General features: G+C 42.5%; 1 protein-coding gene across 1 annotated transcript; it reads right to left on the bottom strand.

Annotated features, from left to right (window-relative positions):
• Nucleotides 1–8,700: 8,700 nt before the first annotated feature.
• On the bottom strand, nt 8,701–52,514 carry LOC147795228 (vacuolar ATPase assembly protein VMA22-like; the record flags this gene model as incomplete). Its single annotated transcript, XM_087132189.1, has 4 exons — nt 52,449–52,514; nt 51,978–52,103; nt 17,849–17,955; nt 8,701–8,801 (listed from the first exon to the last, which is right to left on the bottom strand). Coding segments are annotated over exons 1-4 (337 nt in total), but the record flags the coding sequence as incomplete, so codon positions are not given.
• Nucleotides 52,515–52,520: the final 6 nt, after the last annotated feature.

The raw sequence follows: 52,520 nt of genomic DNA, 5'->3' as shown, positions 1-52,520 counted from the left end.
GTGGCCTCACCTATGTAATTTTTTTAATAAGTTACATAATTTTCAGAGTGGAAGTGATTCAGATATCAATGGGTAATTACAACTCGCACAAGTATGAGGCTCCCCTATTGTGACAACCTGCTTAAGTGTTTGACTGGTTAGCTATTGAAGACTGGAAGAAATTTACGATAAATTTCACAGAGACCACGCTCTGATTGCAGGCCAGAGTGCGAGGCCAATATATACCCTGGCGTTGTAGGCCTAGACACGACATGCTACTAGCATGCACACAATGGCTAGGTACTTACTCGAGAAACATTGCCCAGCAACCAACACTCGAATGTGCACTAATTGATTTTCTGTCTTATGCATTGGATTACATAGGTATCTTCCAAGTTTGGTCAGTCCCTCACCTAAAACTGCTACTTAAAATAAAAGCAATGAAGAATCTTTAAATAATGTATTAATGTCTACTGCACATTACAACCTGAAACTAAGAGCACCTTATTGATTACAAGTCTTAAAACAATGGTAAGTGACACTCCAAATTAATTTGTCAACGGTGTAAACACTTGTTACTTTACAACAAAGTTTTATGCTCAAAAGAATGTGAATGGACACATATTTGACTTTTCCACCACAGCTTACAACTGAAGTTTTTTGTTAGAATCAGTAAATGACAGGAAACCCAGTGAATATTTCAGAAATCTAAAAGTTTAGCAAGGAGCCGGACACCAAACACAAGGCAAACCGGCTATACAGACACACAGGACATATAGGTAACAATTCACATAAAATAATGGACTACTGCATCCATTCAACATATTACGATTGTGGCCACACTAAGGATACCACACTGTCCTTACCAACCAAGCACCACAACATGCACATGTGGGGCCTTGACGACGATACAGGTCAGCTAAAAGTACCCCACCCAACCTCCACAAAGATTACATGTAACACACCTTGCTTCACATTAGCAAGTTGGCCCAATGAAACCAAAGGGCATCAAAATCTAACTTACAGCTAATTGAATAAATAAACAATCAAAATTCCAAAAGGTGGGAAACGAGGGGGTTATACGCTACATACACTGTAGCCTGACTGAAACTGAGGTGCACTATTGTTAGCTAAATACAATTTTACGCAATTACTTCTAGAAACCATGTGATAAAAGTTGGCCTACTGAATTAAAATTATGCTCTGTGAAATTTGTTACTATCCTTTTTTCTGCTAGAAACTGCTAATGATGACAGTTAACCTTAACCTAGCCCGTAGCAACAATGAAAGGACCATAATAATGGCGGAGAGTTTAGGGAGGTGGTGGACCGAACAAATTGTTTCAAGACAAAGCTGTGACAAAGTGACTACTGTAACGAAACAGGGGTAGGCATGAATGCCAGTCTAAGTCATGAATTATTAAGCATTGTGTTGACCAATCAGCGTTGCGTAGAGCACAAGGTCTGGGCGCTTGCGGCGTGCTTAGAGCGCGCACAATCAGTTAGTGAGTTTTGCTGCTGGGTCGCAGAGTGGCAGGATCCTGGAGGACGCTGTCTACCGTTCTGTGCTGTGACTGTGCGAGGTATAGCGTGGACGCTGCACCAGGGGCGCTGCGTGTAGTGACTATAACTGGTAGGTGTATTTGCGAACCGTATTGGGTCAGATTACTTTAGTGATAGAGCTGAGTGTCATGAACCTACGCTGGGAGCTAGTGGTCTTTGCTGTTGGATTGCTTGTCGTCTGTAAGCACTGATAGTGGGGTGACGGCTGGAAGGCAATCTTGTCATTGTGCTAGCTAGCATTGATGTTTACTTGATGTACTCAGATCGCTGTGAGGGTAATTTCCCTTTTGTTAGATCGACCCTGTTTTGCATGACACTCTGTGTTATTTGTGTGAGGGCTATCACTATTTAGTGAGGTAACCCTTGTAGACTAGCTGTGTTTAAGTTAGTTGGGTGGTTAGTTAACCACGTGAGGCATATTGTATTGCCATGTGAGGTGTATTGGGTACATAAACCTTGTGTGATTTATATACCTTATTGAGTTTTATTGCAATAAATCAAATACTTGATTATTGTTCTTGGAAATCCTGTGTCACTGTGAGGTTTATTTAGGTTTCCCTGAGTTGCATTACTGTATTACCGGATAAATCTAGTCTTTCCTAATTGGTGGTAAACTTCCACCCAACGAACTGCCCCTAGGCTTAGTCCATTCGTTAACTGATATCCCCCCTTGTGTCAGGGTAGCCGCTCATTCTTGCTCAAGGTTAATAAATATATTTGTGGGGTTGGGCCAGGTCAATTCCATCCCTGATCTGGCCGGTTACTGGGTCCACCACAAGAGGTGTCAGTTGCATTCGCCACACTACTCTCCCACGTGTTCCCGCTAATAAGAAAAACCTGGGCAACCCAATTGGCTGCCAGTTGCCTCCACTGACCAATCAATGCCCGTATCCTATGCCACTTCTGATTGGATAGCTCCATAAACTTTGGATCCCCCAAAACCATATAAATAGCTTGAATTGCTAGTGGCATCCGTCCAGAGCAATACACTCAGCTGACTGCACACAACCGTGCGCAAGCTGGGTAGAAGCATGCTTACCCGCATAACAGTGAAGCACGGTGACAATGTGTGCAGGTATTCAATATACTGATAGGGGCTCATACAATGCATGCAGAATGCATCATTTCCCACAAGCAAGACACCTGACAAGAGTGTTTGTACGTACCTTTAATGAACTGGGTGCCCACCCACAGAAGATCAAGCTTCCACTGAGTAGCATTGGATCATTGACTTGATAAAATGAATTAACATAACTCTATAACAAAGTGTTAGAGTTCTGAAGAGAGATCTCTATACACTTATGACATCTAAGGATTCCTCCATGTGTTGGGACAGGTAAGTTACACTGGCAGTGGAAGTGGGGGGAGAGGGCGCGGAGTGGAAGTTGCCCCTTCTTTTTCAACTGGGGGGGGCATAGCCCATAATGGAGTGCAGCTTAACAAATCTGCCTATTAATGGCTGATGCCTGATGGTCTCACAATTGATTCCCAACTTTGAAAATCATTCCACCGCCACTGGTAAGTTGCTAACAGCGGTCTTGCCAATATCCTACAGCACTGACATGGGTGACATTGCTATCTCCGTGGCTCCCCCAATGATGATTATTGATTAGATCTCCACAACCATGGCTATCTCCAGAAGGTTGGTGGCAGCCTCTCCACTCATCTTCGACAGCTGTGTCTTTGGTACTACCTGATATTACTCAAGTACTCCTATACCCTGCAGCTGCGTTTTGCCAATTTGGAAGGTTTTTTCTTCACCTCTCCACCTTTAGGTGGAGTTATTCCATCCCGAGGTGCTTTGCACACAGCACAAGGCACTAGCTCATGCATTCTCAGCTTCTTGGTATGTTGCTCTTCTGGATGAGCCTTACTTCCATGCCGCTTGTATGGACTTCCTTCCTGCTTCCACCTATCGGGGAAAGTTCTCCTTGTCACCTTCACGTCGCTGTTGATATGGCTTCCTGGAGTTCTAAGAGCCCACCGCCGTACATACTGTTCAGCTCTTATTACTGGTCTGAACACCAACCTCTAGAGGGAGGCTAGGTGTTTGAGGTGAGGTAGGGACTTAAGCGTTCCCTTCCTTTTCAGGAACTGAACTCATTGCCTGCTGCTATGATCCCTCTGAAGAGTCAACCACCATTTCTTTCCATCCATCCCCTGTGACAGGACCACACGTACGCCTACTCTGCTTGCGTCAGTGTCTAAAATACACTCAGCTGTAGGGTCTGGTAACTTTAAAGCCAGTGTCTCCTAAAGACTGATAAAGTCTTGGTGTAAAGCCTCATGGTCGCTAGCCCCCTTAAACTCTCTACCATTTTTTGTGAGGCGAAGTATAGGATGAACCTTATCGGCAGATCCCATGATGAATTTAGGATAATAGGATGCTGGTCATTAGAAGCTCTGCACTACCCTCTTGTTGGCACTAGCCAGACCTGTACAGCCTTTACCTTCTTCGGGTACCTTGTAATTCCATCCGCGGACACTAAATGCCCCAAATATAGAACTCTCTGTGCGAACAAGTGACAATCCTTCGGTCTGCCTGCCTGCCTGCCGAAAATGCCGTGTTTTTAATGTAGTTAAGTCATTATTTAAATCTGTTAGCATTCTAGTCTCTGAATTGTTTTGTTCTTGTGTGATAGGTTCTTTTAATGCATTTTCAGTTGTATAAATATTTTCCTCTACTCATGCAATTTTAGATTCTACAAGTTTTAATTTCTTTGGTGTATCCATCAAGCTCCCGTTGTGTATACTTAAAGCCTGTAGTTTGTACCTCGGTGTCTTTAGTTTGTACCTTGGTGTCTGTAGTTTGTGACTCAAATTCTACGGTGCCAATTAATTCTCTTGCAATAGATTGCAATTCATTAGCAATATAAGTAAGGTCTTCTGTTGGAAAATTTTCAGGATTTATTTTTTCAACTTCTTTTTTTAATTCTATTATTTCTTTTTTGGTTTTAGTACTTCAATCGTCTTTAAATCTTAAAATGCGTCTTTACAAAATCTATGTTTGTTTTACCTTGAATAGGGCAAGAAATTTACTATTGTCGCTTCGATGAATCAAAAGAACTTTTACATCTTTAAACTCGACGTACAAACGACCTTTATCGTCGAGATTAAATATATTTGGATCTCTAACTGGCGACTCGTAACTGGTTTCCTTTTTAATATCATTATAAAAATCTTTTACTTTAGCTAAAACACATGATGTTCTAATGCTCTGCAGGTCTTGCCCCAGGCCTTCTACAAATGAATTTTCTTGTTCTTTTCTTCAAATGATGTTTCTTGTTCCGTTGTATCATCCAGTATTGATTCTTCTACTCCTTCTTGATTTGCTTCTCCTTTCTTATCCAACAGAGGAATTTCATCTTGTTTAAATTCGCCCGCCATTTATAACAAACCGATTTTTAAGTGCTGGGTAAACTTGCGGGTGTTAGACCTTGCGCCACTAGCCAGCTCTCTGTGGCCAATGCGCCGCTAGCAATTGCAGTCAGTTTGGCTCCGTCTTCTATCGACAGTCGATCCAAATCGGGCACTTTAATTTTCAATAGTTTTACTGAGCAGACTTATGTCTATCGCTTTTGAGTTACTCATTCTTATTATAATACCAGTTTTAAATTTATTCCATGTCTGAAACTTCTTGTGCTGGTTTCAGTGCCGTTTGAACTTGTTTTGGTTTTGTTTTTACCGGTGCAGTTTTCTTTTTCAAAACAACGCGAAAGTAATTCTTCCGATTACTAAACCACCCAAGTTTCTGTTTTCGCTGATAGATTGATAAATTTTGTTTACTGATTTGGTGCTCGCTTCGCTTAGTCTTTTTGTTATGTTCTGCCGGGCGTTTGCCTAGCTCGACTCGTTTGGGATTTTTTAACTTTGGTCACCACCTTCACTGGGCTGTTGGCTGGCGGTGGTGTTACTTGTTCCTCGTTTGTTTCCATCTTCTTTTATAATGGGCATATTTTTGTTAATGACCAAATGTTTAGTCATAATTAAGGTTGCTACCAATGGTTATAAGTAAACCCCATACTTGTAACAAAGCTCACTCAAGAAATGGCCCATAGTTTGTGATATAATTGGATTGTCGTTTAAATCTTGCATCAGGTTTTCTTCCAATTTTAAATCAACACAAATTCGATTAAATCCCACAAATTCTATCGGTGTAGCGATGCCTAAAAGACGTGTGTACAATCTCAAAATTGAGTTACCCAACGCTTTAACAATTTCTCTGCCAAGTTTTACTTCGTACAGACTAAACAATTTTTCTTGTTCTGCTGGTGCAAGTGCTTCAATGTCTTTGAAAGAGTATTCTTTACCTACATATTTTTTGCTTTTGCCAGAGGCTACTACTGAACAGAGTCTGTCTTTGACGTTGGGCTTGAGTTGGACTGATTCTGTTTTAACTCTTGAATCGGCGAGTATACTTCATTCATATAATTTTTTAAAATATAGCTTGGCACGGAGGTATTCACACGTGTAATACGTCAAGTTAATTGCAATAACTAACTCGGCAACTACTTGAATGAATTGCAGCATTGCCATTATTTAATAATGACAATTTTGTTTAACTAGTTGAGAATTTGTTAATTAACAAATTTAAAACAAACTGGCGGCTCTGTCAACACCACCAGTTTACTGTACTTCACGTCTCGCAAAATGCCTTTTTAACTGATTTCATTCTTCATCTGATACAAAGTCATTTTCGTCTGAACACAGATCAAAGAAATTTCTATCTTCAGTGTAAATCATTGAGATCCCCCCAAAAATTGCGATCAAAAAATGTTTTGATACAAGTCGACCGCTTCGTTAAATTTGAGTTCTTCTCTATCTAAATCACACAAGTGAACATTATCGTCGGTATAAATCCATAACCGCTCTATACAAGATTTTTCTTTTAAACGTCGGACAAATTTTCCCGATCACTTCAAAAGCAAATTTATATTCCCATTCTAAAAGATCCAAGATCCATTTGGTTTTTCCTGAGCCGTTGTGCCCACAATTAAGGCGCAGTGAGGTGATTTATACATATTCATTTTAATAAACCAAACTTTTAAAATTACCGTCTTCGACAGTCAATTGTGCATCTTTTACCAAAACACGTACATTGTCAAAGGCCCCGCAGTTTCTGCTTCACGCTCCATTTGAATCAAAATGTCACCGCCTCTACCAAGCGACCTACCCGACCCATGTGCCTAGTTGTCGTCTGCGCTTCTGAAATTGAGCCAAAGGCCATACTTGTCTTTCAAATAACCGGCCATGTCAACGCCAGTTAGATTCAGGTCTTTTACGACCGATCGGGCCGATTCTGAATCAGAATCGCCAAAGAACTTGGCAATTTTGGAAAAGTGTTGATATTCAAATAGTCCGTGCAAATACAATTGATTCGGTTTACCTTAGACCATGACGATTGCTTTTGTAATGTGCGAATTATAAAATTGTTGGGGATTTTTAAGGGCCGGGTCTTTGAACAAAGCTAAAACGTCTTTCAAACTTTTCGTTCTTTGGCTTTTCCGTTATGGTATGGTCTGTGTTAATGTTCCACAATGTTTCTGATTTATGTATCGCTTGTTTCTTCCACAAATGAATCCGGTCAAATAAGTAATAAATGGAGCCTTTGTGTTTTTGCCTCAGGGTTTGGGCCAGATCTTTGTTGGTCACGACTTCGCATTCCAAAGTTAGATCTGAAATTGAATATTCCGCGGCCCTGTCTGTCGATTTAAATACTTTATCATGACCGTTAAAAGCCAACTGATAAGTAAACGGTTCTTTAAAGCCCGAGGGATAAAATGGTCTGTGATCCATCAACATGGAACGTCTAATAGAATGGCGTGGCTAGTTTTAAAAGTGTCGGTGATGGCTTCGTCTTTACCATCGTTGGCAGATTCGACTGCATCGGCTGCTCCCAACTGCAACGTGGCGACGTTTTCCCTTTCCAACCCAAAGTACGCCATGTTTTTAGTCTGCATCGTGGGTAGCCAATTGTCTTTACAATTGTGAAATACATGTACGTCCGCATCGTGGTAGCTTAGAAGGTGGCACCATTCCAAAAAAGCCCCAACGACGTATAATAATTTGCTGGAACGAGGCTATAATTGTCATAACACATATTTCTAAAATTTTGAAACACATCCAGTCAAAGCAGTGTTTTTTTTAATGTATAGGTTGTGGTAATCGCCCATGTTTTGACATCCAAACGCATTCCACAATCGTTGTGCATCGTGATATTCGGCATCAGTACGCGCGACCATTTGAGCGAGCTATAAAATGTCTTTTTTCGTAAGCAAATGTTCGTTTTCAAGTTTTGCAATGTGCTCAAGTTTTTCTTTTGGACGTGCTTTGACGATATTGTCCAACGAAGTTGCCATAAAATGATATGTTCATGCCTTTATGATTCATGTGCAGCGGAAATGATAGCAAGTGCTGCACAAAATCTGTGTAGATGCACGAGCAAACAGGTCGATGTGCGGTAGCTGTGGTAGTTGGATCAAAATCAGCCTTCTCCTGCTGCGTCACTTTACAAGTTAACTCAACGATGCCCAAGAATGCCCGGTACACAGCTGACACCCAAGAATGCCCGGTATTGAACTTAAACAGAAGAACAACATTCTTAAATTTTGGAGATGCACGCAGTGACCAAAAACAGTTCGTGTATTGCTAGAGGGCGCTATAAATATTTGCACGCAAGCGATCAAGAAAGAAGCGCCGCCACGCACAGAACATGCACTACACAGCGTACACGTACAGAAAGGTGGAATGTGACTAAGAACAGAAGAAAAATTAGCAGGAACCGGTGTCGGATAAGAGTAAACAATACGGACACTCGACCTGGTTACACTCACCCCCTTGTTTTGAAGAAATTTCAGGGAGAGAAAGCCTGTAGAACAACATGCCAGTCATGATAACACAATGAAAACAACTTAAATTCAACTGTCGAATTGTATGAACAGGTGAACAATGGTGGGAAATGAGTGGATCAGCTGTGTTTGTTCAATAACAAATGTAAGTTCCCTTCCCCCTTCCTTTTCCTTGGCTTTTAACATTTTGAAAATAATGAAAATTCGTTCCAGAGATATAGTCATTTGAATGTTTTGAATTTCCCTCTGCTCTGGCCTGATCTACTTGACCTGATCTCCCCTAAAGAAACGTTTAGAATAAAATCCCTTACCCACGGAACTGCTGTAACTTTTCACTAACTTTGCCTTGGACACTTGTGACAGCTGTCGATGCTCCAGCAGAAAGCTGCAGACTTTTTCATCTTCATCTTCACTGCACAAGTAATAATAAAAAAAAAATCTACATTGATAAAGCACTCATTTACATGCAGTTTTACACTAGATGCTATGAATGCTGAAATGGTTCTTGAATGCCCCTTGAAAAAGACACAGAGTTCTGCTGGTCACAAATGTTTATTGTATATGCCCAAATGCTGATTACATGTACATTCTCTGCTGGAAAATCTTAAACTGCAATTGTTACTGAAAATCTAAAGAATGCTCACTCTTAAACCACTCTTTTCAGAAAGCATCAGATATTAAGAATCTTTCACTGTACATGCTATAAAAATGACAATGATCAAAATAGACTTAAGAGACACAAAATCTGTGACTTTAAAACTTTATTCATGATGAGAAATGCTCTCAACAGTTCCTTACATCAATTTGGAAGTTCTCAGGGTTAATGTTCACGTTGCATTTTTTTCATTGTCATGTACTGGGTATAATGGTGATTACAGATTTAATTTGGGTTCCAGCATTAGGTCTACAATAACCCTGTCAGTCTGTTTTATATCATCACTCAGTATTGCTCATTACTGATACTTTTGTTTTTCTTTTCAATTTATCCCAATTATTACTTTTTTAATGCAGGGAATAATGTGTGTTGGCCAGTCTTGAATGTTTAAGACCTGAAAAGGAAAATGAACACTGATAATACGCAAGGCAAAGGTGAGCGACATTATCAGAGATCATTTCACTGAAATAGTCTTAACCAAACATTTGAGACAGGCTGAGCATTAATTTATTCCCATTTATTAAATAGCTTTTGAGCTGCAGAGTCAAAACTAGGTTTAAAAATTAAAATTTCCAATGATTTTGTTATACAATTTTACTTCATTTTGCTATATCCTTGGTACATTCCTATAAGGAGTAGTAGTAAATGATATGGAGACTGTAACATGCATGGCATGCGAGATTTCTTGTAAAACATGCGTCAACACATAAACAAACATACATATAACAAGAAAACGCATCTGCACTATTTCAAAATGCGCAGAAATATGTTAAAAATGATAGTTTTCACAACCTTATTTCACTCCCTTATTGGAGCAAAAGCTAAACAACAGCCGTCCGGTGCTGAAAGTTGTCTAAAGAAATTCCCAAGAATCGTGATGTCCTAGGACAGAATCCTTTATCCAGTGACTGTTTGCTATTACGCAACAACGCGTCGACATGTATGTAATGCAGTAGCGTTTGAGTGTGCCATCATGTCAGACTCAAGCAATGCTAGCATTGATTTTTTTTCCGATCATGACAGCGATCAGTTGTCATGTTCATCTTATTCATTTGACAGAGAAAGTGACATGGAAGGACCTGATGAGGCACAAGAAATATTGCCTTATCAGTTCGAGACCAGAATATACTCAGTAAGAGATTTTGCAACAAGGCTGTTGGAAGGGCATGGTGGCAACCTGGAGGATCGACAACAAAGCACTGACTCATTTGGGATTTTTGCCCTGCCTGACATGTATTACAACACTGTATGCTCAGTGTTTGCCCCCAAAGGCTTGTGAAAAAACCCACAAGCATACTCGGGTGAGACTCGAACCCACAACCTCCTGCTTACTAGTGTAGACAGCTTAACCACTCAAACACCGAGCTTGCCGGTGTCGGCTGGCTGGTTCAAGTCAGATGTAGCAGCGGATACCGTGAACAACTATTTCCTAGGATGGAAGGACGGCAAGCTCAGTGGTCCCCGGTGCAAATTCATCCTTGGAAAAACACTGACTGGTAATGATTTTTTCCTGCAACATGATAAAAATTTGTCTTCTGAAAAGATGTAATTATCCTACCATTGGCTATTTGATAGCTGTATTTGCTAACGCTTTGAATTACACGGTGAAAAGGATGATTGTTCTACTCACACTTCCACATTCCCGTTGCCTCTTTTCAAAGTGGTGACTATTGTGAAGCTGGTGATTATGATGCAAATTCGGTCTTTTCATTTCTAGACTACACACAAAGGCCAATTACCATATATACAAGAGCCAGGGTCTGCCTTCTATCATCGTGTTCGCTCGAGCTTGGGCCGAGAATAATAGCTGAAAAGCGGGCTGAGGATCTCAATTTTAAGGTGGGTCTTGCCGCATACCGGCACGAAGGGGTTAAAATGAAAAATGCATGTATTATCGTCCACAACCGGCAAAAGCAGGTGACACGAAACGGGTTGACATTGGGTTGGGATTTGTCTTTAGGGCCTACTGCCTACTGGGAAAGCTAGATTGCCTTCCTTGTCTTTTATCTGTTTTGCCAGTTTGGTTGTTTTTGTGTGTTCCAGTGATTTTTTGGGGGGGAGGGAGTTTTTTGTCCATGGTTACAGGCTAGTCCACTTTGTCAAAGTTGGTGTTCTATTCAAACAAATTTTTTTACTGCGCACTGCAAATCGCTTGCTTGGACTGATTAACTTCCTTGCTATGCATTCTGGTCTGGAGTTCAAGTCTGTCCTGTGACCTCACAATTTTGCCATGATTATATAACATCAATTTAACCCTATACAGCCCATTCTCTTTAAGACTGACCATGTGATGGGTTCTCAATCACTTTGAATTGCTAAACTGTCTTGTGGTATTAAAGTAGTAAATAATGTGACGCGTCGGATGGCACATACCGGAGATTCCCTGAGCGGCTAGGGACAAGTCCGTTGGGACCAAAGTATACCGTCCCCCAAGAAAGTTCAATGATCTCTAGTCTTTGTTGAGATGATGCCTAGTCTGATTGGCTGAAACTTAATGACGTAACCTACACAGACCTGACTTGAAATAACTTCGCCTGGACACCTGACTTATATACAACAATCAAAGTGGCTGGTTTATTCATCAACACTCTTTCAATCACAATCAACCAATACACCAGTAGAGGGTGCTCTAAATGGGAAGACTGTGTGACTAGACTTTGCCCGGAGCAATGAGCCCCATGATAACCCGTGTACATCTAGTGGCACCGGGACCTGAATAAGTCAATAGGGCTATCTCACGGCTAATACACCACTCACAACTTGCGCTGCGAGATAGCAATCCACCCTTAATCGACCGTAAGCTCCCACAAGGAACTTTTACCGCACCACCAAATAGCCCCTTAATTAACCCACCAAGCCCCTTAATGACACATGCACCACTCGGGACTAGGACTAGCCACAATAACGACCCAACGTACGAGGGTCTTACCTGTACGCCTGCTCAGATGCTCTGCTCAAACAGTTCAGGGTTTTTAATAGCAGGATGGAACCCAATACAAGGTTCTGCTGTAATGTGCTCCCATTGCGCCTTATATAGCCTTCGCGCTGCTATGACCACGCCCGCGTACATGCTCATGTGACCAAGCAGTGACTTTCGCTGCCCTATCACACTACGCACAAGGCAGAGCCTGTGCACTGTGCTCGCTTAACACACAGTTATGTGCGCCTAACATCTGCCTCTGTTACTGGGCAGAGCGCCATCTATAATTTCTGCTGTGCGCTATGCCTCGCACCCTCTGTCGCATCACAATAATCATAGGTTGACTTTTATCACATGTCAGTGTTTTTCGGTTTACAATTCAAAAATGTAACAAGTTTCACAGAATTTCACTCAACCTTGTTTGTGTCTAATCTTAACAAATTTTTTCTCAGTTTTTAACTCTTCCGCCTTTTTGAGTACCATTTTCTCAAAAGCGTAATTAGGAAATTTTGTGTGCAATGTGATATAGGGATTCTTGAAGTATGTCTAATGTCCCTGAGCAGCTAGGGATGAGTCCGTTGGGATGAAGTACACGTATACTGTCCCAGTTGAACACCTGATCCTTTGGATTTGGCTGGATGGCTTGGTGTTAATCTTATTGGCTTACTAGTTCAGGCATAACTCAAAGTTACATAATTAACCAGTCTAGGACACCCATTCACTGTACACCAGAACATCAGGGATTGGTTTATTCGAACAAACATCTAATCATGGGAAAGCATGCTCAAGCGGCTAATTCAGAAATATAACTACAGAAGGCACCCCTTGAAATGGGACAGCTTAAACATCAATTTTACTTGCCTGATAAGAAAACTGCCCCAAATGAGGACACAGGTCTACAGCAACTAACAGATGGTGCTTTCTCAACTGTAACTGTACAGAAGTATTTAGCATATTTCCCCCCATAATGCACTATCTATAAGGGGGCATGTAATACATCCAGGGCCAAATCCTATCTACGGATGGCGCCCCACTCAACTAATATTGCATGGGTTCCAGCAACACAACCTCATTTCTCCCACATCACACACACCAGGTAATACTGTAGCCCTCCAACCAAAAGTCCACTCATGTCAAAGTACGCAACAGCGCGACACGCTAAGACGCCACATTTTTATTGTACGGACGACAATGCACCAGCACAAACCTAATATATGGGCAGCAGGGGTCCACTCAGGCTGCAAACGAGACATTTGCCAGGGACACCGCCCCTTGCAACTAATGCTGCAAGAGTTACGGCAGATAGGCCCTTCTTCGACTGTCCGCTCCCCCTCAGAGGGTCCTGACATCTCCAAGCAACCCACCGTGATCCCTACAGCCCCCAAAACACAGGAAGTAGTGCTTACCATGAACCAGCATTCCGGTCCAATGCTGAGAACTTAGTGGGCAAGGTTCATTCTCCCTCATACTGGGGCCGAGCGCCTTTCACAGCCTCACTGCAGCCTCACCCTTGCGCAGTATCTGCTGCGTGCATTGAGTAGTGACTAGCTCCGTCCAATCAGTGCGCGATTGGCAGGACACAGTCGCCATGAATAGTGTTGTGAATGCTGCATTAATTGCTGCACACTGAGTATACAGTGTAAATTAAAATATGCTGGTGTAAGGGCAAACCCGTTCTTAAAATTACCATCTCCCAACAACGCAAAGTATTACTTGAAATTGTTTCTTGGTTCCTGCTGCAACATCTAACTCGGACTGGCTATCCAATCCCGGCAAGCTCAGTGGTCAAGTGGTTAAGACATCTGCACTAGTAAGCAGGAGGTCATGGGTTTGAGTCCCACCCAAGCAAACCTGAGAACATCTTCACAAGCACTGAGTACACAGTGTTAATCAGTATGAGTTGTTGTAAGGGTAAAACCTATACTTACAATTAACAACTCCCCGACGCAAAGTACATCTTGAGACACAAATACCTAGCAAAGCCCTCAGACCATGGGCCAGAAATCATAGCTTCACTGGAACTGGAGTTCTGTTCTCACTTTCGAGTGGCAACATGGAATCATGTTTTCTGAGTCAATATGAAGGTGCTGAATTCAAAACCATGCCTACTCCCAAACTCCTCCCCATTTTAACTGTGTGGGTCGGGTCTACTAGAGAATACCTATTCAAACAGTCACTACTTATGCAAATTTCCCAAACGCATATACATTTTGCTGAAAGACTATATCATGCAAGATGCCCTTTGACCTCCCACTATGCACTGCGGTCTCACTGCCATGTTTATCATTCTTTTTGAAAGTGACTAAAAATGTCATAGCCTGGTGGGGAGGACAGGCGGGACAGGACTGTTTGGGTAGGTATTCTCTAGTAGACCCAACCCAAACAGTTAATGTGGGGGGAGAGTCTATAGTGCTCTACCTACTGAAACAGTCACTACTTTGATACAATCCCTGCCCCATGGGAATAAATGCCTTTGCTGGCTTGCTCACTCCACAGATAATTTACCAGTTCTATTGGTTCTCCTAGACTCATACCCCAATGACGGAGCGGCAAATGTTTACACAATTGTTTTCTAAATGGCTTCCAGCTAGGATACAGAGGGCCCCGTGTAAGCACAAATGCCATTCATCAAAATATTACTTGTGCCCTGTATGATTAGGTTAACCTGGACTGCATGGCAGAGCCATTTTCAAAGCTTCCCAGTCCAAATCTTAAGATTTCCCCAGTAATGTTAATGCAGGCACCAGTACCAGGGTTCTGTACCAAGAACCTTCAGGCCAATTCATAATGTAAGTCTGGGAGCTTGGAGGCAACCCCAGGGGGCAGCCTCCCTTAGGGAGCTGCGTGGTCCCTATTGGGGGGAGGGTGTGTGCCCTTTGATAAGAGGACTCCCAGAAATAAATGACGGACGAAAAAATCCCTTGATCCTGTTCATTTATTGTTGATCATGTCCTCTATTAAAATATCCCTGAAAAACAATTTATAACATTGACATTAAATAATAATATAGAGAATTTACAAAGTATAAAATCATATGTGTGTTGAATGTGCGATGGAGTATACTAGCATGTGCATTAACATTTGCATAATTAGTATTTCAACTCTTCCAACACTCCTGGGGTTGCAGTTACATGTAAATATTCTGTGACCCACTGTAACAGGCTTATGCGTTACAAACAGGTTGAATTGACAGGACATGGGTGACAATGCGGATTATAAACAAATACAAACACAAACGATTAAGTTCATTCATGCAAAGAACATTTAATGAGGCAGCCCTGGGATGAACGCAATTGTTATGCTGATGCTCTTGAATTATGCATGCCTGCTGCATCAACCGCGATCAACCTGAATATTCCATGTGTGGTGCACAGACAGACGCTCGATGTACATGTTCATGTATATCTATTGGTTATTCTCGGAATGTGTAAAGTGGGTGCCGCATTTGCAATTCAAAGCGTCGGGGACATAAACACGGTTAATTCTTCTCAGACTGTCACAAAAAAGCAGACTCTCTATATACTGCAAAGGTGATCGGCACAATGCCCGAAAATATTTATTTTACTTGGCACAACATCGAATCACACAAGGAGAGCACTATCCTGTATTTCAACACATGCGTTCATGTACAGCATCATTCGCGTGCACATGTGCAACCAGACTCGTGCAATTAAGTATTAAACAATATGACTTTTTGTCACTTCATGAAAAAAGAGGAACACAGAGGCTAAGCTTTTTGTTAGTTGTTTGTGTAAAGTTGCTATGAAATTAAACAACATTTCGCTTTGAAACTCTGCTAATTTACTCATTAGATCAAAGGAAGTAAAATGGTAGGAAAAACTCCAGGTCGAAAAATTTTAGATTTTCCACCGGTGGGTTTTTGTCACTTCGTGAAGACACCGACGAATTAATCAAATATATTGTGATGTGTTTAGAATAATAAAATTCACTGTAGTATGAAAAATGTTAATGCACATGTGAGATTAAAAAAGCAAATACATGTGTGAAAGCATCGATTCAGGGATTTTTAAATTAAAAGGCTTTTGATCGCAATGGCTGATGACGACGAAGCTAAACGGCAAGTAGGCCTGTGTGTATCTGCAAGAATGTGAGGACTCATCAACTGAAGCCCCAATCCATGTAAGTAGTCTTTCCAACACAAATTGTGTCATGGAGAGACATTTTTATTTTATTTTCCATCTGTCTTATGATTTTCGACACCAGCTTCATGACACAATTTATCAACAGTCCGAGTTCACTCACCAACCATGTGGCGCAGCCGCCTGCATGCGAGATGGTAGCTGAAGAAGCATGATGTTATGAAGGAATACATGTATTGCGATTGGATAGCTGTGTCTTGCAAAATGTACGTCACGAAAACGCAGTCTCATTGGCAGGGACGCCAGATCTTTTTGCAGCAATACAAATAATTCAATGTGGGGCGATTAGTTGGGCTCTTGAGATGTGAGAGTAGTCAAGCGAACTTATTTGGACTTATTTTTATCGGCACTGGGAAAGGAATTTTTGGTTCGTTTGTGTAATTAATGTACAAAATCATTGATTTTTGAATCATGCTTTACATTTGTCATGACTACAGGAAACTGGCAAATGATGTCTGTGTATCGCGTTGTAAGCAAGCGTGACACATCTGGAGGGGCGGGCGATTAGCCTTGTGCTGCGGCTGGAAATTTTGTGGAAACGCTCGTTTCGAATACGAGCAGACATCTATTCAGATTTCATTTTTCAGAATTTTTAACCTGTCGATAGAGGGTGCTCGACAATTACGTGACGTCTTCAGTAGATGATTTGAAAAATACTATACCCCAACACACTAATACCATTGCAAACAAGTCAATATCTATTACCACTGTTAAACAATTAGTCCACTTCCGGTTTCGACTGGAAGGGTCACGTGATCTAACCCACACAAGATATATGAAAGACCACATACTCTGCCACTTGCTGCAAACAGAATGTTTTGGGAGGCCATGATTGATTATACATGGATTTTTTTAAATATGCAATTATATGGGTAATGGGCTAAAGTTGGTGGTTAAAGAAACATGCACAAAACAAATGGGCTTTTGAGCAGTAGAAAAACAATGGGAAGAAATAAAAACAGAACAAAAAGAATACATTTTCTGCAAAATTGCAAAAAAGCCAAGACAAACAAAAAACAGAATGTCTTTTTGCAAAATGGTGAAAAAATAAAAAAAAAACAAAAAAATGCCTTTTCAAGAAATTGCGAAAAAAGTAAAATAGTAATGAAAACAATAGCTGCTCTGCCTGTTCAACCAAATCAGCAAAAAAAGAACAAAACAAATGCTTTTTTTTTAAATTGCAAAAAGCAAAGAACAGAACAAAAAGAATGCTTTTTTCGCTAAGTTGGTAAAAAAAAGCCAAAAAAGGGGGAAAAAGCCATAAGGAAAACAAGAGCTGGCTAAAAAGCCAGGATACAGTCAAAGACATCCACATGAAAAGTGTAGGGTATGACTTTTATAGGGTCCCTGTTATGCTTGACAATCTACATGCACCATGTTTATTCAACTGTTGTAATTCAAGTAGTAATTCAAATCAGTGTCCAAATTAGATGTTTATTTTATTTTTATTTTTATGTTTGTAATATATAAACAAAAAGTAGCAATGAAAATGTGAAAAAAGGGTTTTACCTCATACTACTGGACCCCTTATTTATGGAATGACCCAATATGAAATAAAGTCTTGTGGGGATCTCTGGAAAAAAAGACATTGAAATCAATTGCTAATCTAAAATGCTTTTCAACGGGTTAAACTTTCTGCATGTCCCATGTGTAATGTAAGCAAAATTGTGGGTTTGCCAAACTGCAAACACAACATCAAAAGTATCATATCTACATACACATACCTCATCTTGACATATGCCAGTGCTTTCATTCCTCTGTTATCAAATTGCAATGTTCCGACTTGTTCTTTTCCCATGGAAATACGAGCTTTTGACAAGTGGTAAAATCCCTGAAAGCAAACAGAACACATTATCAAGTGAACAATTGACCTTCGCAAATGTACATGTGTAACTGGACCCTAATTAGGTCTTATGTTATAGCCCCTAGTAGTCGACTCTCATTAATATGAGGGCCTTGGGACCTACTTATCTTGTATTATCCGGAACTTCGCGCAGGGTGCAAGAACCTCCATTGGAAAATGCTAAAGCCCAGCCAAGTCACAGGGCAGAGGGTGGACTTTGCTGAGTGTGCCGGTCACTCTTGGCAGTGTGTGCTTTAGAGTGAACATATTTTAGCAGTCTGTCTTTTGCCATACTTTTTTCAGGTATGTTTTAAATGTTCTATTTTTTAGTAGATAACAAGGAGTGGTAGATTATCCAGAATCCCTGAGCACAATATAGTTTTTAACTTCCCTTAAAAGTAACAAGGAGTGAAGATAACTTAAAGATTGTATAATCAATGGCTATTTGGGGATCCTGATAGTCAACTGGTGTTAGTTGATTTTTCTAGTTTTTCTGTCCAAGTTATGACATGCTGCATTTTGGTGAGATTCAATAAATTTATAGTCTGGTAACAGGAACAGTTGGGTTGGATTTGTTCTAAGAATGCTAATGGCTGAAACGTTTGTTTCCCTGCTCAATGTTTAACTTGTGTGTAACTGAATTCACTGAAACTACTAATGTCTCTGCATACCCGCACATACTTTTCATCTTGTTTAGAACAATAATTTTTTTGTAGCTTAAAGAGGTTCAGCTGGAAAAAGTTTGTTTATTGTCTAAAGAAGTTGGTGCACTGTGTACTGTAATGTACATGTTTTGCACAAAGTGGTTCAAATAGGCCTGTTTATATTGAAAGGAGCAGGTGCTTTAGAAAGCTACCCTGGATTGGAGCATCATAAGAGTGGTTTTATTGCTAACAGCATAACAACCCCTCTTAGTGTTTATGCTTTAGCCCTAACCCCTAGGCCCCTTTTGCTGGGAACCCTCCTCATCCTCCAAAATCCTCCAATTCCGGGGTTGAAAAATAGGATTCTCTCTCAATCCTCCAAAATCCTACAAAATTTCTTGAAAATGTTACATGGAGGTGTGCCTGCTGCCTAAATCCTTCAAAAAAGGCACTGCGAATGACATTCTTGAGCAGTGCGGTTGATTTAAAAGAAATATCCAGCTGGATTTATGCCCGACTGAGCAAGAACAACACAAGGTCTAACCCACGACCTTCACTAATGGCATCTTTCGCAATCAGTCATGAACTTTTGCCGTTCTCCCTCAATCCTAGTATTGAAGAGGGTTAGGGTTAGAGGCATGTGCCAGGCTAAGTTATGCTGCCATAGTAACAGGGGTGGTGGCCAAATTGTTAGTGCTGTTTCCAGAGGAGTATGTGGCAACTGAAATATTACATACTTGTCTAAAATAATGTGGGTAACTAATCTATGTGTTGCTACACTTGAGATACTGTAGTTTGTTGATACAGTTGCCTGGCATTGTTATTTCATCAAGTGTTTGTTGCCACTCTTGGCAGTGTGTGCTTTATAATGAAGAACACATTTTGGCACAGTCTCTTGTCTGCCAATTTTTTTTCCAGAATAAATCACAGTCAGTACATCACATTTGCCGGTGTGGGAGTTGTTTCACTGATTTGAGTCTCCCCCTTTCAAGAACCCAAAGCACCTATCCCCACGAAAGTGTAAGCAGTGGCTTGAGGAGGCAACACATATTAAGATACAAATGCCGGAATCAACTGCCAGGGTGCATAGACATGGGGTTCAGTAGTCAAATTTACCCTCAGGAAAGGGAAGTTACCACTGACCGTGCCAAGCTTGCACTTTTGAAGAGCCCAGGATTACCGCACAAGGATGGGGAGGACCAAGTTCTCCTGCCAATGGAGGAGAATGTCATTCTTCCCCAACCGAGTAATGGAGTTGAGAGTTTCAGGTTGTTGTCCTGACAGAGGAGCTGGGAAAGCTAAAACTGACAGTGGCTGCCCCTACCTCTGTTGTTCTTGCTCCAGATAGAAAACTGCCATTTTTTGAGGGAAGGGAGGATACTACCGGGTGCAGTGTGCCAACAGACGAGTTTGTCACTACCATCCGTCATGCCTATGACACACTGTCTACTCCAGCTCAGCAGTAGGGGCAGTTCCTGCTTGACACATTGAAGGGGAGCCCCAGGGTTGAGGCTACGGCCCTTCTAACCGAAGGAAAGTCAGTAGAAGATGCCCTGGTCTACCTTGCTAAATCTTACTCTAAGAATCTAACTACCATTCGTGACTTCTCAGTTGACCTACAATACCTGTTTCAGCACTTCCAGAGGAAATATAAGAAGCTTTTCCAGCACTCTGACATGATTCTGCAGAAACAGCTCATGGACCATCTAGAAGCAGAGGGATTCTGCCTCTCTTGCCATGACATGTTGGACCATAGGTCTGACATCATATTTGCAGAGATGAAGCACTGGATAATACAATAGGCGGAGCACAAACTCGCCAACAATGAGATGGCTAGGCAGCAGGGGACTCTTTCAGCACTTTAGTTGAAGGATGAGGACCACGTTGGCCAACTGGATTGAATCGCAAATGAAGCAGGTCTTGGAGAAGCTAGACACCCTCCAATAACCCTCTGCACCACCCCAACCGCCATCCTGGCAACCCACTGGCCAATGGATTCCCAAAGTGACCATCCCACAGCCCAGTTCGTTGTTTCAACTGCAACGAGTTGGGGAACGTTGCCAGAAACTGTCCAATACCCCGATCCTACTACCACCAATCCCCAAGCAGACACCACCGCGACAAACCCAGTGGCAGGGAAATGACAGCCCCTAGCTGTAAGGAGCCAGACAGCTGGAGGGATCCTCTCAACTGGAGCAATAGCCAATTGTTACTTGGTGACAGTTCTCTTTGGAGATATCCCCTTGGATGCTCTGCTAGACACAGGGTCTACAGCGATGACTATTACAGAGAAGTGTTACGATACAGCCTTCAAGGGGATGGGTTATAAACTTCGTGACATACCATGAAATTTCCAATGTCAATCTGAGAATAGAGTTGACATTCCTCATCTTGGCTACATTGAGGTTGACCTCACTGCCTTGAAGACCTGATCCCCTCATGTTAATTTTTATGGATCTGGAGACCTCGGGTGCACCACGAACGCCAGCGATCCTGGATATGAATATCCTAGGACAGTGTTGGTCATGGCCGATAACCCTGCCTGATCGAGGCTCAACACCTAAAGCAGTTGGGGTCAACAGTTGGAACCAACATAGCAATGGGCAATGACAGCCACAAAGAAGTGCCTACAGTTCCAGATGACTGCCAGTCCCATTAGTCATGCTTATCTTCCTCAAGACAAGAGTCCAGTGATACTAGCCAGACAAGTAGCAGTTCTGTATGTATCAGCTTGACCAGGGCCAGATCATATGGAGTACAAAGCCATTTTGGAGCCAGAGGAGTACTGAGGCGTGCTGACATCACTTGGGCTAGGTCCGTGTTGTGGCAGGTAAGTTTGTGGTAGTGTTGACAAATGAGACCAAATTTGATGTTACCCTGCCTGCTCATGTCTGCCTTGGTACCTTGTATCATACAGATGAAGTCTGTCTAAGCAAAGGAAAGAAAACAATGAATATCCCGACCCAACCGCCTGTTGCCCAAGCAGCTACTGTAACTGCTTCACAGACCGAAACCATTGCTGGTGAGGTAGACATTGGAGAAGGACTGTCACAGGAGTTGAGAGCACAATTCTTCGATCTCCTGAAAACTTATTTCATAAACATGACAGGGACTAAGGGTACTTTGACTCCATCAGACACAACATTGATATGGGGGATGCCTTTCCTATCAAGCAATGTTATCGGTCAGTCAGCTACGATCCTTTCTGGGGTTTGCAGGTTTCTTCAGCAAGTTCGTGAGTAGCCTTTGATCAAGGCACGGCGAAATGGATCGTTGCTCAAGAGCAAGGAGCTGGAGGAGACTAGTTTAAGTACCAAACCAATGCATGAAGAAAGACTACATGACGAACTGCACATCCGCCCTGCATGCCTTTAGAGTTCTACCCCACGTAGCTTATGTTTTTCTTCACATTTGCTACCGTTTCGGTAGCAGATACGATGTATGCGTACGCATTAAGTCTCCACCAATCAAAACAACTACCTCTGTCGTGGGATTACATCATGTATGTATGAATTATTCATCATTACAATGGACGCGTGTATTCAACATGGCGTCTTTTCCGGCAGTGGGGCTCTAGATGACAATATGTAGCACCGACGCTTGGGATTCCGATCAACAAATTGAAAATGCAGTAAATGTTGGCCGTGAAGGCTGTTCTGGAGGGTCAAGACGTATTTGTCAATCTTCCAACTGGATATGGCAAAAGTTTCATATACCAGGCTGCACAGTTGTGCAAAGACTTCATGAACGTAAGTACCAGTAGCCTAGACAAGCTATTGCTAGGCTTACTTGGCCCCCAAAACATGATTGGTTCAGAGAAATGTGAATAATTCATCAACATTAGCATATTGGATAATTCAGATCAACCACTGCAAACAAAGCGCCAAAGGTGCTTGTGGTGGAGCGCACAGTCCACAACATACACACCTCTGCTACTGCATGCATATGCATGGTTGATTTCGGCCGTGCATGTGGTTTGTCTTGTAGTCTTTCTTCATGCATTGGTTTGGTACTTAAAGTAGTCTCCTCTAGCTGCGATCCTTGTTCTTGAGCGACTATCCATTTCGCTGTGGACACCTTGATCAAAGGCTAGTTCATGAAGGGATTCTCCAACGCTGCAGCACCCCTCCTCAAGTACTTCCAATGGACCTCTGCAAAAGAGGGGAGAAAGAGAAAACTGACAGAAATAACCCTTGATGAACAGCCCATGCAACTTTCAGACTCAAGAAGAAATTGGTGACAGCCCCAATCCTGAGGTTTCCCAACTTTTCATAGCCATTCACTGATGAGACAGATGCCATTACTTGTGGGCTAGGGGCAGTGCTCTTGCAGCAACTACCCAACGGAACCAGCACCTGATTTCACAAAATGCCACAATGCATCATATCTCGAGTTGCAATGTGTAAAATATCTCAACTCGCGATGCGTTGTGCTATCCGTTTCACAAAACTTGCGATACCTTTAATGCATCGCAAGTTCCTCGACAAAGGTTCAAAACCTGCCACAAGTTATGATGTCTCTTTGGGTCATCACAACTACACAAGAACATGTTGCAGGATTAAAAACGGTGCTTATGCTCTTGGCAGATTGTGAGGCAAGACAGACCCTATGAAGAGAGTGGCTTTTCAGGGATAGGCGCAACTGTTGGATAGTTTAACCAATGACAAGGTTTTCCAAAGCTATCGCTTCACCCGTGAAAGGATTAACGGGATAGTACAGCATGTTGGAAACCAAATTCAGCACAATACTCAGGTAAACAAATACATTTTTGTAAACTTGGCAATGCATGAAGAAATGTCTTCCTAGGCCTATATAAAAAAAGTGCATAAATATATTACCAGGGACAAGGGCATATGTCGAATCAACAGGAGGGGGCAAATATACATTTTGGGAGGGGGAAATTGGAATTTTGTCACATAGGCCTAACCATTCATCGCCCTTCCGAGGGGGTTATCATTAGGCTACTTTTTCAGGCTTTGTACTGTACATGCTTTTTACAGAAAAGAAAATAGGAAGGCATAAAATGTTGAAGATCAGTTTGCACTATTCTAGTATTTAGTAGTGCTTGTACTGTATTAATAAAAATGAGTGAGGTTCCCTGAACCCCTGAGGTTCAAATTGTCGAGATTTTAATGCATAAGTACTTCGACAAGTGATATTTGATTGGCCGACTGTATTATGACTTGCACCTGTCAACATTTCCTTTTTTTGAATGAAAAAATACTTGGATTTAAAATGCTTTAGTACATACAGAAAAAATCATTCCTGCTTTTTTGGTCAATTCCTCATCCACAGTTCCGGTGAATCACTGAGGAAATTCAAGTTGCTTTAATTTAAAAATAATTTTGAAACGGAATATTTCTAGGTATAAAACTTAACTAAACTGCTTCTCTAACTCCTTGGGTTTGTAGCGCACGTTTAATGCTTTGATTATAAAAAGAGGCCGATCAACCGCACAATTACCGCACACCGTGTGGAGTCCCAGTACCGCAGGAATATTACACAATCCGCTCTCGCTTCGTCGTCAATCCCAATATAAAGTAATTTTCATTCATATTGTTTTAATTGACAAAAATACTCTTAATTCAAACAGTAAGCACTACTTCTTCCGCACAAAAGTCATTTAGGCCGACAGGGTTTGATAGTTACAAATACAGTCATGCAAGTGTACATCAACAGCGCTTCCCCCTCATAAGACAAAACTCCTTCGGTCTCTTGTTCATATAGGTTTGGTACAGTCATTTTCCTAGTTCCGGATCGCGAAAATTATTCAGTAAGACTGCAGCTAAAAAATCCTCAAATTCGAGGGAAATATGGTCAGAAGTCAACTTTGTGTTTTGGATACACTTCCATTTTTTTTCAAAATCTAACCTTTATATTTGGACTCACAGGATCGATCGACGAAATTGATGATGACACCTTTCCTAGTTCTGGATCGGTTTGGGATCCAGACAAAAACGTCTTCACAAATAAAAAGTAACCACACGAAAAATCCATTTTCAGCCAAAACCATTGTAAAAAGTTGCTTTTCTAATAGAGAATCTTTTAATTTTGAGAAAATTAGATGAAAAATAAGAATTCTAATGAATATAAAAGGTAGAAATTGCGTACGGTTTGACTCGACTTTTAAACTGTACAGTGAGCTATCAACGTTATCCTCCCCGCGCCGCACAGTTGACGAACCCATTACGTCACATACATTTCTGCTGCGCCCGTGTAGTTGAGTTCGCAACGACTTTGCGTGGTAACGCCGCGCGATCCGAGAGTGGGGGAAAAGCTTGCAGTTTTCGCTAAATTAACAAAAACGGAAACTCTAAAAAAGTCATTTTGATTAAGCGGACATTAGATGCAAAGGTTTATATGACTATTCAATTTAAAGAAATATTTAAAATCACACGTTGCGAGTGACCTATCGCCCGTGAATTTTAGTGGTTTTTTCGCTCTTGTGAACTAGGAAATTCCGGAACTAGGAAAACGACTTGTGGTGCAATGGGCGGAGTGGGTAAGAAAATTAGCTGTCGATCTCCGAATTCAAGTTTCATGTATGACCGTGGGACCGGGTTTTCATCGGCACGGTGGTTTTCCATGAAGTCTGTCCTTCAGTAAGAAATTTACAGACATTTTATGCATGAATGTTTGTTCCTAATTTAGTTATTTTTTTACTTGTACCCGGCCCGGAAAAATGGAACCGGGTTTTGAAATCGACGGGCGGGTACCCGGGTACCCGGCAGAGGCCTACAAATGTGTACCCGATTAGATTACCCGATTTCTTTTTGCTTAAATAAAATATAACGCATCATTCTTGCAACATGTTTTGTGACATGGCCCGCATGACGCATCGCAGTAGTGATGCGTCGTATCATTAAGACACGTTATAGCACTACGATTCATCGTAACTTGAGACAGGTTTTGTGAAATCGGGCACAGGGCTGTTATAGGATGCCCAATGGACACTTATGCAAGGCTGAGAGGAACAAGAACTAATCGGCGTTTAAGCTTAAGCTTCTGGCCATCTGGTGGGCTGTCTGTCAGGCTTTCTGTGACTTCCTCATGGGGAACACGTGCAGGATTGTAAGTGACTCCAGTCCATCAAAGTACCTTGATTGCGCAAACTTGAGTGCACCTGAACTCTGGTGGGATCATCAGCTGTCTTCCTTTGACTTCAAATTTGAGTATCCCCAAGGAAAGAATAACAGGGCAGCCTATACTCTGTCTCAGCTTAGCAACCATTCTGATGAACCTGCCGACAGTCCAGAAGTTCCAAATGTTGAAATCTCCTGTGGTGCCATCTCTGGTCCCACCTGTATAGTGTCACCAAATCTGTGTCGTACAGGCAAATGGTAGCTGTAGCCTGCCTGGGTATACATCATCTCAGCTGCAACAACTTCAGCTCGAAGATGTCCTGAGAAAGGTATGTATCTTCAAGGGGACAGAAACCTACCAGGGATGAAAGGACTCAAGGAGATGTATGAGGTCCTTAAAATTTTGAACACTGGGACCAACTCTACTTAAAGGAAGGAGTACTTTTTCGCCAATGAAAGTACCCTGATGGGTCAGACGGTGAATGCCTGTTTGTGCTAGCAGTACTCACAGATGTAGTACTTCACTGTCTTCATGATAATGCTTGGCACTTTGAAGCTAAATGGTCTTTGAAGTAGATAAGGCCCCTCTTTTTCTAGCTCAGGATTGAGGCAACTGTCAAGCAGTGGTGAGAGCAGTGCAGAGGATGAGCTTTAGCTAAACCACCCAACTGACACACCACAGGCCCCTTGGGTACACTCTGTGCCACCGCCCCATTGAAAGTTGCTTACATTAGACATCACTATATTGGAGCCTTCATCAGACGGATACAAGAACGTCCTGAAGCTTAAAGATGTTTTGACCAAGTACACTTGGGTGGTGCCTACCAGGAATCAGCAGGCAAAAGCCTTAGTCAAACATGTCATAATTCCCAATTTGGAGTACACCTTCAGCTACACTCGGACAACGGGAAATGCTTCAAGGCTTCAGTGGTTGGAAATTGCATGCTCTTTACAGTATTGGTCACTCACACACCACCCCCATCATCCCCACGGGACCGGGCAGTGTGAATGGTTCAGAAGAACACTCTCCTCATGATGAGGAGAACAATCTCCTCATCATGCTTCCTGCTGCAAAGAAAGCCAGGTGGACAGACAGCCTTTCACACCTTGTCTCACTGTACATCAATACCACTCACTCCTCAACTGGTTACGAACCGGCATATCTGACGTCTGGACATACAGCACTATTGCCTCAGTATCTGTTGATAGGGGTAGACCATCTTTGAGAGCATTGAGAGACCCCTCATCTCTATGTGCAGAAGTCCTCCGGACAGATGGAGAAGGCCTGGGAGAGATACCCACTGCAAACCTGGCGCAGAATGCAAGGACATCTTTGAGCAACCCCTCAAGCAAGGCGAGTATGTGCTTGTTTGAGAGAGATCACACCAGGGCAGAGCCAATTCACAGCACCATTAGGAACCCAGGCCCTGCATGGTGGTTGGGTGCCCGTACACTGGTCAGCTGGTCTACATGGGGTCCAAAATTCCTCTGGCAAAGAGTTCTCCATAGGATGGAGCTTAAACAAAGCCCCTGGGAAGTACCCAAATGGGGAAAATACTTACCTGGGCACCCAAGGCTGATGGGGCTGATGCTGCTGCTGCAATTAGCTCCATCGATTATAGATAATTGCCAATAATAACAATATATCAACTTTTTCGAAGAATGTTTTCAAGCTTAAAACCAATGCCAAACGTTTATTGCGGTTTAGCAGCGTACCAATCGGTCCTAGCAATGCACACGATAAGTCTGCTGTAATTTGCAATCTTTTTAAGAGCATTTGACAATACCAACAACTTACAATCAGAACAGTATATTCAAATGCAGAGGCATGCATACTTCAGCCAATCTGTGATCTGAGTGGCCAGCTTCATTGATGATGGGCCTCATTTAAATATCAGTATTTAATCATTGATAGCATCTTTAGGTCACTACCAAGAAAAAAGCACGGGAACTGCATGTGCAGGTTGTGAGGTTATCAGTCTAAGTTCAAGGCGTCAGGGATTATTTGAGTCATTGTAGTAGAGCACCATTCAACATGTTTTGGGACTTGCTATGCTAAACAACATGCTGGCCATAAAGAGGGCGCATTCTGCATGATCCAACATCAAGTGCACGGGTCTTGAAGAAAGACTAAATGATTGACAAAGCAATGAAATCTTACAAAGGGCGACCAAAAGTCCAAGATTGGGTGTCTGTGCATAGCTTTTGATTTTTTTTCTCCAGATTTCTATTAAAGATTTAACCTTTATTCATGATCCATTTATGGCAAAATGAAAATAATGTTGACCCTTCAAAGGAGCACAAATAATGTTCAGGGCGACTATAAAGGTTAGGGGAGAGGCCTAAAGAGGAAATAAACTGCAAAAGATATGCTGTATGACTATATGTGTAGCAAAAACAAGTGTGCAAGACTGTGAAGTCGTCACAAGACCAGACAGTTGGCAAGATCAGAGAAAGTCGGCAGTGTCAAGATTTAATTCATGAAAGGGAAGTCAGAGGTTTATTGGACTGAACACTGTAACAAGTTATTGCCTTTGAATTTCTCGCATGGCCTACATTAAGTACAAATCTAGGAAAAACTACAAACATTCTTCTTCCACCTTGGACAAAACACTGTCTATTAACAACCACCACTTAATTCAAATCTTCATTTTTTCATCATATCAGCACTTTGGATTTATCAATTTCAATGTTAAAGCAGTATCATTCATATCAATATCAAAGTAGAATTGATATATCAGATATTAATATATCAAAGACCTTATGCTGCAGTCCTACAAGCTGAAGATGAATGTCCCCAGATGATTCTCCAACAGCTACTCCACAGCAGAATGACCCCACTGTCAAGACAGATTGCTCCGTCACAGACAGAGCTACATGTACCTCACTATTGTCAAACCAACCAGATGAATCTACTCAAGCCTGCCCTTCCAGCACTAGCCAATATGGTCTACAAGATGCATGCGATACAGAAACACAAGTGGCCAGTCCGCCCCAATGTGGATGCAAAGGAGCCTCACCAACAAACCCAATGATCTAGCCGTGTAACCAATGGTAAGCCACCAATGAGGTATCAGTCGAGCGTCATCCAGCTACTCAACAAAGTCAAATGGTTTGTTACAAATGACACTGATACAGAGTGATCAAGCTATTTCGAACTGCTCCACCTCCTCAGTACTGCTGAGGACGTTCTGAACACTAATGTCATTTCCTGTGTAACCAAACCATTGTACCCTATTTGTTATTAATTACATTAATCTTAATCCAGCCTGTAAGAAAAATAATGTTAGTATTAAAGTAAGTGGTATTACCTAAGAATCACAACATTTTTGTATTAAGGAAGCCTAACTCAGGAACAAGACGTACCCCCAAAGGCTCCTATCAAATGTGACCCTCAGCTTTGGAGAGAGCCTTAATTTCGCAACCCCAAGGAGAATTCATCACAGCCAGTAAAAATGCCAGTTTGATGCAGAGGTACAACAGGGAGACATGGCCTGCTGGCTCAAAGGGGGGATGAGACAGAAGTCAGAGGACATCGCCGGGACACCACACAGGAACAAGGCGCTTCAGGGGAGGCTGTTCAATGCACATTCCCCGTAAGAGGTGGTGGATCACTGTGTTGTTAGAAGAGCCATCTGCAAAGCTGCCGTGCACTGCCGCAATTGCTGAGCTGTAATTTCGAATTGTGGAGACAAGGAGGCCAGAGAGGAAAGGATGAACGAAAAAAAATCAGTCACAATTAAAACAGGTGCAACGGTCGGATCCGCTGAACGTCCTTTGCACCATGAGTAAAATGTCGTAGTCGGCTGTCATAAATCTTTCTTGTGGACTCTCGTCGACCCTTGGCAGTGAAGGCAGCAGCAGCCTTTCTGCTTGAAGGATCGCTTGACATCCAACATGTTAAGAGTACAGCTGAATGGGGTCTGGATGCCTCCCTGATGACCGATGTAGGCAATGGTGATCGCATTGTCTGATCGAACCAAGACCATTTTGCCTGTAATCATAGGGTGGAAGTGGCTGAGGTCTTCGAAGATCTTCTGAAGTTCGAGCACATTGATGTGGGAGACTGGCACCCCAACCAAGATTGGAAGCATCGGTAGTGATAACTGTCTCGTGTTGAGGTGGAACAAAGGGAAGACCTGCACTGAGGTTGGCCCTGGCTAACCACCATGACAGGTGATGGTAAATCAGGCCTGATAATGGAACCTGGCAATCGAGGGGATCTTTGCTCAGCCTGAAGTAAGATAGAAGGTGGAGCTGTATAGGCCGCATGTAAAGCTGGCACCACGGGACAAGGTCGATAAGGCTGGCCATCAGGCCGAGTAAGTGGAGCCATACCCGGGTGTTCACTTGGCATTGTCCCCTGAATAGGGCAATGCACCGCATGAGATTGTCCACGTGCTTGTCGGTAGGAGTAACAGTGCTGCAGTTCAAGTCGAGAACTGCCCAGAGGAAAGTCAGTGTTTGTGACGGGGTCAGTCTGGACTTCTTGTGGTTCATTATTAAGAAACCCAGGCAAGATGCAAGGTCGTATGTTGTCTTGTGGTCATCCCCCACCTGAAGAAAGAGGCCAGTGATGTTGTATGGTCTGTGGCTGTCGGCAGCGGGCTGGTGGAGGTAGACCAGATGGGGTGGTCTATGGGATGTCGTTCGTACCACACCACGTCAAGGTTCAAATTGCTGGGGGAAGGATATATTTCCTGGGCGGTCGAGACGCTTCACCTCACTCTCCAGAAGGCTAACAGAGTATCGTCAATGCTATGAAACACCATGGTGACAAACTCGAGAGAGATATCCGAGCCCTCCTCACATGCTGGGACAGAAACTTGGTCAGGAGAAGTAGAAAAGCCACACAGCGGATGCCAATCCAGGAAGCACGGTTGATATCCCTGAGCACTATCTCAAAACAATGCAGGCTCTTGTCAGTGAAGACATGACTGGATTTGTGCCTTGTTGGGTACACCTTATCCTCAACAGCCTCGGGTGGATCGGGTACCGATGAGTAAGCAGGGTTCCAGCTGCTGTTTGCCATTCTCACAATTGGTGAATAATTATTATTTTGGCTATTGACAAGGTGAGAAAAATTGGCAAATATTTTGCAAATTCAGACAAACCTTAAAACTTGTTTGTCACCAAAGTGTCATAGTGGTATTAATTTCCAACTTTCAAAAACAATTCCCATTCACATTCACTGTCACAGTGGTGAAAACTCATGCGCAAAGCACAGTGCATTAAACAGCTGCTCTGCTTCCCGCCGCTTCCCCCCCACCATGCAAAAGAATGCATTATGGAAATGTAGCAACCAGAACCAGTCTATACATGTACGGTACATTCCGGATTAGATTAACCACATCAGCCGTACACGTTATCGCATGCAACCCTAAATCTGCTGGTCAAAAAAAGGATCGATGTTGCAAGACGTTTTCTGCAAGTTAATTTACAGAATTGGTCTCTTATTTATGTATGTATTTTCTGTGATTATGAGTTTAATTTGAGGTTGTTTTGCTCATACTTGAAGCGTGTTTTAACAAATTTCCTGCTGTGGCACAAGGTTTATAGCCCGCTGGTCTGGATGCATCACGCACGCTTACCACGCGATACACAGACATTGTTGGCCAGTATGCTGCTGTGATTGCCAGCAGCACTGTGTGAAACGTCCACAATTTTTGTGAATTGTCGACTGTAGAAATTTTTACATAGATTAAGACAGGTGTTCATCACTTTTTGAGAAGCTGTCGTCCCCATTCATGCCATTCAATCAGCACAAAAATTGCCCCCCAAAACAAAAAGACTGCGCGCATGCAGAAGGCTTAAGTTAAATAATCATAAAAATCATGGATTCTTCTACAAATTGGGGAAATCTTGGGCAAGTGTTTGTCCGAATAGGTAAGCAAATTTACGGCATGGGCTGCCCGATCTGGCATGCTAAAAAAATTTGTTGCGGCCCGAGTCCAGTTGAGCATAAGCCCATGAACACGTATGCGTGGGCTCAACAAGTACTTGCATTGTACTTCCTAGGCCTCGAACATGAAGAGTACACTTCGTCTTGCATTATATAAAATGGTGCAACCTCAAACCTGACACACTTGATGCCTTGATGAGGGTTACTGCTGAAGGTCCTCCAAGCATTGTGTTTGATTTCCATCGGACATTCAAACTGTGGTCTGATGAAAATCCTAGAAGATATTTGGTACATGTACATGTATGTGAGTCATTCATATGGGCATGTATTCTTCACATGTACTTACCTTGGAAGTAACTTCCAGCAAAACGTGTGAAATATGAGATTAACATGAATTCCAACAAACGCTGGAAATATGAGATGTACAGGATGTAGTTTTTATTAAATGTTAGTCGATTTATAATAATTGATCCATTTGCGAAACAGTTCACACAAATTAATTGAATCAGAGTGAATGACATGTCTTTTATCTTTATTTTCAAACAACTTTGGCTGCCAAAATACATTATTTTGGCTATAAAATCAAACATTTGGCTACAACTTTGGCTGTTAATTGAAGTTTTCCAGCTGGAACCCTACGTAAGTATCACAATTGCCCTGTGGAAAGTTAAAGTACGAGTGAGAACGGTTGCCACCATATCACGTCTTGGCCTTTGCGAGCTTATCCATGGTTTCTACTTATGTGAGGTCCAGAGGAAGCTCAGGAAAGAGAGGATGAGAGGAGAAAGACAACCCTGGTGTGCAATGCTTGAATGAGGGGCAACTCTGGTCTTCCACCAGAGGAGCAGGAGACAGAAGTCCAAAGACCTGAATCATTTCACATTGGAGCAGACGAAGGCGGAACTCCGAAGGAAACAGATCATTTACCAAAACAGGCTCTTCCTCATCCTGCGACTGACGCAAATCAGAGACCAGCAGCGGTAGATCAGGACCAGCAGAGAGATCAAGGGAATGGGCCTCAATGGATGCCAGCTGAAAAGGCCAAAGAGACAAAGGAAGATCCTGTTGCCCCGTATGAGACACAGAACGGCCTGGGGGCGGGATCCGGATCTGGATGCGCAATGGCAGGGGGATGAGTATAATGCTGAATAAGCGTTGAGATAGTCTATTGGAACTTGCAGCATATCTTTGGTAGACGGAGATCCCGATTTTACTTTTTTCTTCTTGGAAGAGTGGACGGAAGACGAACAGTGGCTGCGAGATTTTGCACTTCTGCCCCGTTTCTGTTGAGAAGAATGCTGCACAGGAGACGGGGCTGTGGGTTCATCCCGCTGTACCGGAGCCAGAGAAAAACCAGTAGACACCATCCCCTGTGGAAAGGGATCAGCGATAGGGGGAGGCCAAGCCATCGTTGTAAGCCAGTAGGCTCAATGTCCCCAGGTGAAGAGTGGGCCCAGGAGGCTAGGTCTATATCTCAACAGGAACGGGAACAGGCCATAGCAGTTGTCCTGTTAGTCCAAGAGGTTGGGCAAAAAGCCATTGTCCAAAACCAACCCCGAAGGACAAAGAAAAATACACAAGAAATATCTACCACATCGAGAGGGCCTTGCGGTCAGACTCGATGGAGAGGAATTGAAAAATCGCGGTGAAGACCAGGCAGCAACTACATTCAAGGTACAGTGCTTCATAAGGGAAAGAGACCACGAATAACTAGCCAAACAACGTTCTCTCATGCAGTAGACCACCACTGTAATGCACCAAGATTAGGCAGTAGTGGAGCGGAATCGGACTAGTGATATCTCAGGGTCTGCAGGCGCGTGGCATGAGCACCAAATACCACACAAGTACCACTATTACGAGTTCGCGAATTTCACTTGATGCTCGAAGAACTAACTCGTGTGCTCGAAAGTACAGTGCTGGAGCAAATAAGGATATCAAATGGCCATACCCCGGACTGGCCAAAGGGAGGGAATAGTTAACTACGCACTGTCCTATTCCCTGACTTAGCAAGGACCAAAACCAATGCCCTACTAACCACCTGCTGTCAGGGAACCCCGTTTCGAGCCCCATGGATTTATACACAGAGCCAGGCTGCCTGAAATCGGACAAAAGAGGTTCATGTAGTCCATGTAACAAAAGACCATACTCGGAACAAAAGACCTGCTGCTGGGAATTGCCCTCATTTTTCAGCTTGCACTTTTCGAAGGTAATCCATCACTGTTTTTAAACAGTACATTACTGTTTTAGGCGTAGCGCACCCGTGGATGAGCACCAAGGTCAAAAGTGCTCCAGGGCCCCGTTGATGAGTGATACAGCACCACTGCACACTCATGTACACATTGACAAATCATTTTTAAGTTTGCAAGAAAACAAGGTGATTGGACTGACCTTATTCTGTGGTTTGGTACAGATATTTACAATCATTCAACTTGTTTTACTACATTTTCTATACAAACATGTATGTAGATGTCTTTGTGATTTTTTTTTTTGTTATTTCATGTCATTTAGTGTTTTTAAATTTCTTGTTGGCTAGTCATTTGATTGTACATTGTCTTTAATATTTTATGTTATGTGTCTGTGAAAGTTTTTATATGTGTCGAGTTTTACTGTATATATATAGTTCATGTGATATTAATATTATATTTATCATTCTTTTCTTTTAATTCAGTTTTATCTTGTAATTGTACATTGTCAGCCGCTGGGCTGTCTGCTACAAACATACTGTAATAAACCATAAATAATATTAATAATAATTACCGCTAATGGGTCATTAGGGAGGCATTTCCATAAGAATGTGCACAAAATTTTTCCAACTTAACTGTCCCATAATTCAATATTCCCTAGTCTGATCTGAACCAAAATTTGTGTTGTCATTTTAGGCCCTAATCTATCATCTCTCAAAATCTGGACGGTAAAATTCAGCCTCCTTCTGGTAGTTTGAAAATAGGGAGACACTGAAACATCTCCCTAAAAGCCAATGTCTCCCTAATGCTGAAAAGTTTACCACAAAAGTCTCCCAAATGACCTATTTGTAAATATAATGGCACTAAGAAAAGAGGACAAACGTGGCCGATGCCTTCAAGGAGGGGGGGAGTGAGTGAGGGCGCACTATTAGTAATTGAGAATTTAGCGAATGGAAGCAATGGACTTGGAAATAATGCAGAGTAATCTCCGTAGGTTGCAGGCAGCAGACCATTGAAAATATCAATGTCTCTGCATAAGATGTACCCACACATATTTTCCATCTTGTTTAAAACTATGATGTTCTGCTGAGGTTAAGCTAGGAAAAGTTTGTTCATTGTCTAAAGAAGTTGATGTACTGTGTGCTGTAGTGTATTGTACATGTATTGCAAATAGTGGTTCACATAGGCCTGCCATGTATATTCGGTAGGGTAGGAGTGCCTGGTTGGACATTCCTTAGACATGTCGTCACTCCCTTATCAGGCCCTGGGGGGTCTGATGACCAGTGGTCTGTTATGTTGAAAGTAGCAGGTGCTTTAGAAAGCTAGACTGGGTTGGAGCATGGTCACAGTGGTTTCCGATTGCTTACTGCAAAACAACCCCTCTTAGTGTTTTTTCTTTAGAGGAAAGTGTCAGGCTAAGTTATGCTGCCACAATAACAGGAATGGTGGCCAAAGGGATTGTTAGTACTGTTACCAGAGGAGTATGTGGCAACTGAAACATTATATACTGTTTCTAAAGTAAATGTGGATAACTAATGTGTTGCTGCACTTGAGATACTGTAGTTTGTTGATATAGTTGACTGGCATTGTTATTTCATCAAGTGTTCATTGCCAACTGTTTAATTGCCACTCATGGCAGTGTGTGCGTTGGAGTGAACAAGACATCTTAGCAGGGTCTCTGCCATCTTTTTTCGGAATCACACTCCGTACATCACAGTTGCCGGCAGGGAGTTGTTTCACTGATTCCAGTCTCCCCCACTGAAGAAGCCAAAACACCTGTCTGCCACACTTTTCTTATTAAACGAAAAGTATTTTCCCACTCGTATCATTGTTGAATGTATTGAAGGGGTTCGTTTATTAAGTTGTTTCAAAATGCTCATGCTAAATAGAGAGATAACAATACATCTGCACTCGACCGAACCAGAAAAAACACTCGTCTTAACCAAAATCTAGTATCACCCATGCTTGTGTTAAAGATTTTTCTTCTCATAGGAAACACATTTTGGTCGGGACTGGTGAAATATGCTTATTTTAACCTTTTTGCAGAGTCGCAAAACCAGTGCCCATTCAATTCCATTGGTAGATTGGCCCTTACTAGAAGATGACTTTGAACAAATGTTATTACATGTTCCCAGTTTCTCAGCTCACTAATTACAATTAACTCTTCAACTATAGCGGTGTGAGTGGAATACAAAAAAAGGCTGAAAATAGCTGAAATTGCAAGCATGAAGCATAAAGCATATACCGTGCGAGGTCCGGGGCCCAAGGAAAATTTTTACAGGTAGATGCTCTGTGGTGCATTTTACAACCTCTTGGTGTAACCATTGATCTTTTGTTCTTGCAATTTGGGCTATGCATATTTTTAATTTTACTTTTCTTTTCATATTTGTTTGAAATTCTTGAAGAGGTTAAAATGAATGGAAAGAGTTATATACATGTTTCTGGACAATGCTAATTTTCCCTTAAAATATTATAACAGCCACCAGGAAGTATTTACTTAGAAAACAGAGGTTTTTCAGAATAGTCCCATAGGTTTATTCACAGAGGCATGAAGTGTTGTCCGTACATGGAACTCTTTCAAAATGAACTAGAGTAGTAGAAATACATGTAGGTATATCAAAATTGTAAAGTCTATCAACTGATCAAGGTTGGTAGAGTGAGTAAGCACTTTTCCCACCTGATCTGAAAATGTTTTCAAAATGTCAGTTCTTGAAATAATGCACATCATGAATGCACACAAGCCAAGTGGAAGGGATGAACGTATGTCCAGCAGGAAAAGAGGCCACACACAAGTCCAGCTCCTTGCTCAGGGCTCATGCAATTTATACACAGGTGTTTATTTCATATTCGGGGAGTTCCTATAGTTTTATTTGCTTTGTGCTTTTATACCAGTGTATAAATCCCAATCTATGTGGTGCAATCTAACACTACGGTTGAATGTTGGAGTCTTCTTTTCCGTAAACAAGAGAGATGTGACACCTGAGTCAACCATAGTAGAACATGTTTTAGCAGGTGTGCACAAGTAAACGAACTTCAGGCTGGTAGACCACCTATACTCACTGTCCAAGTTTTACCCTTATTCAGTCATTTGGGTAGTTTCACTGTGAATTTCCGCTTGATTAAAATGTAGTTTCTCAGTTAACCACTTCTTGCTGGGGACTCCGGATCCGGACACGTACATGTATGCCTTATATGCATGGCCGGGGTCTCTGAACTCGGACAAAGGGAACAGGGCCTTGTAATAAAAGACCGTACTCGGAACAAAAGACCAGGCTGCTGGGCATTATGGACAATTTTTCACTCTCAAAAGTGGAGATAATCCTGCCTTGTTTTGAAACAGTATACCACGATTTGGGGCATTTAGAGCGAGCGGATTACCACTTGGGACAAACTGCACTCCACCAACACAGCAATGAGCCACACAGCACCACTGCGTGCTAATCTGGCCCCTTTTGAAAAGAGGTCAGCAGCGCACTAAGCCAGGTTTGTGAACAAAATAATATTATAACACCCACAAAATCTAGGCTCTTTTTACAAGGCTGCAGGCCTGGCTGAAATACTCAGGCATCAATAGATTTTGTCTGTCAGGCTAGGATGGACACCAGACAAGCCTTCATGTGTTTGTAAGTGTCCAGTAAATGAGGAAAAGAATTTTTAAAGAATTTTGAAAACAGCAAAAAATGATAAATATCCCGCCCCAGCATCATGAACATTGATAAATGCCCCGGCAGGAAGTGGTTAATACTGGTGTATGTCATGTGATCACTCTATTTAACCGTGTTCATTTTCAGTTAAACTTGGGGTAGCAAGAAATAGGGTTCAAAATGGGGTTCTTTTTGAAAACTGGTAAAGAGCTCTGCGCATTAAGTCTGCGGTAAGTTTTGTGGTTTTTCAGCTCGAATAGCAAGGCCGGCTATTCAGTTAAAACAGGGATCTTCTGGGGAATCACACTCTGTGGTCAGTTTTGTGGAGCATAATCCCCAAGGCCAGATGAGTTCCTTGTGCTTGGCGATCATATCGCATTAATAGGCTGCCCCGCCCTAATCCCTAACACTATACTAAATAGCTTTTAATCGCCACTGATTGAAACAAGTTCTTTGCACCTGGACTCAGCACTTCGTAGGCCTATTCTATACCTGAATGTATTAGTTTTCAGGCGTCATGCGGCCCATGTGTATTTCAGGATAGAGACATTTTATTTAAGGCATCGCAAATCCCTGCTGAACAATCAAGCCCTTTACGAACTGGCAGATCCGCAGATGGAATATAACATGCAAGCTTATAATGTGCCCGATCTTCCGCATATCGTGAATATTTTTGCTACAAGCTCTTACATCAGCCAAGCCACCGAACCACAGAATCGAACCTAAAATCATCTAACATGGCACTTTCCAACCGAACCGACCCACACTTTTAGGTTCGGATGTTAAGCTTTGATATGACATGGCATGGATAGCAAATGGAAATGCATGCAATTGCAAGAAACGTTGAGACAAAAAACAACAACATAACGGAAACAGGATAACAAGTTATACTCGTGCTAGCTGGGGACTGTACATGCACACATGCAAGTAAAAAATCAGTGAATTTATCGTGTAAAGTTACAATGTACATGCATACATGTAGGTATGGCATTTCAGCCGGCTTATTACAATGCTAAAGTCTCACTACATCTGTGCTTATGTATATTCACAAAAATATTATGCATGCAAAGCTCCAAGATGCACACCCTTACGTTCCATACTTAGCCAATGAAGTTAGAAATGGACATTCAAAATGAATTTTGGTTGGATGCTGATCGCAGTCAGACTCGCGCTCGATCGACGGCAACTCCAGGGGAAAATATATTTTGGGCCATTCGCGTAGAGGTACGGCCCCAATTTGAATGTGACGTCTTTTTCATTCTTGCTATTGGCTGCGACGATAATGAAAAAGAATGTTCTAAGCTTGGAGATGGGGAATTGAGACATTTCTTACCCGGAATTCGGCATAGACGGTAGATCAAAAAGTGTAATGTGAGGTTTAATTTGAAGAAAGTGAAAATGAGTAATTCCTCGACTAAAAATACACTGAAAGCTGGCCAAAGCAAGCCGGTCGAGGTGATCACCACCCGCTGCAATATCAGTTCATGTCAGCGTCTGCCCCTGTGCACCTTTTTACTGATCCAGCCCATGCACGTGCAGAAAAGCTTGCCTTCGATATCACGCGTCACGCGGCAGTCAACTGTGTACATGCATGACATGACCTGCCCAGCGATTAAGCACATAGGTGGCTGGGGAGCTACAGCCGTACTATGCGGGTGGCCCGTTAGCCGTGACGCTGTCTGCGGGAGAAATTGTGGGACAAGGAAGTTCGTCCTCAAAACTGGGGTGAATTATTCCAGATTATCCTGTGGATTTAGTATGGTTTGGATGGCCCGGTTCTTGCCTATTTGTTAGGGCTTATGGGCCGGCGGTACAAAACTGCCTTGAGGACTTTTAATCAGTAAACGCTTCTGTGCTCTTGATGAATGGCTAACATCGGTCTATGAGTGTTGCCATCTTGAATTTTTAGTGCTAGTGCGATTGATTTTGTGCATGCAGAAAACAGTCACTTCCGCTTAAATTTGTCATTAAGGACTAATTGAACGGTAACTATACCAATAAAACTTCAGTTCTTTATTATAACTAAACTACTCCAGACACGTGTATCGTTTGTATTCAAACAATTCATTGCTTTATTTGTCCAAAATGTTGCTTAATGGGTGCAGAAATACCTCCACACACCAATACATTAAAGCCAATTCCAACTTGTGGAACGTTAAAGGAAGATGAGTGACATTTCCCCCCAAACCGCTCCTTTATTAGGTAATATGTGAATTTACCCAACAGGACTCTGCGGTTTGTTGCACACCTTTTCTCCACCGTTGAAGCATGGTTAAAATGGGAGATTGTTTGTTTGGACTGTGGATGGACCAGAGGAGGATTAAGGCTTGAATAAAAAAGGGTGGTGGGTTCGGTTGAAACACGGTTAAAATGGGGCGAATATTTTGGCTTTGAGCTATGCGGTTAAAATGGGGTTAAAATCAGGGTGGAAAACATTTTAACCAAGGAATGACATTTAACCTTATTTTAACCGATCCAATTTCATAGTGTTTAGTGTATGTGTTTAATGTTTTGCTCACAGTTAGCGTGTTTTCATGTAAACTTTGATGTTTTCCCTATATACATGTAGCAATATGGAAAACTCAAGAATTCAAAGATTGGCATCAATTGACACGTCCATCAGGAATCACGCGAAGGAAAAGGAAGCGACTTAATACTAGCCCGTGAAACCTGGTGTGCTGCTTTTTTTCAGTAGCTGGGGTGACCAATGATTCATGAAGAGGGGAAAATGCAATACACCATTTGAGACATTTCAAAAATGGAATCCATTACGTCGCTTCGATAGCTTAGTTGGTAGTGATTTGAACTGCAGATCCATAGTCCCTGGTTCGAATCCGACCCATTTGTGCTATTCATTTTATCATTGTGTTTGGGATTTCCTTTTTCAATTGATGCAGAAACAGAGTCCAAGCATGAACCCTCTAAGAGTCTTGAGAAAAATAGCAGACCAGGTTTCACGGGTTGATATCTAGTCACTTCCGAAGGAAAAGAAGGACGAATATGGTGGCGGTCCCACTATGCCTCATGGCTTTATACAAAATGCACTGCCGTTGATCAAGTTTTTAGGGAATTGAATCATAAAAATGGGTAGGTTGAGTGCAGTGCACTAAGAAGATAGACAGAAAGGCATCCTGAGCATGCCCGTCCAATCGGAATGTAGGGCATCTGTGATTCATGCACAGAGGGAGAGAAACTCTCAAGCAGAATGCCAGGTGTCGAGTGTTGTTTGGAGAAACGAAGAGGCCAATGTGAGACTGCTCTATCATCTTGAGGAGAGTTCGTCTGCCACTACATTGTCGGACCCTGACATGTGGATTGTCTGCAGGTTAACTGCCGTTGCCCTTTCCGTTGATGTGGCTTTGATGGCAGTGCGAAAGAAGAGGCAAGAAAGCTGCAAGACTTACTCATAGATGGATATGGCATTATCATCCAGAGCCCCTAGCATGACTATAGTGAGGTCTGGATGGAAAGGAGACTCTCTTCTCACCTCCACGGAATCGACCTCAATAAGGGAGAAAGAAATGAAATAGGTCAGAGACCATGACTTCATGTAACCTAAACAAAGTTGGTTTCAGTCTTTATTGAGAAAAGATTTCCTAATGGAAGGCTTGCTAAGTCGGATGCATGTTGTCTTTAGTGGCAGTGTGTAACTCCAAAACATGTGGAAGGGTGTTGAAGACATTCATGTCAAATTGAAAGTAAGCAATGTCCCGTACCCAACAAGGCCGCTGGTGCCCCAGCGGCAACAGAAGACTTTGATCGTTTCCACGCATTTACGAAAGCATTTATTTCAGAAACGGACAGGGCCTGAGTACCCCCTACGTTTCAGACACACTGCAGCTGGGCATTATTTGACGGACCTCGTAACAGTCACAGTGAACAGACTTTGGACACGCCCACTTTAAAGTAAACACACACCAGACAGTGTGTGGGGCATGGCAGGGCGGCAGAGCAGAATCTGTGGTCACATACAGAAAATGGTCGTTCTGTGGATCACAGGGTTGTACATGGTAAGCCGCAGTGGGAATAGATTCACAAATTTCTTCTGGAGGGCCCCTTGGGGAAACTCTGGATAACAGGGTGCAAAGGGGCATGTAAAAATGCCAATGGCTTGAAGATTATTAGGTTTGGATGCCAGAGGATTCAGACTGGAGTGACGCAGTGATGGTTAAGCATAATGAAGGGAAGAGCTAAAAATGATGGGAAGAATGACTGGCAAATGCTATTTGCTCATTCCTGTCTGGGTGCTCGGTGACGTAGTCTCAAAAGCCAGTAGGATTAGGCCTGTAGTGGTCATTAGGGATTACCAGGTAAGGTGTGGACTCACTTCCCTGTGGTCTGGGCGGGCCTACCGGTGACAGCAAGAGCCACCCCCAGAAGTCTGTGACAGAGACTCGGAATTGGGTTCGCATATTGATGGCGTATTCATCGGACCAGCGATCGGGTCAGTTGGCCCAGAAAGTGCTACTGTCTGGATTATGTCTGGATGCCCAAGCCGTAGACGTTGGACGACAGGAGGTATATGACACGTGACAGCCGCCTGGATACTTGGGGAGGTGGCTCATGTTCATCTGATGGACTATCATAATACATGTACTGTCAAAGACAAACAGTCAAAGAAGAGCTTTGATAACACAAGGTCAATTTTGGGTTCCAAGTCTTTGTTTTTGTTTTCCATAAATGATAACACAACGTAACTTTTATAATAAGATAATTTGTAAAATTCCAAGTTCCACTGTCGAGGTGATGAGCGATGAAAATCAGGACTCGTTGATGGATAGGAAAACTGACATCTACGGCATAGAAGTAAGGTCTTTGAATTTCAGGCTTTTCATTGTGAAAGACTGCAATAGGTGGAAATGCTTGCGGTAGCACCATGCAAAGGAATATATCTCTTGTATGTGTGGTTCTGAAAAGAACCAGGAGTATACTCAACGTTTTGGACTGCGTGCTCAGTCTGTCGTCAGGAGATGAGGTCTTGATGATCGGAGCAGTGCCTCTTCTTGGGTTTCAAAGAACTTGATGTTGGAGGAGCACTTGTGCTTGCCTTTCCCAGTGGTGGGTGACCCAATAGCAGAGGTGTGCAGAAGGGCCGCAGAAGGTGGAACGCCCGGGGAATGTTCCAAGTCGAGGTCAGCAGGAACTTACAGAATTCTGGGCAGAGGGACCAGAGAAGTGAGGTCAGATGGCCAGCAGATACACAGTTGAAACCCCAAGCCACAAATGGGCTTTGCTGGCTTAAATCCCAGGCAACGTAAGAGCCCAGTAGGCTCCTCAGTACCTGAAGAAGAACTAGCAATGTCAAGGTGGGGCAGGCTCTGGTGCTTGAGGGGAGACCCAGCACAGTGACTTTGGTATCTGGGCGAGACAGAGTATGCACATAGGCCACAGGAGAAGTGGTCTTTGTAATATTGGGTATTATCGACAGATATTGTGGAGATGGTCATTCATGTATAAGTGCTTTATTCAAGATGGCAGCTTCCATGGAATATTTCCATGTGTTCACAATATGGTCAACAGAGGGCGCTATTAATTGTAGTTGATAAGGCATAATCCTACACCCCCCTTCAAGTACCAATAAGCATACTTTAAGTTTCTATTAATGTTCACTTAATTTCACTTTGTTTCCTTTACAATTAACTTTGAGAGTTTAAGAAATGTTTGGAATTTCTTGTGAGCTTTAACTTGCTTTCCTTTTAAGATTTTTTTCTCTAACACTAAACGTCAACAACTCTTCTTTTGACAACTAATGTCAACAACTAACTATTGAACAAGTAAACTTTCACTCTTTTTATGCATTGTTCTCATGCATGATGGGAACTGAAATATTGGTTTTGTTTTCCTCATAGTGGAGTTTAGCTTGTGGACTGATCAATTGGTTGCTTTAGGTTGTGTTTTTATAAGTCTGTCCAGTCTATAAGTCAAGGCGGTAAGGAGGTTTCACTAAGCGTCCTGAACAGTCACGACATCAGTCGGTTGAGCACATGGTGTCTTGGACGAAGATGGAGAGGGTGTTTATGATGAGTTAGACCGTGAAGACTTGGGAGTCGGAGGAGTTGGAAGTGTCTGCTCCGTCACATCAGAAGAAGATGGAGAAAGCGGTGCTGGAAGCTGTGATGGAGGGGTTGGGGTTGGGTTGGGTGTGTTTACCAGAGCTGAGCGGTTGCGACGGACTGTGCCACAATTGGTTTCAATGATGTAGGATTGTGGCTGTGGTGTCTGGATTATGACTGTTCCATGGCGATCTCGATCTCTGATCCACACAGTGTCACCTGGCTGTAGTTTGGGCAACTCTCTTGCTCAGTGTCAGAAATTGAAGTTGTGTTGTTGGTTGTCCCGGTAGATTTCTTCCTTCTGTTGGACTTTCTGGTGGAGCTCAGGCTGGGCCTTTGGAAGGAGATTGATGGAAGTATTGGCAGTTGAGTGCGAAGCTTTCTACCCATCAATAACTCACTTGGTGAAAGTCCATTTTGTAGAGGGGTTGCTCGGTATGTGAGAAGGGCAATGTAGGGGTCCTCATTTTTCTTGAGTAGCCCTTTCACGGTACGAACTGCACACTCGGCCTTAACCGTTTGCTTGTGGGTACCTTGGTGAGCTTGTGGTGTGGACGAATTTGTAGGTCTTAGCAAATTGTTGGAATGCGTGAGCGCTAAACTGTGGACCATTTTAAGATACCACCAGGTCCGATATCCCGCGCACTGCGAAGACTTCCTTCAGAGCTCGGATCACAGTTTCGGCAGATTGGTCATTTGAGAGAGACTTAATCTCTATCTAGCGCGAGTAGTAGTCCACCACAATAAGGAAGCTTTTCCCTTGGTACTCAAACAAATCCATGCCCAGTCTTTGCCAAGGACGGGATGGAAACGATGCTGCCATGAGAAGCTCGCGTTGTTCTGGTCGGTGTTTAGTGCAGGTAGAACACTTGGTATCCTCACTTGGTGTCCTCAATACTTTTGGAGATACCTGGCCAACAAAAAGATGTACATGCTCTGGCTCGGCATTTGGTGATTCCCAGATGGCCTTGATGGATGCAGTCAAGCGTGTCCAATTTCATGGCTCTGGGGATGACGATGCGATAATCATATAGAAGAAGAATGTCGACTATTGCGAGATGGCTCCTGCTTTCCCAGTACTGGTGGAGTAATGGTGAGTGCGGCACAAATGAGGGCCCCCCGTTTAGGCAGTAGTCCTTGATTTGTGCACATTCTTCATTGGCTGTTTGGGCTTCAGCAATGTTGAGTAGGCATTGTGTACTTGCAGGGAGTGTAGTCATCGTGTGCATAGCAAAACTTTCGACTTCGTTGATCAGTATGGAGTCGGTTTCATCTGGTTTTCGACAGGGGCACGGGACAATGCGTCAGCCAAAGTCTGGTGCTTGCCTGGTACATACTGGACCGACGGGCCAAATCGCATCGACGTAGTCGGAAACGAAGTATGCATGGGGGCATTTTGGACAGTTCCTTTGTCTGCAAGAGGGACATAAGTGGCTTGTGGTCTGTCTCACGGGTGACGTGTAGCCCCAGTGTGTAGTCAGAGAATTTTTCGCACGCCCATGTTGCGGCTTCTCATTGACTGCGTTTCATGTCTCTGTTTTGCTGAGAGAGCGTGAGGCGTAGCAAATTGGACGGTGTTTTCCATCATCTTGTTTTTGGAGCAGGACAGACCTGATACCAAATGACGACGCATCAGTGGTGATGAAGGTGGGATGTTTGGGGTCATAGTGAGCGAGTACTTCAGGTGAAAAAAGCATGGTTTTCACCTGTTGGAAGGATCTCTGCTGTGCCTCACCCCAGTACCATGCTGTGTCTTTTCGGAGCAGCTGGCGTAGTGGATCATTGATCTCTGCCAACCGGGGAACGAATTTCCCAAGTTGATTAACCATTCCCATAAATCGCTGCAGTTCAGTGATGTTCGATGGGACTGGAAATCCTGCGATGGCTGTAGTCTTGTGTTGGTCAGCATGCAGGCCTACTGCGTCATTCACATGACCCAAGAACTTGATAGTGCCTTTGGAGAATTCGCATTTCTCATTGAGGGTTAGGCCAGCTTTCTGAGGGCACTGTAAGACTGCCCGTACACACTGGTCATGTTCAGCTTGGTTGGCGCAATGGACAAGGATGTCATCCATATGGCAGATGACACCGTCGAGGTCAACGAGGATGCTTGACATAGTTCGCTGGAAAATCTCTGGTGTGGAACTGATGCCAAAAGGTAGCCGGTTGAAGCAATACTGGCCTGAGGGTGTGATGAATGTGGTCAGCAGCTTTGATTCCTTGTCGAGTGGCAGTTGCCAAAATCCACTTTTGGCGTCGAGTTTTGAGAAGATTCGACTCTGGCCAAAATTAGCGAGACTTTCATTGACCGAGGCCGTGGGATGAATCTCACGTTGAACGCACTTGTTCAGCTGGGTCAGGTCACCACAGATGCAGTATCATCCATTTAATTTAGGAACAGTTACCATAGATGAGCACCAAGTTGTTGGCACTCTGACTGGAGAAATGACTCCTTGTTGAAGCATGAATTGTATCTCCTTTACCACCTGTGGCAGTAGAGGTGGGGCACTTTACGCGGTGTGTACAAGCATACCGGCTTAGCATCAGGACACAGGTAATGTTGTTTGGTGTTGAAAGTTTTCCCAGGCCAGGGAACTCCGCTCGGAAGTTGGGAAGTGATTTCTGTTTCACCTCATTGACCCTTGCTACAAATCCAAAATCTACGCATGCTCGTTTACTGAGTAGCGAACATCGCTGGTTCCGAATAACATAAAGTCGATCAGTGATTTCCTTCTGGCCATGCTGCATGGTTGCAGTCAGCATATCAGTCACGGGAAGTGGGATACCACCTGGACCACGGAGGGACTGATTTGTCTTTTTGAGTTTTACTCCGCTGAGCCATGGTTCTGTGTCACTGATGACGGACACTGTCGCCCCCGTGTTGAGCTTAAAACGGGTACGGTGTCCATTTACGGAGATGTGTGCGCTCCAGTAGTTGACAATTTCACCAAGGAAGGGAATGTCATCATCAGGTATGTCTTGCACTTCATGGACCTTTGTAGTGCTGCGTTTAGGGGCAGGGGCACTGCGACAAACAGTCTTGAAGTGGCCTTTTTTCTGGCAGTTGTCACATACTGCATCCTTTGCAGGGCATTGCAGGCGTGAATGACGAGTTCTGCCACACCATTTGCATGTCCCGGAGGCTGGATCTTGTTTTGGCTGTAGGGGCTGGCTTTTTGGCTATTGGTTGTCGGATGCAGCTTTGCGTTTGGTGACCTGGTCAACGTTTAAGGGCTTTATGTCACCCCAAACAATGCCACGAATGTCCTTTCGTGCCTCGGCCTGGCGGCATAGCTGGACCGCTTTATCAAGTGTGAGGTCCACTTTTGACTGCAGGTGGTCAATTTGTCATCCACCACCCCAACAACTATTCCGTCTCTGATGAGGCCATCTTTTAGCTCAAGATATTGACAGTTGTCAGCCAGTCTGTACAGATCTTGTATGAAAGCATCAATGGGCTCGCCTGGCTTTTGTGTGCGTTTGTTGAAGCGAGCTCTTTCCACTATCACATTTCGCCTGCCTTCATAATGTTCTTTCAGAGTCTTTTTGACGTGATCGTACGTTGCTGTTTCCTCATTGATTTTGAGGGTAATCAGGATATCGTCAGCACAATCCCCCATGGAATATGGCAGTGTACTCACATGTTCCTGGTCTAGCTTTGTGTTGAGGCCGGAGGCGATCCAATATCGTTCAAAACGCTTCATCCATTTTGGCCACAATTCACATTGGTTTGGCCTGTTGCTGCCATCAAACTTCCCTGGCAGGGGGAGCTGGGTCAAAAGTTAAGTGGCCATGCTATGGGTCTGTGTTCAGACCGCTGCCACCATGTAAAATTGGGTTTTATCAATGCTATTACATGTAGTTGATAAGGCATAATCCTACAATCTATCTGACCAATGTTGAACAGCAGCTGGTGGTCTTCAGAGTCCTCTGGGTAATGGCAGTTGAAGGGCGTAGTGTACTTTACAATGACTGTCTGGGATCTGGACAGCGACCACCTAAAGTCAACAGGCTGAGGCCTATTATCGGTAGGGTAAACATGGGCTGGGATGAATCTCGTGGTACCAATGGTAAAAACCTACAGGATGCACATACAAGAAAAACTGAAGGACAGAACACAAACTATACATGAAAAGAAGTCTCGTACCAACATAAAATCAAGGTAATACTTTATTCAGAAAGGAATAATGGATGATCAAATTGACAAAGAACTGTGCAGAGAAAATGGAAACTTGATCAATCCAAGATGCCTAAAAGACACAGCCATTACATTACGAGAAAAGGAGGAACATGGCGGTGAGGCCGCATTGCACTGTGGGCAGTCAGGATGCACCTCGGATGATCAAATCTTTTCAGCAAATAATAATAATAGGCATATAGGAAATTTACATTTGTAGCGACTGGGTAGGTAGAGTGCCGTAGACTAAGTTGGCAAACAAAGCGAACTTTGTGGTAACTCATTTTTTGAAAAGAATCCTAACTTGTCAAATTTGAGAAAAGGAAAAAATTAAAGAACAAACCACCAGTTTCGCCAAGGGCATGTGTGAAACTTAGAATCTTCTGCATGAGTAACTGGCCTTCCAGCTTTACTGATTGGATCAAGAAAATAATTTCACAGTTGAATTTGATCAGAGTTGAATCCCAAATTCCATCAGCAGGGCGTAGCGTGCGTATTGGCGTATTTTACCCAATGGAGATAGAGAATACGAAAATAACTTAGCGTAAAAAATGCATTCATTTTGGCCCTCAATACTTTAAAAACACTACGTTTTTTATGGTAGGACATCAAATATGTTGCAAGCAGAGATGCCACTAGCCTATGCCACAAAAACCTGAAAATCAACATATCCACAGGGTTTTGCACGGTGTCAGTTTTATACGTATTAATGCATGGGTCTGCGTGCATGTAATGTACACAACGTGCATCTTCATCGTGTAGTCACCTATAAAAATAAAAAAGTTCTTTCTTGATCATCGCTGGTCGATCACAGAAATGAGTTGCAGCCTCCATGTAGGCCAGCCTGCTTTTTTTACTCAAAAAGATACATACTTTTTTTTTTTAGTTTGCCCGATCAGGCAGGCCATGTCATAAATTTGCTTGATCAAATTGGATCAACACTTGCCAAAGATTAATTTAAATAAGGCCTACTGCATACATGTACATCATGTAGTCTTTTATTAGGCCAAAAAAATACATGTTAATGTAATGTTGTTGTGCTGTGCATGCCTCTCAAAAATTGGATCGGTAGGTTGGAGCATTTTTTTGTTTGGGGTGAATTTTGTGCTGATTGAATGGCATCAGTAGGGTAGAAAGCTTTCAAAAATATCTCAAAAAGTGAAGAACATCTGTTTTAATCTCTGTAAAAATCATAGCAATTCTTTAAAAAATTATGAACAATTCAGGCAATCACGATGGCAAACTGGCCAACAATGTCCGTGTATCGCGTGGTAAGCAATACACCCTTGTGTACAAAATATGCGCCTGGTTGAAAAAATTTCCTCGTAAATTTGTTTCATTTTCGGATTTTGAATTTTTTTATTGGCCTAGGCCTATTTTGTTTCATTTTCTTGTTCAATTTATATTTTATTCCCTTTGTGCATGTTTCCTGTTTTACAACTAACATGCAACACAGCATACTGGGTCGTCATAATAACAGCAAAGAACACCAGATGAGTATGGGCCTTGAGACGAGACAAGCTTCTTTACTGTCTTTTGCTACCAGAACATGCTGCTTCATTGTCTGTGTCAGAGATAAACTTCTTCAGGACTGTGCTTTTTGGGGCACAAAAAGAAATGGCGAATTCATCCATCAACAGTCTTCTTGAGCTGATAAGACTTAATGGGGGAGGACGTGACTTGAAGGATGTATGTGATACAACGGTGAAAGAAGTTCAGAAAACCCTCGTGAAAATAATAGAAACTGATATCTTGTGTTCTCTGAAACAATTTTAGGTGTATGGCATTATAGCAAATGAGAGTACAGACATTGCGGTCCATAAGAAACTCGTTCTGTACATAAGATATGTGAGAAATGGCAAAATGGAAACCAATATGATATGCAATGTTAGGATTGCAGATGGAACAGCAGATCTGAGACTATTGTATCTGAAGTCAAGCAAAAAATTCGAAGTCTTGGCCTGAACCTAAAGCAGCTTGTGGCTTAGGTAGTGATGGTGCAAGTGTCATGACAGGTATTCACAAGGGTATTTGAGTGAAACTTCATGACCTCGCACCAGCCCTTGTACATGTGCTCTGCTTGGCACATAGGCTTGCTTTGGCTTACATGCTGCAAAGAAGTTTGAGTTCGTCAAAGTATTCAGGAGTAACATAAATACTCTGTATTATCACTTTGCTTCATCAGCCGTATGACAAGCAAAACTAGCGGCAATCCAAAAGGTGCTTGGCAAGCTGAACCTCAAATTGAAGGAGCCAATAAATGTCAGATGGCTTTCAATGTTCATTGCAGTGAATGTGATTCACAAATGTTACAAGTCTATCATGGTCACCCTTAGTGATGATGCTGTCCGTAACCAAAATGCAACAGCCTCTTGTCTGCAGAAATTCATGAAAACGTACAAATTTTGTGCAACATTGGCCTTCTTATGTGACATATTAGATGTGGTAGGAGACTTGTGTAGGTTCATGCAAAGTCGAGAACTGCTGTGTGTTGACTTGCTGCCCAAAATGCAGGCTTGCCTAAGTTCTGTTGAAGAGTTTAAGGAAACCCCAGGCCCTAAACTGAAGCCGTTTCTTAACAGAATTAAGATTCAGAATGGTGGCGATGAGTCTGGGGATGCTGTATGTAGCCCACAAGTGGCAGTCTTGTTGGATGCAAATAATGCAAATGGTGTTGAGTTGGTCTACAACAGGAAACAGCTTATAGAAATTTATTCATTAAGATCAAAGTATGTGGAGGAAATAATCAAACTTGTGCATAGATGACACAATACATGCCACAAATGAAACATCCTCTGTGTTGAAGGCACTGGCATTACTCACTGACCCATGCATGTTTAATGCCTCAACTCCACACAATATGAAGGACAGCTTGGAAGTTGTTGGCATCATCAATATTAGCTGTTTATTGGACCCTGATGTACTTAAGCAAGACTTTTCCAAGGCAAAGGGAATGATGAAAGGTGCCGGTATTCTGAGTTCTGTGCAGTTCATTCAACAGATACTATTGACCTCGTGCAATTTTGCATTCTTTGCAAAATTGTTTTGACGATTCCTCTCACTTCCATTGACTGTGAATGAGGATTTAGCTGCCAAAACAGAGTAAAATCAAAGCTACATGTACGTAGCAGTCTCTCAGCTGAGTCCATAGAGATGCTAATGAAACTTAGCAGCACAGTGGATCAGGACCGTATAACCTCACATTCCCTTTGCACAGAGCCAACTAAAACTGGAAGGCAGAAAAGAACAGGTTTCTCAAGCCGTGTTTTAAGCCCCGTACTCAATCTCAGACTGGTTCACCATCCAAGGGATTTATGCCAGAAGAATTGCAGCAGGAAGTTGGTCCTTCAAGTTCCTAAGAGAGCTGGTCTAGTAAATTGTAATAAGTTTCAGTCATGAAGTAGACTTGTACTTGAGCAGGAGTTTTGTAGTCCTTTACTACGGAACTGGTCAAGGGAACTCATATAAAGTTGCAGTCATTAAGTTGTACACCAGCAAACTAAATAAAGAAGAATTAGAAACTGTATGTTAAAGAGGGATTACTCAAAAATCTGATGTAATACCATTGCTTCCCATTTCATTTCAGGTTTTAATTTCCATTAGATTTGTTATTATTGGTACCATTTATAACAATACATGTTGTTCAAATACACACCTTAAGCATCAGTGATCACCATCATCCATACTTAAAATGCAAAGCCTACAAGATATAATGTACATGTATGGTAGTATGGTGGCAAAGCTTAAAGATAAAATGTATGCATTATGTACACTGCTGTATCCATGTTGAAGGCCAGTAACGGTTGTACTAGCGTAAGCAGACACATACATGTACCTGCATACTGTATTTCTGTTAATTTTATGCAGCAGCAGCAGCTAACAGTTTGTATGCATGAGAAATAAAATTGAAAGTCAGACGTCGACAACAAAGTCTGTGCCTTGCAATTTCAACTTCCGTACTGGGTCTGCAGATAGGGACACAAGCACTACACAACTTGTTTTATGTTTAAGATGACAATGTAAACCAAATCTCATGTACTGAGTTTGATTTCATAATCATTTACGAGAAGACAATAAAATACTCCTTGCTTTCACTCCAGGAAGTGAAATACTTCCAAATTTCTTACCTCGGGAGTTGCAAATACTCCTTTCTACAAAAGAAGTGAGTATAAAACTCCATTGCAAAAAAAGTTAATGAAAGCCTTGATCAGTATGTTAAATACACAACACATCTATGATCGAAGTTGCAGCCATATTACATGTATATTGCAACTGATGCTGGTACCGTAAGTTAGCTTCTGACCCGACTGGATGACTTCAATTACCTGTTGGAGTGTACTATGCATTCTCTGCCTCACTTCTGTAATCTTGTCAAGAGTGTCACTGTAGTCGACCACTAAATCATCTAACTCCTGACGTACCGTCATGTCCATTTCTCTCAACTGATTCCTCTGAAATATACCAGAAGTACTGAAATACACGTAGACAGAATACATATTTTAAAAAGCTTAAGACTTCATTTAAAATACATCAGAAAAAGCTTAAGGATTCAATTTAAAGGTACAAGTACATTAAATTGACAAAAAGGGTTCGTGTCAGTACCTTAAACCACATGAACAAATTCTTTAACAGAAAACACAATGTATCTGTGCATCTCTTCAGCAATTTCAAACAAAACATTTTCATTCCTAATTGGCATTTCTTTTGCTCTGAGAGGAAGGAGTGTAAATGGTTATATAACCAAGGGACAAGTGAAAGATTTCCTGCACAAATAAATACACACACCGTGTTCCTACCATTGATTGGGTGCGCCAGTGTGCTGAACAACTGCTGATAGCATGCCCAACACTCACTCCACCTGACTCAAA

The sequence above is a fragment of the Acanthaster planci genome, unplaced genomic scaffold, assembly GCF_054643075.1.
Source record: "Acanthaster planci isolate LZ-2023a unplaced genomic scaffold, COTS_SCS Contig118, whole genome shotgun sequence".
Lineage (NCBI taxonomy): Eukaryota > Metazoa > Echinodermata > Asteroidea > Valvatida > Acanthasteridae > Acanthaster > Acanthaster planci.
Note: the sequence above shows the minus strand (reverse complement) of the source record. Positions and strands in the feature narration are given on the sequence as shown.